Source organism: Ictalurus furcatus, chromosome 2 (genome assembly GCF_023375685.1).
Source record: "Ictalurus furcatus strain D&B chromosome 2, Billie_1.0, whole genome shotgun sequence".
NCBI lineage: Eukaryota > Metazoa > Chordata > Actinopteri > Siluriformes > Ictaluridae > Ictalurus > Ictalurus furcatus.
The window spans coordinates 3,423,982-3,496,070 of record NC_071256.1 but is presented as its reverse complement, the minus strand read 5'-3'; the positions used below and the strand labels follow the sequence as shown (position 1 = coordinate 3,496,070).

At 41.1% G+C, this 72,089-nt stretch overlaps 1 protein-coding gene across 1 annotated transcript; it reads left to right on the top strand.

The window, feature by feature from the left end:
• Positions 1–21,900: 21,900 nt before the first annotated feature.
• LOC128619464 (tyrosine-protein phosphatase non-receptor type 14-like) lies at positions 21,901–69,292 on the top strand. The gene is made up of 20 exons (XM_053643670.1): positions 21,901–22,407; positions 39,304–39,651; positions 47,174–47,343; positions 54,656–54,753; positions 55,319–55,386; positions 55,633–55,703; positions 55,866–55,953; positions 56,070–56,158; positions 56,287–56,374; positions 56,547–56,629; positions 56,798–56,849; positions 59,785–59,854; positions 62,329–63,617; positions 63,795–64,052; positions 64,928–65,071; positions 65,394–65,612; positions 66,610–66,738; positions 66,871–67,105; positions 67,250–67,413; positions 68,331–69,292. The coding sequence occupies exons 2-20, from the start codon at positions 39,478–39,480 to the stop codon at positions 68,457–68,459; spliced, it is 3,618 nt and encodes a 1,205-aa protein (XP_053499645.1). The 5' UTR covers positions 21,901–22,407; positions 39,304–39,477; the 3' UTR covers positions 68,460–69,292.
• The last annotated feature ends 2,797 nt before the right edge of the window (positions 69,293–72,089 follow it).

Below are 72,089 nucleotides of genomic sequence, written 5' to 3'. Positions count from 1 at the left end.
TGGGGCGATGGGAAAAGGGAGGGGTGTGAGATCACTGCTGGGCAAACCATTCACACCTCTCCTCAATAACATTTATTATTGTCTACAACTGCCAGAATAAAATTATAACTTTTAAAAAATAATAATTAAAAAAAAACACATTCTGAGTGTCTACTTTCATATGAGCCGTTACCCACTGCTGTGGAGTGTGACACTCCAAACCAATACTTTTTTATTTTATTTTTTTTTTTACTGTATATCATTACTATGTCCTAATATAATTAGCATGGATGCTAGTTAAACACCTTGCAACCTTGCAAAAACAAAAACCGAAAAGGATTTTGTTGTGAAATGTAATGAATATTTGCTGAGACTCCGTGTTGGAAGTGTTGAAATAGTACATTTAGGAGCTACAAGGTTTGAAGATATATTCAGGTGAAATAGTTGAAATGCATACATATCTTCATCAGAGATATTGTTTGTCCAGGTTTTGCAGTCACCTTGGCTTGCCCACGATGTAACGAACATCCTGCTGAACTTTCAGTTTTCAGATCTGAGCTCAGCAGAGTGGCCGGGACTAGAGGACGCTGTGACTTGTGCTGACGCGGCGTATTATTAAAAAGAGATTACAGTGAGGATGGCTGCTGGTGCTATTCAGTGGGAGGCCAAAATCTAATATCTATCAAAATAAATAAATAATTAATTAAAAAATAATTCAGCCTTATATTGATGTTATATTTGATTCTTCAGCAGAAAATCCGAGACTCGAGCTCTGTTCCTATTGATTTGACTGTTTTGTAAATTAAACCATTGTTATTTGTGGTCAGATGGTTGGTGTGTGTGTGTGTGTGTGTGTGTGTGTGTGTGTCTGTGTGTGTGTGTGTGTGTGTCGTATTCAAGTGCTTTTCCACCTACACACTCGTCCCTGACTTTTTGAATAGTGATGTTTGTACGGTTAGTCTGACCCGGTTCCAGACAATAGCTTGTTTTGTTTTTTTTTTCAGAACGAATGAGTGTTTGAGCACACACTAGCTGGAATTTAAACTCTTGGATCCGATGGTGAGTTGCAGTAAAAAGCATTTAAAGTGATAGTTTATCCAAACATGACATTTTGAAGACACTAATGCTGCCAGAATGCAGCCGGTAGTCTCCGGTTTATTACTGTGCAGTCTCTAAATCATCACACACCCCTGCTGAGAAGAAAGAACAAAACAACAACAACAAAAAAAAACACTTCCTAATGGGAATTGGCTTTAATGGCCTAATGGTTTCCATTAACCCTATCCCAGAAACCATTAGGTCATTTCCCATTGCGAAGTATTTTGTTTTTTTTAAATTCCCATTTACCTTACAAAAGACGTATTCGTGTCTACACGCTTTTGTTTAACGATCATGTTGTATTTTTGGGTGAGTTTCATCCTCTTAAATCAGAGTTTCAGTTACAGTTTTATCCTTCTGGAAGTCTCTTACAGATTTCTTGTACCGATTTTGCATTTGACTACTGTTACTACTACTGTTACTACTACTACTACTACTAATACTACTACTACTACTACAACTACTGCTACTATTATTACTACAACCACTAATACAACTACTACTACTACAACTACTGCTACTATTACTAATACTACTACAACTACCATTAATACTACTACAACTACTACTACTGCTGCTACTATTACTACTACTATTACAACTACCATTAATACTACTACAACTACTACTACTGCTGCTACTATTACTACTACTATTACAACTACCATTAATACTACTACAACTTCTACTACTGCTGCTACTATTACTACTACTATTACAACTACCATTAATACTACTACAACTACTACTACTGCTGCTACTATTACTACTACTATTACAACTACCATTAATACTACTACAACTACTGCTACTGCTGCTACTATTACTACTACTATTACAACTACCATTAATACTACTACAACTACTGCTACTGCTGCTACTATTACTACTACTATTACAACTACCATTAATAATACTACAACTACTACTACTGCTGCTACTATTACTACTACTATTACAACTACCATTAATACTACTACAACTACTACTACTGCTGCTACTATTACTACTACTATTACAACTACCATTAATACTACTACAACTACTGCTACTGCTGCTACTATTACTACTACTATTACAACTACCATTAATACTACTACAACTACTGCTACTGCTGCTGCTATTACTATTACTATTACAACTACCATTAATACTACTACAACTACTACTACTGCTGCTACTATTACTACTACTATTACAACTACCATTAATAATACTACAACTACTACTACTGCTGCTACTATTACTACTACTATTACAACTACCATTAATACTACTACAACTACTACTACTGCTGCTACTATTACTACTACTATTACAACTACCATTAATACTACTACAACTACTGCTACTGCTGCTGCTATTACTATTACTATTACAACTACCATTAATAATACTACAACTACTACTACTGCTGCTACTATTACTACTACTATTACAACTACCATTAATACTACTACAACTACTACTACTGCTGCTACTATTACTACTACTATTACAACTACCATTAATACTACTACAACTACTGCTACTGCTGCTACTATTACTACTACTATTACAACTACCATTAATACTACTACAACTACTACTACTGCTGCTACTATTACTACTACTATTACTAACTACTACAACCACTGCTACTACAACTACTGCTACTATTATTACTACAACCACTAATACAACTACTGCTACTACAACTACTGCTACTATTACTAATACTACTACAACTACCATTAATACTACTACAACTGCTACTACTGCTGCTACTGCTACTACTACTACTACAACTACTGCTACTATTACTACTACTACTACTACTACCATTATTACTATAACCACAACTACTACTACAACTTCTACTACTACTACTACTATTACTTCTTCTACTACTACTTCTACCGCTGCTGTTACTACTACTACAACTACTACTACTGCTACTCCTCCTCCTACTATTACTAATACTAATACTACTACTACTACCATTATTACTATAACCACAACTACTAGTACAACTTCTACTACTACTACTACTACTATTACTTCTTCTACTACTACTTCTACCGCTGCTGTTACTACTACTACAACTACTACTACTGCTACTCCTCCTCCTACTATTACTAATACTACTACTACTACCTTTATTACTATAACCACTACTACTACTACAAGTTCTACTACTACTACTACTATTACTTCTTCTACTACTACTTCTACTGCTGCTGTTACTACTACTACAACTACTGCTACTATTACTAATACTACTACAACTACTACTGCTGCTGCTACTATTACTAATACTCTTACAACTACCATTAATACTACTACAACTGCTACTACTGCTGCTACTACTATTACTACTATTACTTCTTCTTCTACTACTACTACTACTACTACTGCTGCTGTTATTACTAATACAACTTTTACTACTACTACTGCTGCTGCTACTTCTACAACCACTACTACTACTACTACTATTACTTCTACAACCACTACTACTACTACTACTATTACTTTTACTACTACTACTACTACTACTACTACTGCCATTATTACTACTACTATTACTACTCGAACTACCACAACCTCTACTACTATTATTAGAGTTTGTAGAAATCCAGGTGTAGATTTCGTTCCCTGATGAACAATCCAGAGGTGACCATTGGAAATCATGTGAATTTTTATAAGGGTTGGATTCGATCCAAACACAGATCCAAGCATTCAAGGGTTAAGACTTTTTTTTTTAAATTCAAGAGCTTTTCTTACACCTTCACTAATACAGAACTTCGAGATAACCACATGGTTGAGGGTTAACACAGGTCACGCTGAGCTGACCGGCTTTTCTTCCCCCTTCCTCCTCAGTCCTTTTTCATTTGTAATCTCATCAGTATGGCAAGCATCATTCTGACTTTCCAGGGTCATTCTGACCCTGTACATCATTACACTCAGCTTTAAAAATCTCAGCGTGTAGTTTATAATGCTTGATGAAGATATATAATATAGAAGAGTAGAAGATACGTTTTCAGCTGGAACAAACTAATAATCTTTCCTGTTACTCACCTTGTTGTCCTTTATATTAACAATTCTTCTTCATTGTGTGTGTGTGTGTGGGGAGGGGAGAGCGAGCAAGCGAGGGAGTGGGTGTCCTTGTTTGTTTCCACTCATGCATGTACGCACGGAAGAAAACGAGGGCAGAATGTGACGAGGCATCCTGATGAGGCTCTTACTGTACGTCTGTCCTCTGAAAGCTACGTGCTGACCCAGAAAAGACAGGAAGAGAAGGACACGTCCTGCATACTCATAGGTGTTTCCCCATGTTCCATTTCCCTCCGTCCTCTCCAGCGTGAAATCTAGACGTAAACACGGCTGTCACAGAGTCGATAACGTGACGTTATTAAGCGAGACCATGTATAACAGGATTCTCTCAGCTCTATACAATATTGTCACATTATATTTATATACAGTTATGTACAGTGCTGAATTCTTGAATCTGATTGGCCAGGAAGTGTTGATTCATTGTTTTTATGACAGAGAGAAAATAGATGCTGGTGAGGGAAGAAGTACTTGTCGAGCAAACAGCAGACCTGGTAGCATTATAAATAATTGTTATATGAGGTTTTCCTTAAGTATTATTTACTACAACATTATACACACCATACTTCAGAAATAAATAATTAAGAGTATTAATCGATGTTTGTTTAAATGTCAACTTAAACACTTACTTACGACTTTCTTCCTTCCTTCTTTCCTTGCTTCCTTATTACTACGTAGTCTACTTGCTTCCGTCCTTCCTCCTTTCTTTCCTTAATAATCGCGCCCTTCCTTCCTTACGTCATTCCTTCTATCCTTACTTACTTACATACTTGCCTACTTACTTACTACTTTACTCCTTCATTTCATCCTTCTTTCCTTCCTTCTTTATTTTTCTGTTCTTACTTACCGACGTGCATACTTATTTTCTACTGTACTTCCTTCCTTCATTCCTTCCTTCCTCGCTTCCTTCTTTCATTCTGTCATTACTTGCTTACTTACTTTATTTCAACTTCCCTCCTCCTTTCTTTCCTTCCTTCCTTCATAACAACTTATTTACTTACTAACTTACTATGTCCTTTATTTCTTCACTCTTTCTTTCCTTCCTTCTTTCCTTCCTTCCTTCCTTCCTTCCTGCAGTACTTGCTTCCTTCTTTCATTCTGTCATTACTTGCTTACTTACTTTATTTCAACTTCCCTCCTCCTTTCTTTCCTTCCTTCCTTCATAACAACTTATTTACTTACTAACTTACTATGTCCTTTATTTCTTCACTCTTTCTTTCCTTCCTTCTTTCCTTCCTTCCTTCCTTCCTTCCTGCAGTACTTGCTTCCTTCTTTCATTCTGCACTTACTTGCAACTTCCTTCCTTCCTTCCTTCCAACTTACTTACTTACAATTTCATATCTTCCTTCAGTCTTTCTATCCTTCCTAGCTACTTATTTCCTTCCTTCCTTCCTTCCTTCCTTCCTAACAATTTACTTACTTTCTTATGTCCTTCCTTTCTTCAATCTTTCTATCCTTCCTAGCTACTTATTTCCTTCCTTCCTTCCTTCCTTCCTTCCTAACAATTTACTTACTTACTTATGTCCTTCCTTTCTTCAATCTTTCTATCCTTCCTAGCTACTTATTTCCTTCCTTCCTTCCTTCCTTCCTTCCTTCCTTCCTAACAATTTACTTACTTACTTATGTCCTTCCTTTCTTCAATCTTTCTAACCTTCCTAGCTACTTATTTCCTTCCTTCCTTCCTTCCTTCCTTCCTTCCTAACAACTTACTTACTTATGTCCTTCCTTTCTTCAATCTTTCTTTCCTTCCTTCTTTCCTTCATTCCTTCCTTCCAACTTACTCTGTCCATCATTTCTTCAATCTTTCTTTCCTTCCGTCCTTCATTTCTAGCCTTCCTAACTACTTACTTTCTATGTCCTTCCTTTCTTCAATCTTTCTTTCCTTCCTTCCTTCCTTCCTTCCTATAGTACTTGCTAAATTCTTTCATTCTCCTTCCTTCCTTCCTTCCTTCCTAACAATTATTTACTTACTTAATATGTCCTCCTTTTCTTCAGTCTTTCTTTCCTTCCTTACTACTTCATTCCTTCTTTCCTCACCTCCTTCCTTCCTTCCTTCCTTCTTTCCTCACTTCCTTCCTTCCTTCCTTCCTTCCTTCTTTCCTCACTTCCTTCCTTCCTTCCTTCCTTCCTTCCTTCCTCACTTCCTTCCTTCCTTCCTTCCTTCCTTCTTTCCTCACTTCCTTCCTTCCTTCCTTCTTTCCTCACTTCCTTCCTTCCTTCCTTCCTTCCTTCTTTCCTCACTTCCTTCCTTCCTTCCTTCCTTCCTTCTTTCCTCACTTCCTTCCTCCCTTCCTTCCTTCCTCACTTCCTTCCTTCCTTCCTTCCTTCCTTCTTTCCTCACTTCCTTCCTTCCTTCTTTCCTCACTTCCTTCCTTCCTTCCTTCCTCACTTCCTTCCTTCCTTCCTTCTTTCCTCACTTCCTTCCTTCCTTCCTTCCTTCCTTCTTTCCTCACTTCCTTCCTTCCTTCCTTCCTTCCTTCTTTCCTCACTTCCTTCCTTCCTTCCTTCCTTCCTTCCTTCCTCACTTCCTTCCTTCCTTCCTTCCTTCCTTCTTTCCTCACTTCCTTCCTTCCTTCCTTCCTTCCTTCTTTCCTCACTTCCTTCCTTCCTTCCTTCCTTCCTTCCTTCCTCACTTCCTTCCTTCCTTCCTTCCTTCTTTCCTCACTTCCTTCCTTCCTTCCTTCCTTCCTTCCTTCCTCACTTCCTTCCTTCCTTCCTTCCTTCCTTCTTTCCTCACTTCCTTCCTTCCTTCCTTCCTTCCTTCTTTCCTCACTTCCTTCCTCCCTTCCTTCCTTCCTCACTTCCTTCCTTCCTTCCTTCCTTCCTTCTTTCCTCACTTCCTTCCTTCTTTCCTCACTTCCTTCCTTCCTTCCTTCCTCACTTCCTTCCTTCCTTCCTTCTTTCCTCACTTCCTTCCTTCCTTCCTTCCTTCCTTCTTTCCTCACTTCCTTCCTTCCTTCCTTCTTTCCTCACTTCCTTCCTTCCTTCCTTCCTTCTTTCCTCACTTCCTTCCTTCCTTCCTTCTTTCCTCACTTCCTTCCTTCCTTCCTTCCTTCCTTCTTTCCTCACTTCCTTCCTTCCTTCCTTCCTTCCTTCTTTCCTCACTTCCTTCCTTCCTTCCTTCTTTCCTCACTTCCTTCCTTCCTTCTTTCCTCACTTCCTTCCTTCCTCACTTCCTTCCTTCCTTCTTTCCTCACTTCCTTCCTTCCTTCCTTCCTTCCTTCCTTCCTATATTTATTGTCCCCATCTTGGGATGTTAGTGTGGCCCAAAATTTAAACAAAAATATATCAACTAGGCAAATAGTGTAATCTGGTAAAAAGCACAGCTGTTTTCATGCGTTCATTATGCAGATGCTTTTCTTTAAAGTGTCTGTTAAGTGTGGCAGAATCCAGCCCAAACACACAGCTAAGCACTTCAGCTTTCAGAGTCTCCTTACTCAAGGGCACTACACTCGCTCTCTGGCAGACGCTCTCACATATGAGACTCATTCCGATTCCGTTTTGAAATCTGGACGTGGACACGGATGTCGTTGAGCCGTCCGACTTCATCAGCCTCTCTGTGCGTCTCGCTGATTGTGTTTGGCGTGGTATGAAATTATTAATATGGTTTCTTCTTGTTCTTTGCTGAATGTGGAGCTCAGGGAAATGCTGCTGTTCAGGGATGGACGATCGATAAGAGGTCACCACAGTTCATATGAAATGGAAAATGAAGAAAATATTGTATATAGTGGTCTGCATTGGTAGCTAAGCTTATCTAGATTAAAATGATGGAAAAACCATACGGGACGTGAATCTCTGTGTGTGAACGGTATATGTTTGTCACAATCATATACCCCATCTTTCACCATATGGTACATTTTTGGATAACTTTTGCATAACTCTCGATCATTTTTAAGTCTTACACACTTTTCTTTGACTCAGGTATACATTTTGTTAATAATGTTTATATTAAAAAAGTGTATAATGCAACAGTATCACTAATCTGATTGGTCGAGCAGCATTCCAAGAGTGCTTATATTTCCTATAACCACACTGGAATGTTTCACTGTGTGTATCACATCACTCATCTGTGAAGTTTCGCGACGTAAAATTCCACTTACCAGTCCAAAACGTAACGACAGTAGAGTTTAGTGGCCGACTGAGTGATCGTTTATCGGCAACAATCCACACCGATAGTTTTTCCCGGCTGCGTCTGTCGTGGGAGCGGCTGAGAAACTGTCATTAAACAGTATGAGAGCGGCCTCTAGAGGCGAAATAAAAACTATCACTGACAAATTTTGTTGTGTTATTTGAAGTGTTTTTTGATCCATTTTGGATGTCTCTATTTTTATCCTTCATTTCGAGTGTTACTTTTCGGTTCAGTTTGGTCTTTTATTTACTTTAATATGTATTAATACTTAGTATATATTAATATTGATATATTTAGTACAGTCAGTACTGTTTATCTTTGTAATAGTTCAGCAATATTTTACTTGCTGAGTGTTATGTTTTCATTCAGTATCAGTTTTAAAAACTATCGGTTGATTAATCGGTTATCAGCAGGTACCGCCCAATATAGTTATCGGTATCGGTAAAATCCACTATCGAGCGACCTCTAGTAGAGTTAGCGACGTCGTCAGTGGACCTGGTGAATAATACTTTTCAGGAATATAATCTTTTGACTTAAACTATGAAAGCTCATCAGATGAAGATGAAAAGGAAGACGGGATGGCGATTTCACCGGAAACGAGTTTGACGGGAATGTACAAATCATTGTGAGTTAGGTAGACAGCTAGAACGTGGCTTCTTTGGGATCTATTTTTTTGCTACCAAAAATAAACAAAACATTTGGCCATATTGTGTCCAAAAAGTAACTTACTCGACATTTATTTCTTGTTTATAATAAAAAATTTTTTAAAAACGCTAATTGTGCGGTTATACTCCATATCATCACGGCTGTGATTAACCTGCAGGCTTGCTTGTGTTACAGTGCTTAGCTATAAGTCAGAGCTAAGAGTGGTCAACATGAGAGCATTGATTTACAAATCCTGAATTTTGTTCCTTGTGCTAATTGAGTCTGTATCGATCCAGGCTCTCAGTACCTCAGCGGTAACCATGGAGCACCGAGTTCATGATTGAACTCCCTTCTGCTGTGGTGGAAATTTAATAATGTAATCTTTTAACTGTAGTCAACAAAGTGACTTTAAATTACCGGGGAAACCATATGAAAAATTAATAGTGTTATAACCACACGAAATGAACTGCCGGCTCACGGAAGGTAACAGCACTGACGGTCGTATTCATTATTTTTTTTTTAAGTAGATCAACATTAAATCCCGTATAACACCACATCAACAGTTTACATACAGTATTACCATTAAGTATTTTATATTTCCTTATAAGGTTAATAAGGTAATAACAGTGCTATTTGTATTCCTAATTTAAAGACCTCTGTTTGTTGATTCAGTGGAAACGTCTAAATTATCCTGAAAGCTTTTTGATTAAGCTCAAGGGCTGCAAACGTTTCCTAGGAAATGAGTTGGTCCGTCAGGTGACCACTTCTAAAAGCCAAGAAGATCATTGGGCTATGAGTGTTTAAAGGCAAAACAACTCGTCAGTGGTCCCTTCAAAATTTCCGGGAATGATTAGATTCGCCAACTTACGTTCGAAAGTTACGTCGATATTTACACGAAAGGACACTTGCTCGTATTCAGAGTCATGGTACAGAGGTACCTAGGTTTTTCGTAATTCTCTGTCATGTTTAAAATCAAAGGGCTGAATGGGAATCAGGGAATGAACGTTGCGGTGTGAAAGAAGAAGACCAGAAAAGGAGACGAGACGCAGTGAATGAGTGCAGTGGAAAAATTCTCTCATGAAATATTCATCCAGCTGGACCCTTGGTGCCTCACTTTTCATCCGGTGTGAGGTGAGCTGTATACTCGCTCGGAGTCCACTACCAAGAAGACTTCTGATGCAGTACATAAGCTGCCAAAAATTAGTCAAATATTTTCTCAGTTGATGCTTATTTATTAAAGCTCAGTGATTTAATGCACCTGACCTGCTCTGAGTCCCTGTAATCATTCTGTACGCAAAGGTCATGTGTTAGCTCATCAGATTATCATCTGCCTACACAGTGATTGTGTCATATCAGAGCAAACCAGTGACTACGTTTCCCATCTTGCACTGCGGCCTGCAAACATGGCCGCCATGGACTGCAATTCCCAGAAACACTCACCTTCATTCTAATCACGCACACCTGCATCATATTCACAGCACTCACAACCACAGTATAACGAGACTGTTTGAACACAATGACTTTGCGAAGTATTGAGTGTTATCACCGTACCGAGCGTTTGTACCCTGTTTCTCGGTTTTTTCTTGTTCTTTGATCTTGTTTCTCGTTCTCGTCTTACCTTGCCTAGTTTATGCCTGTTTGCAGATCTCCTGACCCATTGCCTGTTTTTGACCACGCTATTGTCTCATGATTTGGATTTGTCCGCCTGCCTCTCTTTATTAATCTCTCTCTTTTTTCTTTTAAACCTCTCTTTTATTAATGCCTCTCTTTATTTTATCTGCACTTGCATCCATCCTCAACTCCATTGTGACAGACTGGCACTAGCCATAGCCAATCAGGAGCGAATGAAGGAAAAGGTAAGGCGTTTATTTGTTGTAATTTGGTCGGAAGCTGCCGGATTTCAGCCGAGATTGTGGAATTTGTCTCGCTACCCGGATGTTGAGTTGGAGAACTAAATGGGCATGCTGGGTTGAGAGTGAGTGATCTGAGACTTCTGCTTGTATAATATGCCTATTTTTGTCCTCTGGTGTCGGTTTTAGCTAGCATGCTAACACTATCCGGTTCGTTGACATTTCTAGTGAATTTCTGTTTTAACAACCTTGACCTGAAGAAAGAAAGAAGGAAAAGTCTTATTAAAATTTGTCAAAAATGAAGTGACAAGTCACTCTCTTGTGGGCACGGCATGTAGCAATAGCTTTAGTTCTGATGAGAAACTCTAGTAGCTATATAGTAGCTATACCTTCTAAGGATATCTAGTTAAACGCAAATTATTTAATGTGCTAATTAGTGTGAAAATTGGTTGATTGATGTTGTATTCTTTATTATGCTAGGCTTTGTACTGGCGATTTTTTCATTTTATTTTTATAAAATAATAATAGCTACCATACACCCAGCAGAGGCGTTATCAATCTCTGCTACTTCCTTGCACGCTTTATGCTACGTTTGACTAAAACTCATGCGTTGGAATACCAATACCAAACTCCAAAGAAAACCAAAGAAAACACCAAGAATTCCTACTCAGGAAGTCGGGAAGCTCTCCTCAACCCCGAGTTCAGCAAGTGACATCAAATCAACATGGCCGCTCGCAGCGTAAACAGTAAACGAAGTATCGCTTATTTACTTTGAAACGATTTTTACTTTGTATATACTAGTGTTTGATGTAGATCAGGAAACATACAGTCACATTCGCTAGTATATACGTTTGGCTTCCTAATATAGCACGAGACTTAAATCACTACTGAGTCATACGTGATCAGGATTGATAGATAGTCCGCGAGAGGATGTGAACCTATCGCCTTCTGTCACGGCATGCTGTAATAAATATTCCCACGATCATTCGGCATAGAGTGATTCACACCCGTCTGTTAAATCTGTTAAAGACCCCTCAGGAGATCAGTGCTGAGGGCAATCAGTGCAGTGACATTTAAAGCTCAGAGGATTTCTTACAATAGCTTTATACAGAGGTATGATGAATGTAAATGCAGCCTCTTGTGTGTTTTTGTTTGTCTATCCAGTAATCTGATTTATTCCATCATTAAAAACATCACTTGAACTTGTTTTTGTTCCAGTGCTCAGACGACCTGCCTTTCATCGTTATTCCCTCATAGCAATTTCTCAGTGTGTGAAGCTGAAAGCCATGCTTATTGATGTTTGTGTTTCTTTAAAAAAAAAACCTGAGAGTGGAATACTGTGTGAGTGAGAGAGAGAGAGAGAGAGAGAAAGAGAGTGAGAGAGTGAGAGAGAGAGAGATAGAGAGAGTAAAGTGTTTAATGACGCATGGGAGAGTGCAGCTGTTCAACTCGAGTGTGTTAGGATGCAAAGTGCACTGGGTATTTACAGTACATGAGTGTGTCTAAATGAGTTGTGTACTTTATGTATTTACGTGTGTATAGGATTGTGTACAATACCATCTGCCACTCCCCTGACACACTTCTTTCCACCTGTTCGTTTCATCATCACTAATGTCTTGGATCGTCGTAACCGTTCAGGAGTGAAGTGTCCTAAGAGAACCATAAAGCCCGCAAGATTGAATTTTTTCGGCTCCCCAAAGCAAAGTGCGCTCAGATGCCGGTCGAACGAGATTAGTAACTACAGCAGTGTGGTTTCTGTGGTCCAGGGGCTGCGTATTTCACCCATAATGCTCCACGGGCATATTCCGTTTTAAACACCGAAAGTGTAAAGTGAGTTCACAAGCGTATGAGTCAAACGGTCGTGTGATGAAATAACGCATGAAATGCGCCCAGACCTGTGAAAAAAAGATTGTTGGTAATTCTTGTATTTGCTATGTCCAGTGCTTGTGCAATGGCTCTGATTGTTTTTCCCTCTTTTCTCAAAATGGCTTGCTTTTCTCCCATAGGCAGCTCGCTGATCTTTATGTTGGTTTATCTTTTTTTTTAAATTATTTTATTTTTTTTAGCAACAAATGCTGTTTGTACAGGCAAAACATAGGACGTTTGGGCGGGGAGGGGGAGGGGGGGACACTGAGTGTCATATTGCCATGTGTTCATCCAAACACACTACTCTACGGCGCACACTCTTCACACACTCTTAAAAACCACATTCTTACTCATCATTCGTTACGTACACGCCACACACCGCATGCTGTCGGAGCTCGCAGCAGTCGTAATGACGTCAGTATTCCTCCGATGCAGCAGTTTGGTATGTGGCTGAAACACACTGTTTGTGGTGGGACTCACACAGGAACAAACATCATTAATAATACATGTGCTTTCTCCCTCACATGCCCGATGCCCTCAGGATAAATGTCATCTTTTTAAATTACTCATATAGACGGAGCATTCATGTAACACCGAGTCTGTATTAAGGATGTAATTGTGTCTGTGTGTGTGTGTATGTGTGATTATTGTGTAATTGGTGACAGAGGTGGAAATCGTGACTGTTCTTATTCTTTTATGGCCATTGTTATTGTGTTATTAGTTGTCACAGGTCATAATACAGACCTTTACTGACCTACAAATTACCCATTATGTCGTGACGTCTTGTTCATAAGAGGAAAATATTTTCTTTAACCTTCTTCCTTTTCAGAGGTCCGAAGATGCTTTCCACGTGTCTTTCCCTCCCTGCCTAGACCCAGAAACAGGTTAAACGTTTGTTTTTGAGGTAATTTCGTCCATATTTTGTGATTCTGATTTAGTGATTTGTTGGTTAGTGCCGTATTTCCGTTATTCATTTGAGAAGTTCGCGGCCGTCTGTCATGCTGATGTCACGTCACAGGGCGACTTTGCTCTTGCTAGTTCACTTACATTGGTATACACTTAAGTGATCTTCAGGTTTCACTGTTAACTCCTAAAAACAAAACAGCAAGAGCTTCTTTTCTCACTCCCCATGTTCCATTTCCATATGAATGAAAAGTACGGCAGAAATAGTGGAGATGTTGGCGCAAACGTCGGACTCAAACGTTTCGGTTGTGCTTATGTTAGGGACTCTACTTGGCTAGCTAGCGATCTCGGATTTGTTAGATAGAGGTAAAGCATCGTTATCAGCAGGTAGTCAAATGGCATTGTGGGTAATCGAGGAATCCGCGAAAATAGACCAAGATGAAAATCATGCTTAAGATCAATATAGAAGATTCTTGGATTCACCCACTAAAGCATATACTAAGTTTCTGTCCTTCTGTACTTATAATGAACTTCCTCATAATTTGATAATCCACCGCGTGGGTTATATGTAATGTCTGTGCAAAGTTGTAAAATTGAAATGGAAATGGAAATTACTACCTATTAAGTTAATGTGATCCTGTGGGTGTGCCACCTCCTCTGACAGTACATTATTACTCTTTGTTTGTGTAAATTTCCAGTTCATTGCGTTAAGCTTTAAGAAAGCATATTATTATTATTATTATTATTATTATTATTATTATTATTATTATTATTATTCAAATCAAATTATTATAGTAGTAAAATATCTGGCACGTGATAAAGTATTACCGTGGACAGGATCGTTTCTTGCAGGCCGAAGCATAATTGATTGCGCTTACCGAAGATGGAGATTCTGCTCGAGAGCATTTATCATGCCATTTCCTTAAGTGAATTTCCTTCAGTGAATAAGTCGTTAAATGTTCAATTGAATCGCCACGAACGCTTTCGGCATAAAGATGAGGCGTGTCCATGGCGAATGTGGATCAGGATCAAGCAGGATCAAGCTGTATTACCCCGACAACCGAAGCTCTTAACAGTATTTCCGACGTCTGACTAGGGGAAAAAACAAACTTGGAACTGGGAATTTCTATTCATAAAGATGGGAAGGTCGCTGCTTTCAATTAAAGCAGTTGTACTGACAACTTTCAACTAGGAAAAAACAAATAAAAAAAAACACTCAACTTGGAATTACGATTAGGAAAGTTGGGAAGTTTGCTGCATTCGACTAAAATTTGTAACTTGCAATTTCCAACTTCGGACTATAGGACAAAACGAACTTGGAACCTGGCATTCCTATTCAGAAAGATTCAGAAGGTTGCTGCTTTTAACTCTGTATTGACAACTTTCAACTAGGAAAAACCAAACTTTTTCCGATTAGGAAAGTTGGGAAGGTTGCTGCATTCGACTAAAGTTTGTAACTTCAGACTAGGGGAAAAAAAACCCAAAGAAAACAGCACCTTAACTTGAAATTCCCACTAGGAATGTTGGGATTTCTAACTTCCGATTTAGAAATAAACCAAAGAAAATGTCTTTTCACACACAGCCTGAATGTTTCTAAATTTGAAACTGCTCTCACAGATTAATTAATTAATTAATTGGGATCATTTCTACTGGCTGTATCCACATGTTTTCCTCATATTTTTTTACACTGACCTGAAATTAAAAGACGCAAGCCTGTTCTCTAAGCCGCATCCCGCGCTCACGGATGGAATAGCCCCATTCTGAGGTGGGTATTCAGAGTCCTTGCACATTAGGAAATGTAAGAAGCCTCCAATAATTAGATCAGTGCCGGTCAGAGCACAACACACACGCAAACACTTTGTAGCCACGGGCAACCCAAGCCTCACAAAGTGTAATTCGGTGTTCCTGTAATTTATACCTGTTTATTATTACCTGGGTTGTGTATCATGTCCAATCAGGGTGATAACAGGGTTTCACAGTAACTTGTGATTTCTCCACGTGATTTAACCCTTCATTATGCTTTACATGCATTAAGGGAGGTTGTGAACGAGTTCTTTAAGGCATACCTCTCAGGTTTACCGGAAATTTAGTAAGCACAAATTCAGATACAACCGTGATGTGTTCTGGATAATTTCACTGAGGGAACAGAGACTCTGGAAACACAGGATTGTTTCCTAGAAAATATTGCAGATGGGACACCTGAGCCCTGGGAGCAAATGGCTATTTCCTAGAAAGGTTTATTAGTGACAGGAAATTGAACATAGAGAAACGGGAATGTAGAAATATTTAGAAAGATTTCAACGAGGGAGAACAGAACCCTGGGAGTAGAGAGATGTTTCCTGTAGCTGTAAACAATCACAATAAACACGAGTCAATAAGTGAACTGAATCTGAACTGTGGATATTTTAATTCCTTCATGTTTGATTCCGTCTGAGTCACAGAGTCCTTTTGCATAATGCCTTTTAGGATAATGTTCTGTGGACTGATGGGGCAAAAATACTGAGCAATGGTGGCTCAGTGGTTACTGATCAAAAGGTCAGGAGTTCAAGCCCCAGCACTGTCAAGCTACCACTGCTGGGCCCTTGGGCAAGGCCCTTAACCGCAAACATAGTGGTGGTAGTGTGTTGATCTGGGGATGCTTTACTGCTTCAGGGCCTTGGTGACATTCCATAACTGATGGAACCATGAATTCAGCCAGACAACAAACAAAAGCACAAGAGCAAGTCTACCTCTGAATGACTCAAAAGAAACAAAATGAAGGTTTTGGAGTGGCCCAGTCAAGGTCCTGACATGAACCCCATCGAGCTGCTTTGGCAGGACATGCTCGAAAGCCCTCCAGTGTGGCTGAATTAAAGCAATTCTGCAAAAAAAGAGTGGGCCAGATGAAAGGTCAAGTCTTTTGTGGTTCAATAAGATTTGTAATGCATTGTAGAAAAAAAAAAAACCAGAAAGAAATTTAAGGTTTAATTCAAAGCTCGGGTATAATTGATATATTTATATTAATTCCTAATATTTTCCATCTTGAGGGAAATCCCAGCAATGTGGGAAATCTTGAGGGAAATCCCAGCAATGTGAATCGTGACCCAGAGACGAGTTTGAGATTCAAACACGGATTTTTAGTGTGTTTGATTTGTGTGTTTTATTTGGAGGACAGGCTCAACTCCCCACCTTGTGCCCGATGCTCCCTGGGATAGGCTCCAGGTTCCCCATGACCCTGAAAAGGATAAGCGGTATAGAAGATGGATGGATGGATGGACAGGCTCAACTGTGTGATAATTGATTACATCTAAACAACTTTTTGTAAACTTAAGGTGTCTGGTGCTGACATTAGGTCAATATTTTCTATCACACTTATATGTATATTTTACACGGTTTCCCATGGTGACAAACTGGTGTTTCATTTTCCCCTTTAGTTTGTTACTGATCGTGTTCACCTGTTTCGTGTTAGTTCTTGATTAGTTGCTGCTTTATATCCTCTCTGTGTTTTGGTTTTGTTAAAGGAAACCTTGGTCCAGAAACAGGTTAAATGTTTGTTTTGAAGTACTTTTTGAAGTATTAGTGCTTCTGGTGCTGATCTGTTGGTTGGTGCCGTACTTTCGTTATTCCTTTAAGAAATTGGTTCAAAAGAATTTTGTATTTGTTTTAATAAAATAATATAATCCAGTTTTATTACGTTCTAACCTAATGTGAATATTTTTCATGTGTTTATTTTACATTACTGTTCAGTTTTTTTTTATTTTATTTGTTTTTTTTTCTTAAATGATATGTGTAGTGGAAATTTTATGTGATTGTGTGCATGTGTGTCTGTGCAACAGACAGTAAAGTAAGTATCCCCTTCAGAGATAACTGATATATTTATAACTTTACACAGTATATTCAGTCTTTGAGAGAATTTTTTTTTTTTTTTCACCACTAGAGAGGTCGACTCTGGTCTCTTTCTGTGATTTATGATCTGTGTTCTTTACCGGAGCAGGCCAATCTGAAACTCGGGTTATTCTACTGTAGAGTAATTAAAGAGGTTTGACAGACTGAAGATCCAGCCGTACATCATTATAATGAACTAAAAAAAATTCGCACAGTACGATAAACATACACGATGGACGTAATATTTTGAAAGAGAATGCCGTTAAATGAGCGAACACTTCAGCATGAACTGTTTTGGAGTCGACTCTTTCAAATGAATCGTTTGCTTTGTGAGCTCTTTTTTTAAAAAAATCTAGCATTTCTCATACTGTTATATTTTTTTAAATGAATATTAAACCGTTTGTGAGATAATTATTTCATGTTTGCATATCACAGTAAATACTGAAGGTGAAGGAAACGGAGCGAGTGTGTGGAGGTGACAGACGGAATAATAATAGGCGGATTTGATTAGACTGAGTGCTCAGGAGGGACGAGAGACAGCTCCTGACAGCCACTTTTCACCTGACACTTTCAATCAGGATACGGGACGTTTCATCATCTTCTCTTCCATCCCTGAATGAACGAAGGGAAGAATCAATCAATCAGTTAATCAATTCATCAAATTCAGAGGATTTCAAACGGTACCTTTTCTTTTGGGTAATAGCACATGATTAGAATGAACTTCCTGCTGATTTTAGAGATTTTTATTAACAACAATGTGAAATATGGCTGCTGGAAAATCTGCAGTGACATAATGTAGTGTTGGGATTGCGTTATGGGGTTCTGGTGTGTGTTTCTAATGTGTTTGGTGTTCTATGTGTGTGTTTTAGTGCTGCTTTGTGGATTTTCGTTTTGTTTTGTTCTGTGAATGACATTTTTTCTTAAATGAAAGAAAGAACAGAAATTAAGAAAGAAAGGAAGGAAGATAAAAACAGAGAGAAAGAAAGAAAGAAAAAAGAAAGAAAAAAAGAAAGAAAGAAAGATAAAACAGAGGGAAAGAAAGATAAAACAGAGAAAAAGAAATGAAGGAAGGAGGAAAGAAAGAACAGAAATGAAGGAAGGAAGGAAGGAAGATAAAAATAGAAAGAAAGAAAGGATGAAAGAACAGAAATGAAGAAAGGAAGGAAGGAAAGAAGAAAGAAAGAACAGAAATAAATGAAGGAAGGAAGATAAAAACAGAGGGAAAGAAAGAAAGAAAGAAAGAAAGAAAGAAAGACAGAAAGAAAGATAAAACAGAAAAAGAAATGAAGGAAGGAAGGAAGAAAGAAAGAACAGAAATGAAGGAAGGAAGAAAGAAAGATAAAAATAGAAAGAAAGAAAGGATGAAAGAACAGAAATGAAGAAAGAAAGGAAGGAAAGAAGAAAGAAAGAACAGAAATAAATGAAGAAAGGAAGATAAAAACAGAGTGAAAGAAAGAAAGATAAAACAGAGAGGAAAAGGAAGGAAGGAAGGAAGAAAGAAAGAAAGAAAGATAAAAATAGAAAGAAAGAAAGAAAGAAAGAAAGAAAGAACGGATGAAAGAACAGAAATGAAGAAAGAAAGGAAGGAAGGAAGGAATAACAGAAATGAAGGAAGGATGGAAAAAATAAAGAAAGAACAGAAATGGATGAAGGAAGGAAGACAAAAACAGAGGGAAAGAAAGAAAGATAAAACAGAGAGTAAAAGAAGGGAAGAAAGGAAGGAAAAAAGAACAGAAATAAAGGAAGGACGGAAAAAAGAAAGAAAGAACAGAAGGAAGGAAGATAAAAACAGAGAGAAAAAGAAAGAAAGGAAGAAAGAAAGGAAGATGGAAGCCATAAATTCAGCTTTACAGAGATGTCCAGATCGACAGTGTATAACATAAATCTGTTGTTCTGAATGATGTTATAACATTTTTAAAAGGAATAATAATAATAATAATAATAATAATAATAATAATAATAATAATAATAAAAGGTGCACGAGCCCAGTAACATTTTCCTGATAAATCATTGTGGAGGTGGATTACAGCAGATATGGCTGAAAACAGGCTTCATATTGATTGAAAGTTATCAGTTACATGATTTTAATGATGTAAAACATGAAGGCTGATTGTAACTCCAGCTGAACCGAAAATATCCTGCGCCCCCTCACTGTGCTCCTCCTCCCTTCACTTTTCCCCATGGAAACCTCGACTTGCAGTCAGACCGTAATTCATAAAATGACACTGTAGCTGAGGAGAAGTAACTACCAGGCTAACGCTTATCGCTGTGTTACTGACTAGTTTGTGTATTTGGATTTATTTAAATTTTCCAAATCTAATTTACTTACCACAGATTTATTTGATCGATATCATTAGCTTGTTAACTGTAAAAAAGAATGCTTGCTTATCTCCTTTAATTTCCAATTTTGCAAATAAATACTCCTGAAGTCACCAGAATGTAATGCTTTTGCTGCTGTTTTTGCAAAAAAAAAAAAAAAATCTTCCCGGGGGGCATTTACTTTTGTCAAATTCTTGGGGGAGCCTGTGCCCCCAGTAGTGATCAAACTCTAGAAACTCCCCTAGCACACATCAATTTTTTTTTACAATGTAAAGTATCAATGTAAACTAGCAGTTCGTATTTCTAAGAGTTTAGCGCCCCCTCGCGGTTACAAATAACATCATTACTCTGAATAATAGCTGTTTTACAGAATCACCACCAGAGGGCAGAGTAGAACAAAAAATAAATCATAATCTCAGCGTTTAGAAAGCGCCTCCTTACTGATTCCACTAAGGAAGAAAAATACATTAATTTCCTCACACATTTCTTTTCTTCTTTACTTCATATATATAAATCTAGAATATATATAAACCCTAGAACAGTGTTTGTTCAGACAGAGATTTACAGGGACTGGCCAGATTCATTCATTACAGATTGTTTCAAGGCAGTTAATCTAGTTTTATTTGGTAAGCCTTTATTGGTTTAAATTTAAGTCCAGTCCTTTTGTGATTCATTTAGAGGATGTTTGGTAATAAACAAACAAACAAACAAACAAACAAACAAATCAATAAACAAAGTAACATTTTTAATAGAAGGTTAGTCCTATGCAACACCTTAAAATTGTTGGCATCTTATAATATAAAACAACATATAGGCTAATAGGATATAAAAGTAGATGAAATAAAATGATTAAAACTACAGTGCAAGTAATGAAACATTTGATCAGGTAATTATGTAACAAAGCGTTAACGAGGAGTTACAAAAAGTTTTAGATGAAGTTGGCACAGAGAGACTGCAAAAACAAATCATTCCAGCATCTTAAAATGTCAATAAATAAATAAATAAATATAAATAAATAGCTACCATGCATATAATAAACTGTTTCATTGGTTACAGAAATACTTTCATGACATGCTTCAACTTTCAACAGAAAGTTCATATGAAATCTTGTATGGAGTTATATGGAGCTAATATCAATCATGGCTTCATGATAAAAAGAAACAAATAATAAATGATCAAATGATGTTCAAACACAACTACAAAGTATTATTTCATGTATTTACATTCCTATTTTATTATTTTGGAATTAGTTTTATGTTTTTATTTGCGATTTTCCTTATATATTTATTTAAATAAACGACACAGTATGCGGATTGTAATAAATGTTTTTTTTATTATTATTATTAATGTTGTTCTTTGCAGGAAAAAAAACCCACACTTTTTAATATTTTTATTTAACCCTAACGTTCCTCTTCTTCTGCTTCTTCTTCTTCTTCGTCGCTGATTTCTGTGTAACACACACACGCGCGCGCGCGCGCGCACACACACAGAGTTGTCTCAATGTGTTTATCGCCCCCTAGTGGTCTCTCCTGCAGTTGCAACTCATTAACCAAATATAACATTAAAAAAACAAAAGCCCAACTAACTAAACTAACATACAACTGATTTAAGGGTTGCATTGAATAAAATTAGTCCTTTTTTTTTTCAAGACTAGCTCTAAAACGGGTAAGTATCAGATATTTGAATTATTATTATTATTATTATTATTATTATTATTATTACTTATTCCCTAAGCTCCGCCCCCAGGATATTGTAAAGCGTCAGTAAAAGCGAGGCGCTTTGAAGTTTCGAACAGAAACAATCTTTCCGGGCCGGATCTCAGTTTTCCAAATTGGTTTTCTCAGCCACATAATCATTTTGTCCTGAGGTCATGGATTAAACCATTTTTGTAAAACGATGTACTACATATTCTGCAGGTTGTTTGTACAAGAAAAAGTAAATAAATAAATAAACGACTATTGCACCTTTAAAGTGTGTTCTTTACAAACACTTAAACACCCCAAAGAGGAGCAGTTCAGTCATCCTGAGCCTTAATAAAAAAAAAATAATAATTTTTTTTTTTTTTAAAAAACAGTAATGGCGCCTCCACCTCTTTACCTCCGCTCTCTCTCTCTCTCTCTCTCTCTCTCTCTCTCTCTCTCCGCACCTCCCTCAGTTAAACCCGCACATTCCTCACATTCCCCGCTCCTGATGTCAGAGAGGGCGGGGCCGCGCGCGCATCCCGATTCCCGACGTCTTCTTCCTTTCCGCGAGCTTCGTGTCGCTGGAGTACCGTTACCGGTGCCTGGTTCTCCACTGCCCACGGAACCGCTCAGAACCCCTGGATTAAATAACCTCAGAGGGAATTCCGGGTGTTTTCCTTTCCTCAGCTCCTGATCTGGAGGGATTTTTTTTTTTCTTCCTTTTTTGCTATTAGAAGTTGGGAAGCGCGAGCGCTCCGGTTGTGTTTCCACTGAGTTGGAGAGAACTTCTTCTTCTTCTTCTTCTTCTTCTTCTTCTTCTTCCTCTTCTTCTTCTTCTTCTTCACAAAGCGGGTTTATTTCCACTGCAGTGTTTTTGGAGGATCGCGCGCTTGTCTTAAAGTTTTGCCAATAAAAGGAAAGCACAAGAAAGAAAGAAAGAAGTAACACCGAGAAAAAGTGGGAATGTAGCACAGACAACACGGTGAGTGTGTGTGTGTGTGTGTGTGTGTGTGTGTGTGTGTGGTTCACGTAAACTAAACAGACCTGTGATGATATAACTAAATAAATAAATAAAGGTGATAAATGTTCATGCATACAGTGTTAAACAAACACCTCAGTGTGTTGCATTTATGTTTACAGTGTTAAACACTCATACACTGCGGAATAAACACCTAGAGTACTGCGTTAACTGATACAGTGTTAAACACTCATACACTGCGGAATAAACACCTAGAGTGTTGCTAGAGTACTGATGCAGTGTTAAACACTCATACACTGCGGAATAAACACCTAGAATGTTGCTAGAGTACTGATACAGTGTTAAACACTCATACACTGCGGAATAAACACCTAGAGTACTGCGTTAACTGATACAGTGTTAAACACTCATACGCTGCTGAATAAACACCTAGAGTGTTGCTAGAGTACTGATACAGTGTTAAACACTCATACACTGCTGAATAAACACCGAGAGTGTTGCGTTAACTGATACAGTGTTAAACACTCATACACTGCGGAATAAACACCTAGAGTGTTGCGTTAACTGATACAGTGTTAAACACTCATACACTGCGGAATAAACACCTAGAGTGTTGCTAGAGTACTGATACAGTGTTAAACACTCATACACTGCGGAATAAACACCTAGAGTACTGCGTTAACTGATACAGTGTTAAACACTCATACACTGCGGAATAAACACCTAGAGTGTTGCGTTAACTGATACAGTGTTAAACACTCATACACTGCGGAATAAACACCTAGAGTGTTGCGTTAACTGATACAGTGTTAAACACTCATACACTGCGGAATAAACACCTAGAGTACTGCGTTAACTGATACAGTGTTAAACACTCATACGCTGCTGAATAAACACCTAGAGTGTTGCTAGAGTACTGATACAGTGTTAAACACTCATACACTACGGAATAAACACCTAGAGTGTTGCGTTAACTGATACAGTGTTAAACACTCATACACTGCGGAATAAACACCTAGAGTGTTGCGTTAACTGATACAGTGTTAAACACTCATACACTGCGGAATAAACACCTAGAGTACTGCGTTAACTGATACAGTGTTAAACACTCATACGCTGCTGAATAAACACCTAGAGTGTTGCTAGAGTACTGATACAGTGTTAAACACTCATACACTGCTGAATAAACACCGAGAGTGTTGCGTTAACTGATACAGTGTTAAACACTCATACGCTGCTGAATAAACACCGAGAGTGTTGCGTTAACTGATACAGTGTTAAACACTCATACACTGCGGAATAAACACCTAGAGTGTTGCGTTAACTGATACAGTGTTAAACACTCATACACTGCGGAATAAACACCTAGAGTGTTGCTAGAGTACTGATGCAGTGTTAAACACTCATACACTGCGGAATAAACACCTAGAGTGTTGCTAGAGTACTGATACAGTGTTAAACACTCATACACTGCGGAATAAACACCTAGAGTACTGCGTTAACTGATACAGTGTTAAACACTCATACGCTGCTGAATAAACACCTAGAGTGTTGCGTTAACTGATACAGTGTTAAACACTCATACACTGCTGAATAAACACCTAGAGTGTTGCTAGAGTACTGATGCAGTGTTAAACACTCATACACTGCTGAATAAACACCGAGAGTGTTGCGTTAACTGATACAGTGTTAAACACTCATACACTGCGGAATAAACACCTAGAGTGTTGCTAGAGTACTGATGCAGTGTTAAACACTCATACACTGCTGAATAAACACCGAGAGTGTTGCGTTAACTGATACAGTGTTAAACACTCATACACTGCTGAATAAACACCGAGAGTGTTGCGTTAACTGATACAGTGTTAAACACTCATACACTGCGGAATAAACACCTAGAGTGTTGCGTTAACTGATACAGTGTTAAACACTCATACACTGCTGAATAAACACCTAGAGTGTTGCGTTAACTGATACAGTGTTAAACACTCATACACTGCGGAATAAACACCTAGAGTGTTGCGTTAACTGATACAGTGTTAAACACTCATACGCTGCGGAATAAACACCTAGAGTGTTGCGTTAACTGATACAGTGTTAAACACTCATACGCTGCTGAATAAACACCGAGAGTGTTGCGTTAACTGATACAGTGTTAAACACTCATACACTGCGGAATAAACACCTAGAGTGTTGCGTTAACTGATACAGTGTTAAACACTCATACACCTAGAGTACTGATGCAGTGTTAAACACTCATACACTGCGGAATAAACACCTAGAGTGTTGCTAGAGTACTGATGCAGTGTTAAACACTAATACACTGCTGAATAAACACCGAGAGTGTTGCGTTAACTGATACAGTGTTAAACACTCATACACTGCTGAATAAACACCGAGAGTGTTGCGTTAACTGATACAGTGTTAAACACTCATACACTGCGGAATAAACACCTAGAGTGTTGTGTTAACTGATACAGTGTTAAACACTCATACACTGCGGAATAAACACCTAGAGTGTTGTGTTAACTGATACAGTGTTAAACACTCATACACTGCTGAATAAACACCGAGAGTGTTGCGTTAACTGATACAGTGTTAAACACTCATACACTGCGGAATAAACACCTAGAGTGTTGCTAGAGTACTGATACAGTGTTAAACACTCATACACTGCTGAATAAACACCTAGAGTGTTGCGTTAACTGATACAGTGTTAAACACTCATACACTGCGGAATAAACACCGAGAGTGTTGCTAGAGTACTGATACAGTGTTAAACACTCATACACTGCTGAATAAACACCTAGAGTGTTGTGTTAACTGATACAGTGTTAAACACTCATACACTGTGGAATAAACACCTAGAGTGTTGCTAGAGTACTGATACAGTGTTAAACACTCATACACTGCGGAATAAACACCTAGAGTATTGCATTTATGGATGCAGTATTCAATGAACCCGTACAGTGTTGCATTAATCGGTACCGGGTTAAATACTTCCATGCCCTCCAATGAGCATCTGCAGTTTTGCCTTAATGGATCCAGTGTTAGCGTCAGCGTTGCGTATAACCAATACAGTCTTAAACGAGCACGTACGGTGTTTCATCAGCAGCTGCAGTGTTAAACATCCATTTGTGAACGAATACCAACCGCGTTGTGTTTATGATTACCGTGTTAAATACTCCTACGCTGTAAATCGAACATTTACGTCTCGCATGAACAGATACCGCGTTAAATACTCACCGCTGAACGGACACCTGTAGCGTTGAATTAACGGGTACGGTGTTAAATACTCATAAAGTGTTGAATGTATGCCTCTAAAAGGTTGCATTAACGGATAAAGTATTAAACAAACACCTACAGTAAGCGATCAGCTCAAGAGTACAGCATGAAAAGACCACCTACAGTGTTACGTCAATGGATATTGAGTTAAACACTTATTTTTTTTCAATACACTCGTAGAAACCATTAACCTAGAGTCTTAGATGCTGCTATTGTTTTGAGCGAACACTACACGCGGAGTATTGAATTCATCTTCACATGAACGGCATTGAACTCAACACTGCGGATGTTCTGAATGGATCTGTACAGTGTTTAGTAGTTAACGCTGTAGGTGTCGAGTCAACACCGTAAGTATTCAGTGAAGGTGGTTTCTTCAGCTGTGTGCGGCACAGAAAGTTCTTCTCTGGCATAAATACCTTTGGTGTCCCCGGGATCGAAAGAATACGTAGCCGTTAGTGTTTGTTCAACACCGTCAGAGCGGCTGAGATGGAAGCTCAGGCCGTGTTCTGCTCCCGTCTTTTCTTACACGTCTTCACGCCTGTAGCGTTCTTTCTTTCACCTGAACACGAACCCTGCATTCCTGAGGGTCTCTCAGGGTCCAGGGCAAGATTGGACCTGCACACATATTGTGTGTGTGTGTGTGTGTGTGTGTGTGTGTGTGTGTGTGTGTTATTGGGGTATTTACAGCTTGTTTCACTGTGTTATTCTGTGTTGTACTCTGTGTGGGTGTGTGTGTGTGTGTGTGTGTGTGTGATTGATTATACTATTTACAGCTTGTCTTTCTGTTCTGTTTTGTGTGTGTGTGTGTGTGTGTGTGTGTGTACATACGATTACGTGCATTTTAGCTTGTGTGTGTTAAATGTCTCTTTGTGTGTGTGTGTGTGTGTGTGTGTGAGATATTTGCAGGTTGAGTTTTTATAGTGTGTGCATTGTTTTTAACGCTTGCTGTGTGTGTGTGTGTGTGTGTGTGTGTGTGTTTTTACGGCTCTCAGGAATCCAACCTAAGGCTGCATGAGCTTTGTGTCACATTCAGACCACACAGTGTGTGTGTGTGTGTGTGTGTGTGTACATTTATGTGCATTTTAGCATGTTTGTGTGTGTGTGTGTGTGTGTGTGTGGGTGTGGGTGTGTGTGTGTGTGTACGTACATTTATGTGCATTTTAGCGTGTTTGTGTGTGTGTGTGTGTGTGTGTGTACATTTATGTGCATTTTAGCATGTGTGTGTGTGTGTGTGTGTGTGGGTGTGTGTGTGTGTGTGTGTATGTACATTTATGTGCATTTTAGCATGTTTGTGTGTGTGTGTGTGTGTGTGTGTGTGTATGTACATTTATGTGCATTTCAGCATGTTTGTGTGTTTGTAGATTCCCGCTTTAGTTTTAGTGTGTATGTGTGTGTGTGTTTGTGTGTGTGTGTGTGTGTGTGTGTGTGTGTGTGCTAGTTGGGATGGCTTGTTTATTGCACTCATCCTCTCGAGTCCATCTGTCCCTTCAGAGTTTCCACTGAAGCACACAAACACAGTGTCTGTGCACAAATGTAGCAAATGTCCAGTGTTTTGTGACTCTCTCTCTCTCTCTCTCTCACACACACACACACACACACACACACACACTCATTTTCTGGCATGGGCTCACACGTTCCACCATGAAAGCAGTTATGGTTGTGTGTCAAAGATAAGCTTCACAATAGAAGGATGTCCTGAATGAGTACAACTCTATCCCCCCTGCGCGCGCGCACACACACACACACACACACACACACACACACACACACACACACTTCTGGCATCTATTAAACACAGACCCACTTATCTCTTATTTTTCCTTCTCTTTTGATTTCTTTTAAGTAGGAAAGCAAATAGTTTGTGTGTGTCTTTCTGCACACATCATTTTCTCTCTTTGTATTTGTCTTTCTCCCATACTCTCTCTCTCTCTCTCTCTCTCTCTCTCTTTTTCTCTGATGTGTGAATGGGGCATGCTGCAACCTGCGTCTTGTATCACCAGGTGAAAAACACGGCAAAGGCCAATATAGCATAGCTGCTGGGGGTGTGGGCACCACACACACACACACACACACACACACACACACATTCACACCATAACACACACCCACATCTGGATGAAGCTCTTAACTCAGTGGCTCACCACTCAAATTATACACCACACACCATATGAGACAAATACATACACTGAGAGGAGAAAAAGACCAGGAAGCAAGGAAGGGCCAGGAAAGATTTTTTTTTTTTTTTTTTTAAATCACCAAGATCTAAGAAGTGTAAAGAAGGCCATGGAGGTATGCGCCAGGAAAGAAAGAAAGGGCTAGGAAGGAAAGAAGGAAGAAAGGAGCAGTCTTTATGGAAAGAAGGACAGCCAGATAAACCAGATAATGGAAAGAAGGAAATGCTGTACAGGAAGCCAGTGCTGTAGACAATAAAAAGTGCACATGGACAGAAAAGAAAGAAAAATTCCAAAAAATGAAGAGAGAAGGCTCAGATATCAAGAGTACAGTCCTGAAAGAAAAAAAAAATGGAGGACTAGGAAGGAAGGAAGAGCCAGGAATGAAGGACCAGAGCGGAAGGAAGAGCCAGGAATGAAGGATCGGAAAGCAAGAAGAATCCGGGAAGATTAAAGGAAGGAAATGTTAATTAATGCATCAGGAATTAATTGCCAGAGAGGAAGGAACAGCCAGGAATGCAGGACCAAGAAAGGAAGGAAGAGCCAGGAATGGAGGACCAGAAAGAAAGGAAGAGCCAGGAATGGAGGAGCAGAAAGAAAGGAAGAGCCAGGAATGGAGGAGCAGAATGGAAAGAAGAGCCAGGAATGGAGGAGCAGAAAGAAAAGAAGAGCCAGGAATGGAGGAGCAGAATGGAAAGAAGAGCCAGGAATGGAGGAGCAGAAAGAAAGGAAGAGTCAGGAATGGAGAGCTAGGAATGGAGGACCAGAAAGAAAGGAAGAGCCAGGAATGGAGGAGCAGAAAGAAAGGAAGAGCCAGGAATGGAGGAGCAGAAAGAAAGGAAGAGCCAGGAATGGAGGAGCAGAAAGAAAGGAAGAGCCAGGAATGGAGGAGCAGAATGGAAAGAAGAGCCAGGAATGGAGGAGCAGAAAGAAAGGAAGAGTCAGGAATGGAGAGCTAGGAATGGAGGACCAGAAAGAAAGGAAGAGCCAGGAATGGAGGAGCAGAAAGAAAGGAAGAGCCAGGAATGGAGGAGCAGAATGGAAAGGAAGAGCCAGGAATGGAGGAGCAGAAAGAAAGGAAGAGTCAGGAATGGAGAGCTAGGAATGGAGGACCAGAAAGAAAGGAACAGCCAGGAATGGAGGAGCAGAATGGAAAGGAAGAGCCAGGAATGGAGGAGCAGAAAGAAAGGAAGAGCCAGGAATGGAGGAGCAGAAAGAAAGGAAGAGCCAGGAATGGAGGAGCAGAAAGAAAGGAAGAGCCAGGAATGGAGGAGCAGAATGGAAAGAAGAGCCAGGAATGGAGGAGCAGAATGGAAAGAAGAGCCAGGAATGAAGGATCCGAAAGCCAGAAGAATCAGGGAAGAATACATTAAGGAAATATAAATGAATGCATCAGGAGTGAATAACCAGAGAGAAAGGAAGAGCCAGGAATACTGGCTCAGAAGCAAAAGCAGAACCAGGAATGGAGGACCAGTAAGAAAAGAAATGGGGGGAAAAAACGGAAAGAAAGGAAAAGCCAGGAACGAAGAACTTAGAAGTCAGATAGAGCCAAGAATCAAGGAGTAGAAAGGCAGGAAAAACTAGAAATGATCAGAAACGGAAGGAGGAGTCAGAAACGAAGGACTAGAAGAGTCAAGAATGAATATAGAAGACAGAGATTAAACTACAAGAAGGATGGAAGAGCCAGGAAAGGTGGACGAAAGGATCAAGTAAAGATCCAGGAAGGAAGGAACAGCTAGGAAGCATGACGGGTAGAGCCAGGAACTAAACCGTATGAACGGTTCATCATTCTGTTCAGCATCTTCTTGTGAAATACATTTCTGTGATCGTGTCATCAATCAGAACTCGTTATCAGGCATGAAATGTAAATGAAAATATCGCGCAACCCCCCCAACCCCCAACCCCCAGAGTTTCCCCGACACACCGTCTCCACTCTTGTTAAAATACACACCTGGTTCGGAGCTTGTTTATAAGCTCGGCCTTCTCTCCGTGACACAATGCACATTCAGGAACGTGTTGCGACTTGCGTCCTCTCCACTGCGGTTAAGAGCAGAGCTTTAGATCCATCAGTCTGCACTTAACTCTGCGTCTGTTTGGCTCATTGGTCTGTCAGCCATTGCTCATGCCATGTGTGTGTGTGTGTGTACATCCATGTATCTATGAGGGTGTGTGTCCCGAGTGATCACGGACAACTCTATTTACACCTGAGTGGAATTCACAGTACATGAGTGAAGTGTTGACAAGATTCAGCTAATCATGATCCTCCTTTTGTGTGTGACATGCAAATACAGAGTTCTGTGTGTGTGTGTGTGTGTGTGTGTGTGTGTGTGTGTGTGTGTGTAGGGATGGGCATTATTAGCGTTTATGCTATTCGCACACATGCATTACATACCGAATAGCATTTCACCGTTTCAGCATTTTATCGCATGTTATTCCGAAGCACGATTGAATTCTCGAACCAGAGGAAAAGGAACTCGGCGCGTCGTCCTGTAACGGCGAAGGACCGGAAACGTGTTGTATCCGTAACAAACTGAATCAAGGTTTAAAGGGCAGGTGTTGAGTGTCATCAATACATTTTAGACTAGACGGCATTGACGCAAATTCGACTCTCTAAGCCTTGCATTCTAACAGTAAATCATGACCTCAGTATTATAAGGTTTTACCAACGTTATCCATATTCTGAGACAATTCGAATTTGCCCTTAAGTCAACGACCACCCTTAGACCTGCATTATAAGGGATTTTTGAGTGTATATATATATAATATGTGTGTGTGTATATATGTATATATATAGAGAGAGAGAGAGAGAGAGCAGGAGAGATCAGAGATCATCATACTCTGGAGTATTCCTTTAATGATAATGAGTCTTTATTGGTCACATATATGGTAGAGCAGAGTGAAATTGTTTTCTTCGCATACCCCAGCCTGTCAGGAAGCTGGGGTCAGAGCGCAGGGTCAGCCATGATACAGCGCCCCTGGAGCAGAGAGGGTTAAGGGCCTTGCTCAAGGGCCCAACAGTGGCAGCTTGGCAGCGCCGGGGCTTGAACCCCTCATCCTTCTGATCAGAAACCCAGAGCCTTAACCGCTAAGCCACAACTGCCCCCATACATGTACATATTAATATACAGTAGAGCAAAATGTATTACTTTTAAAACATTCATAAATAAAAAATGTTGTTGTTTTTTTATAGCAGTTCATGAGTGTGTGTGTGAGAAGGGGGGAAGAATGAAAGGAAAACAGAGACATGGGATGATCACATGCTCCCGTGTTTGTGTTATCCCACCCACTCCTCTGTTTCTCCATGTGCACTGGGCTGATAACAGAAGAGACACAGCAATGTTCCATGAGAGATTTGTTTCCTTTATTTAATCAGGCTGTCCAAATTAGCTCTTTTTTTTTTTTTTTTCCCCTCCAGCTTACAGCCTCACTACCTTTTTTTTCCTCCGGCTTTTTTATGACATTTTGCAGAATGTTCGTCCTGCCTCTCAATACAAAACAAAGAGTTCAGATTTCTGCATTCGCAGTATGTATTCCTGTTTGTTTGAAGTTCTTCTGATGGAGATGTTTTACACATCAGGCCAATCTACTTAATACGTTCTTAAACTGTAGCTTTTAACTCTGTAGTGATTCTATCCGGACGTGGCACAAGGCAGGTTATTTACCCAGATGTTAAATTACAGAGTTTTCGTGAACTTGAACACGCTTGAATCGATTCCTCAGCTCCGCCCACTTTGGACTCATTTGCATGCCAGTATTTCACAGATTCTCACACAGATATATATATATATATAAAAAATAAAATAAATGACACAAAAGGCATCAAAGAAGAGAAATCGGTCCGTGGATCGGCGGACATTTTATCAGCGAATATTACCCACGACTCCTTGCGTGAGGGAGGAGACGTTTTGTGACGGTTTGCTTCGTCGAATTCAACCTGCGAACATGGCGGACGAGTGTAACGTGTAACGAAGACGTCACGCGTCTTCGGTATTTAAGGGTAAGAACTTAAGTGCTACGCACGAAATATAAATGTTATTATTATATAAGGAATAATGAATGAAGAAAAGCTGAAATGCAACGAGGCGTTTACGGTGACGGTGTGCGTAACTAGGCAACGACGTTCTCTTCCGTCCCGGTGCTCGCATACTCTTTTGCTACACGTTCAAAACTAGGCACTTTTCCTTCACCGAGGCCATCCTTTTAGTGCACACGATGACATCTCTGGACCTGAGGGGAATTGAGTAGCGCGCGTCACAGACGCGGATGTTCTTTCGTTTGAACACAATCACGCATACTCCCCGGATTCAGGGAACAGAGAGAGATGAATACACTGATGCTGGGCTGGAAAGAAAAGAAGAAGAAGAAAAGAAAAAAAAAAAAAGTAAAAACACACATTTTTGAGAATCAGGAACATCATGCAGATGCGTCACGAACCGTATCGGCGAGATAATCCACCTCTAGGACATCGAGGACATCTCGAACAACAGTCTAGAACATTGTGTGAAAGCTTCTCAAGGCTGGATTATTGCATTTTGTTATAAAATATCATTCGTAATGCACGATTTTGATCCTAAAATGGTCGCGGGGAACCTGGAGCCTATCCCAGGGAGCATCGGGTACAAGACGGGGTACACCCTGGACAGGGTGCCAATCCATCACAGGGCACAATCACACACCCATTCATACACTACGGACACTTTAGACACGCCAATCAGCCTACCATGCATGTCTTTGGACTGGGGGAGGAAACCGGAGTACCTGGAGGAAACCCCCGCAGCACGGGGAGAACATGCAAACTCCACAAACACAGGGCCACGGTGGGAATCGAACCCCCGACCCTGGAGGTGTGAGGCGGACGTGCTACCCGCTAAGCCCTACACATATATAACTTGTGCAAAATCTATAAATAATTTCTAAAAAGTTTGCTTTATGTTTTTTTTAAATATGTAAACGGCAAATATCTAGCTCAACCTTTTGCTAACTTGTTTATTAAGGACGAGTTCATTTGAACAAAACCCAGACAATTTACTAAAAGGTAACTAAGCGTCTGCGTTACCTTCCTTGACGACATGGCATATCGAGCACACTTTGACGAACACGCTGATTTTCTAACTCGAACGCCTCGTGAGCCGATATCGTCTTATAGACCCCTTTCCTGTCTGTCCAGGATTCCGTACGCGGATCCACACTTCCATAAAATCTACCGGAAATACTAGACCATCCAGATACCTTTGGGAGACCCCGGATACTTTTTAGGACGGATAGTAGTAAGCGAATCGGGACGCGGAAATAGCGTCACACGTGCAGGGCTGCACATTTCCCAAGAAACCCCCACTGTAGACTTAAAGCAGCAGGAAGCGGACTGGATGAGGCTCGTGTGTGTTCCATCACTGTCGGGTTCCTGATCAAGGTTCTTAACTCTCGATCTGGCTCTTAATCGTTCCGTACAGGATTCCGTTGAGTTATTTGTGATTGTTGCGCGCAAAAATGCTTGATTTTGCTGTGTGTGTGTGTGTGTGTGTGTGTGTGTGTGTGTGCAGAAAAATCAGAACATTGTGTAGTTTCCTTGATTTTGTGCTGTCCGGTGACAGTTTTTTTCCAATCACCTTTAACCGAGGAATTCAGGTTTTTAAGTGAAAACTAAAAAGTGAAATGTCTGATTGCAGGTCTTTAGGTTTCTGGAAGTTCTAGAAGTATCTTCATGCTCTCGCTTTTGTCCGGTTCTTCTGTTTATGTTGTCTGTCTGTCCTCTGTTATGTCTGGAGACTACTGTTTTCTGTCTTTTCTATCTGATGGTCATTGTTTATTTATCTGCGGTTTCTGTCTGTTATGTCTAGAGTCTGCTACCTTTTCTGTTTGTTTGTTTGTTTGTTTGTAATCTCTGAGGTTGTCTTTTGTCCCCGTTATCACGTTTTGGTGAGTGTCCTCTCTTGTTTAACTCGCTCGTTCTCGAGATTCTGTGATTTCTGTGTCTGTTTTTGTACTCTCTGTTCTGTCTTGTTTGTTGTCTTCTCTGTTATTTTTCTTCTGTTCTGTCCGGATTCTCTCTGTCTTTCTGTCTGATACCTGAGGGTCCTTCAGCAAGTTTTAATACAGCAGATGCTGTAGAAATTTCTGTGCTGATAGCAGGACACACTAATTCTCCAAACATCTCTGGCTCTAGCATAGAACATGAGTGTGGGATGAGTGTGTGTGTGTGTGTGTGTGTGTGTGTGTGTGTGTGTGTGTGTGTGTGTGGCCAAATTCATTGGTACTCGTTCTTTGTTGGAAGTGAGTTTGAAGATTCCTAAAATGAAATCGGTGTGTGTTATCTATGTTAGTCAGCCAAACAGCCCGGGGATCCATGGTGTGTGTGTGTGTGTGTGTGTGTGTGTGTAGGTGGGTGGGGGTGGGGGTGTGTGTGTGGGGGTGTGTTTGTGTGTGTTGTAGGTGTGTGTGGGAGTGTGTGGGTGTGTGTGTGTGTGTGTGTAGGTGTGTGTATGTGTGTGTGTGCATGTAGGTGTAGGTGGGTGTGTGTGTGTAGGTGTGTGGGGGTGTAGGTGTGGGTGTAGGTGTGTGGGGGTGGGTGTGTGTATGTGTAGGTGTAGGTGTGTGGGGGTGGGTGTGTGTATGTGTGTGTGTGGGGGTGTGTGGGTGTAGGGGTGTGTGTGTATGTGTGTGTGTGTAGGTGTGTGGGGGTGGGTGTGTGTATGTGTGGGTGTAGGTGTGTGTGTGTGGGGGTGTGTGGGTGTAGGAGTGTATGTGTGTGGGGGTAATGGTGTGTGGGTGTGTGTGTAGGTGTGTGTGTGTGTAGGTAGGTGGGTGTGTGTGAGTGTGTGTGGGTGTGTGTGTGTGTAGGTGTGTGTAGGTGTGTGGGGGTAGGGGTGTGTTGTAGGTGTGAGTGTGTGGGTGTGTGTGTGTGTGTGTGTAGGTGTGTGTGTACATGTAGGTGTAGGTGGGTGTGTATGTGTAGGTGTGTGTAGGTGTGTGGGGGTGTAGGTGTGTGGGGGTGTAGGTGTGGGTGTAGGTGTGTGGGGGTGGGTGTGTGTATGTGTGGGTGTAGGTGTGTGGGGGTGTGTGGGTGTAGGTGTGTGTGTGGGGGTGTAGGGGTGTGTGTGTATGTGTGTGTGTGGGGGTGTGTGGGTGTAGGGGTGTGTGTGTATGTGTGTGTGTGTAGGTGTGTGGGGGTAGGGGTGTGTAGGTGTGTGGGGGTGGGTGTGTGTATGTGTGGGTGTAGGTGTGTGTGTGTGGGGGTGTGTGGGTGTAGGAGTGTATGTGTGTGGGGGTAATGGTGTGTGGGTGTGTGTGTAGGTGTGTGTGTGTGTAGGTAGGTGGGTGTGTGTGAGTGTGTGTGGGTGTGTGTGTGTGTAGGTGTGTGTAGGTGTGTGGGGGTAGGGGTGTGTTGTAGGTGTGAGTGTGTGGGTGTGTGTGTGTGTGTGTGTAGGTGTGTGTGTACATGTAGGTGTAGGTGGGTGTGTATGTGTAGGTGTGTGGGGGTGTAGGTGTGTGGGGGTGTAGGTGTGGGTGTAGGTGTGTGGGGGTGGGTGTGTGTATGTGTGGGTGTAGGTGTGTGGGGGTGGGTGTGTGTATGTGTGGGTGTAGGTGTGTGTGTGGGGTGTAGGGGTGTGTGTGTATGTGTGTGTGTGTAGGTGTGTGGGGGTAGGGGTGTGTGTGGATGTGTGTGTAGGTGTGTGGGGGTGGGTGTGTGTATGTATGTGTGGGTGTGTGTGAGTGTGTGTGGGTGTGTGTGTAGGTGTGTGTGTGTAGGTGTGTGTGTAGGTGTATATTACTAGTATTAGATGACGTATTTAGATCATACTGTACAGATCCCTGTGAATAAGCTTTTACTATAGAAACGTATTAGAGCGAGTGCTATAATATTAACCTGAGTATAGCACGTTTACCTCGCACCTCCGGGGTTAGGGGTTCGATTCCCGCCTCCGCCCTGTGTGCGTGGAGTTTCCATGCTCTCCCCGTGCTTCATGGGTTTCCTCCAGGTACTCCGGTTTCCTCCCCCAGTCCAAAGACATGCGGTGTATGCTGATCTCTAAATTGTCCGTAGTGTGTGTGTGTGAGCGTGTGTATGCGTCTCCGCCTTATGCCCCGAGTCCCCTGGGATAGACTCCAGGCTCCGCGCGACCCTGTGTATTATAAGCGGTACAGAAAATGGTTGGATGGATGGATGATGTTTGTAAATTGATGGTGTTATGCAAAATATGCTGATGCAAGCAGAACAAAGTGCATGGTAAACACGGTGGCATCGGATGACCACACACACACCCACACACACACACATTTTACAGAGTGTAGGAGTACAGACATGAACAGCAGGTGTGAACTAAATTGCACCATTGAAGATGTGTGCGTGTGCGTGTGTGTGTGTGTGTGTGTGTGTGTGTGTGTGTGTGTGTGTGTGTGTGGCAGCGCCTTTTTATCTGTGCCTTCTGTGTAGATGAGAAGAAGAAAAAAAAGTAGAAACAAGATGCTCTCTGTTCTGCAGAAATTCTTACAAGACCCATAATATCCATCTGGAAGAACAGATTGTGTGTGTGTGTGTGTGTGTGTGTGTGTGTGTGTGATGTATCAGATGTATGACTCTTCTTCTTCTTTCAAAGGCCAAAATTTGACATCTTGGCACCGCCAGCCATAGTAAAGCTGCACAAACATCTAGAAACTTCCCGAACTGTAATCTCCATCCATACCATATTTCACATCTTTTTGATTTCTCATTTAAAACCTTGATTTTATTGGAGTATTTTCAGCAGTCCTCGCTGTAAATTGTAACACGTCAAAGCTTAGTACCTACATAAGTATGTTAGACAGAGATGGGGGGATGAAAACAGCTTCGATTCGGTAGACAGTATAATACCGGGGTCGTACAGACAGCAGGTCAAAGTCTGAAAGTCCTTATTAAATTTTAATATACGGGTATTTACATTTTTATAGACTTGAACCGTGCGTGAATTAGTGCTATTTTCATACATTGTCCTTTTGACATCTCTGTAAATTTTAACGATCGCTTTCTTGGTTAAAGTCATAGACATGCTGTCAGCAGACCTCGGTTCAGTCTAATTAGGCGTGTTTGGATGTGTAGTGCGCCTTTCGCTTGGCAAGTCTGCGTATTCTGTAGTGGAAACTGCAGTCAATCCACGTAGGCATTTTATAATGATTGTTTTGCGTATGATTATAGGGTTGTTTTGGTGTGCTTTGTGCAGAGAGAAAAAGTTGGTGTCATGTGTAATCATGTGTTAATGGCTTGGCTTTCTAGACACAGTTGGAAACCCAGCAACTCATGACCTGTGTGAGTGTGTCTATGTGTGTGTGTGAGAGAGAGAGAGAGAGAGTATGGCTCTTGCGCTAGCTCTATTTCTATGCTATGTTTTCTGAACCACAAAATTACAAAGTTCCAAGTCACTTACTGTTTATATGTGCTTCAAATAGCCTGGTGCTGGTACCAGAGCGTTGAGAAACCATTGTGGTAAGCTTCGGCTGTGTAAAAGGGCAGCGCCATTGTTTTGCTCATTTTCTCCCTGCCGCAGGAAAACAAGACCCGTCGAGGTCAGCTAAACATGGCACCAATAGCTGTCTAAACCTCAGCTAGCCTTTTTACCCAGACCTCATTTTTGTGTGAGAACGTGGGTGCAAAATGAATGTGTCGGGTTAGGTAGCAGAAAAGGACACAGTAGCAGAGGACTATAATAGCTCCGGCTATCTTTTAAACAATCACTGGTAGCAGCCGTACAGATGTTCAGCTAGGAAGTGCCAAGCAAGTCCTATCGCCAGGGAGTTTAGGGAGCTCTGAGCAAGTCATTAGGTAAGGAAAAGGTCCAGGCGTTTCAATGCTGTGGGAATAGAAGAAGGAATTGGGTCAGAAGAACTCACTTAAAGTGAGTCAGTGGGTAGGGAGCTGGCTTGTGTCCTGGGTGGGGAATACTAAGTGAGCCTGAAGTAGGGAGCTTGGTTAGTGGTAGACCTGAGGTAACAGCTAGTTCCAGGGTAGGGAGCTCACTTTGAATGAGTTCTGAGAAGTCTTGTTTGAGTGCACCCTGGGGGTAGCAAGACAGTCCTAAAACATGATGCTGGTTTGAAGAAAGCACCGGGACTTTCAGAACTCTAAGCAAGTCAAGGGGGTTGGGAGGTAGGCTTGAGTCGTGGTGTAGGGATCACAGAACAATATTGGGATGGGTTTCTCCTTGGATAAGGAGCATTGAAGGAGTCTTAATTAAGCTAGCCTAAACAATCTTGGGGTAGGGATTTCACTTACATCAAGTTCCTGGGTAGTGGGCTTGCTTGGCATGAGTCCAGGTTAAGCTACTTCTGGGGTAGTGAGAAATGACCGTAGCCATATAACTCAGCAAGTGTGTTGTCAATGTTCTGGGAGCCCACAGTTCCTGGGGTTTGGGATTCTGAGGAAGACCTGCATTAGGGATCTTATCTACAGTGAGTTGGTGGGGTAGGAAGTTCTGCTGGTGCATGTTAATGGGTAGATACCGTATCATATTTGTAGCAAATCCTGACATAAGGAGCCCACATGGATCAAGTTCTGCAGGGGAGTTCTGAACATCTCCTGGGGTTTGGAGCATACCTGTGTAAAGTCCTGAGGTAGGGAGCTTACTTGGAGTGGACCCTGGGGTAAGCAGATTGCTCACAGCTAGTCTGGTGGTTGCTTTTTGAAAGAGAGCCCTAGGGTAGCAAGCTCGGTGCTTGGTTCAAGTGTTTAGGGCAGGCAGCTTGCTCAGAGTCTGCTTAATATCTGATTTTGTTTAAATAGAACCATTTCTTAAGTGTTCTGTATTGCTGTTACGTTCTCTGTCTCACCTTCTTGTATTGCTACACACAGACATACACAAAGTTCCCTTGGGCATGGTAGTGTCAGGTGTGCTATGTTATTCGAGGGAAAAGAGAGAGTGGAATCTGGGCTGTGATCCAGGCTGCCTATCTGCACCCCACCACTACCACCCAGACAAGCGCTGACACATTCTTCTCTTCTCTACTCTTCTCTTCTCTTCTCTGCCTTCTATCCTTTTTCCTCTTCCTCTTTCCACTCTTGAGTAAGAGAATGAATGAAGGGAAGCAGAGAGAGAGAGAGAGAGGCTGAGAGGTTGTGGGGTGAAGTGTTCCCGTTAGAAACAGTATACATGTGCTCCACTTCAAAGGGGCCTTCAGCTTGCCTGTTTTATGTGGTGTACATCAAAAGATGTGAAGTGAGTGAAAGACAGAGAGAGAGAGAGAGAGAGAGAGAGAGAGAGAGAGTAATGGCTGGTTCAGAATTTATGCTGTATATGCCAGATTTTATTAGCCACATATTCTGTATTATTGATACGTGCTGATTAGCAGGCTCTAAACTGAGCCTAGCCTCAGATGAAAATTTTTGCCATCTGTCTGGAAAAGAGACAGTAATATTTTTGGGCATTTAAAAAAAAAAAAATGCGCATACTGTAACATTGTTCTTGTCTCTCTTCAGCTCCCAGGATCCCACTTCCTGTCCACCCCTCAGCTTGCTCTCGGAATGGGACTGCACCTTCCCAGAGTGCACTTCTTCACTGGGGGGTGTGGCCATCCCGGGGCGGGACAGACAGCATAGACCCCCTGCAGTATTCTTTTGACCCCTGTGACCTTGGTGTGACCCTGTCCAGCCATGCCTTTCAGGCTGAAACTGCCTCGTACGAGGCGCTACAACGTGCTGAGCAAGAACTGCTTCGTCATTCGGATCCAACTGCTGGACAATCACATGATCGAGTGCACGCTGTCCGTCGAGGGGACTGGCCAAGAGTGTTTAGAAGCAGTCGCTCAGCGTCTCGAACTGCGAGAGGTGAGAAAAACGCAATTACCACGCGGTCAAATTCAATCATAAAGTTCTACACAATCAAGACCCTAGTACAAACAGTAGAATGTTAAATCAATACTGCAACACAATCGGTACAGTTCCTATACTTGGTTAAAGTTTTTCTAGGCAACTGCGCAATATGGACACTGAGCACAAGCTAGCTAATATTCATTCATCCATTCATTCATCTTCAGTAAGTGTTTTATCCTGGTCAGGGTTCCAGTGGATCTGGAGCCTTTCCCAGGAACATTGGGTACAAGTCAGGAATACACCCTAAATTGGATACCAGTCCATTGCAGGACAATATGCGCACCACTCATTTACACCTGGGGAACCTACCAGCATGGTTTTGGGAGATGGGAGGAAACTGGAGAAGCTGGAGGAAGCCTACACAAACACAGGGAGATCATGCAAAACGTCAGATAGTAACCCGAGCTCCAGATCAAACCGGAGACCCGGGAGCTGTGAGGACGCAACAGCGACTTTCAACTAGCGAATAATTACGGCTAATTTCTTTTAGTTAGCTAGCACCTAGCCATAAAGTCTTTGATATAGAAAATGTAAAGGTGTAGTGGTAGTGTAAACAAAACACATCTGTCAGAAGAATCTAAATTTCTCTCAGATGTGCGGTGTTTAGAAAGACTAGAATGTGTTTCAGTTACATTGGAATTGCACTTAGCATCAACCATAAACTAGATATTGGAACATGTCAACATTATGTCATAACTTGGAAAAAATTCAACTTGGGAAGTAACGAATACCACAAAAGTGAGTGGTTCATGTGAAATATTTATATAAAAATGGTTTTAAAATTTTTTTTTTCTTAATTTGAACAATTAAGGCTGAAGCAATTCGTTCAAAACATGACTACACAGATTATGAAAAATCGTGGGTTTGTATTATAGTGGTGTGCTTTCTTAACAGGCAACAACAATTAAACAATTAAATATAATTTAATCGAATCCACTATTTTTGTTCTCATAGTTAATTAATTACTGGGGTAATTAATTAGCGTGTAGTGTTTTGTTTTGTTTTTTTTTTCTTAATTTTTGTACTTTTCTGTGAATATTTCCTTGGTATAAAGGAATCCTATAGAATCTTGAAAGAAATATATTAGAACATTTTATAGAAATTCTGCAGAGTAAATCCTACATGCCTACAAGTTACAAAAAAAATAAGTCTATAAGTGAAGTTGTCGTTGGTGCCAGGCTCTCTGTGGTGAGCTACATCTCGTTTTACACTGGGTGTTTTTGGAGTTTGGGTTTGTGTAACAAAGCTCGTCAAAATAGTTGTGTTTCTTGGTTAGCGTCAGTGCCTTTGATCGTGACGTGTCGTTCTGGGCTGCTTGAGGAGAGCAACGCAAAATTTCCTAATGTGTTGAAATTTTGTAGGACTGCTTGCCTTTCTGTGCATGTGTACAATCAGTGTGGTCATCAATTAGCTTTATATAAATATTTCTGCAATATAGATTGGATGTTGTGTGTGTGTGTGTGTGTGAGAGAGAGTGTAGTCTGAGAGCATATTCTCACCTTGTTGTGAAATTTCTCAGCCATTCTGAATGTCGTAAGTCTGTAGTCCCTTGACGTTTCCTGTCCTCTCCCACGACATTGCGGGCCACATGACCTCCACTGCCTTGAACCGCTCTCACACACACACACAGACACATACCTCACTCACACACATGTATGAAACAACCTATTAATACAGATGGAATGTAGACTATAGTACAGCAGAAATAATTTCCCCACTTTTTTGTTGTTGTTGTTGTTGTTGTTTATTTGTTAGTTTTTTTCTCCCAGAACTGAAATATTTTATTTAATTTTCACCCATTTTTGACAAAATATTTTTTGTTTTTTAAATAAAAGAAAAATTTACTTTTATTTTACAAATATCATAATTTTTTATTTAATTGTATCCTGTTTATTTTGTCTCATTCATTTTTTTTTTTATTTTATTGTTAAAATGTGTAATATTTTAATAATACAGCATTACATGCCTTCGAATATCATGTGGATTTGAGCTCACAGTATTCCAGAAAATAAAATATACAGATGTATAGATCATTGTTCCACACACAGGCCCACCATTCACCCGTTTTGACTTCTTTTCAAAATCCCTAGCTTAACACACCTCTGTTTAAATTCATAAAGCTTCATGGAGAGCATCTTAAAGTGAGATGTTGCAGATGAACAAAATACAGACTTGTGCAGTATTGCTGCAGATAATTTGGCAGAAAAAATTACCACAACTTGTTCCCACACTTTTATTTGATTATTTTTTTCTTCACGAACGTAACCGACCAGTACCAGCGCAGGAGGTGGCGGTGTAGCCGGCGGCAACTCTTGTTGAACTCACCGTGATCGCTGTACTGTGAGATTGTTTTTTTTGGGGGGGTGAGAAGCTCTCTGGCAAGCAGCATAAGACTTTGATGGGCTGGACTGGTTTATGGCTGCTTTGTGTGCCAGGAAGTGATTATGTTGCTAATAGAAGGTGGAAATTTATTTTCACAAGCTTTTTTTTTTTTCTTGCCATCATTATCCAATAGTTTCACTATTTGGTGTCCTAGAAAGTTTGTTTTCCTGAGTAGGATGTAGGATGTGAAGGAGTGAGAGTTTAACAGCTACCTAGCTACAAATTTATGTACGACAACATTCATTTCTAGGGCAGTTATTAGGAGTGTAAATCTCAGGCTTCTACATGATATGCTACTGCTTCTATGCATAAAGCAATCGATATTGCTGAATCAGCTACGACTTACAGAAGAAGCCTCAGATCGACTTTGTGTGGAATCTGGTGCGGGCTTATTGTTAATTCACGAATGAGAGTAATATACTGTAGAGCAGGGCTATTAAAAAAAAAAGTATCAGAGCAAAAGTTGAAATCATTTTGAAAAGAAAATATAGTCTTTAAAAATGTAAGCCTGTAAGACGCTGGCATGCTAAACTGTAGCCTTCAGTACCACGTCCATTTTAGACTCGATGAATCGTTGGATTTCTGGGAGTTTGCGTTTCATTCGCACACACACACACGAATGAAAAGAAAATAAAGTTGAAAGAAAAAGAAAATAAGGGTAGCGTGATGACCGGGCTTGAGTTTTATACCTCGTTAACACAATCAGTGCGTGTTAAAAATAGAAGCTTAATTCCTACCGACTCATATCGAATAAACACTTCAGAAACCTATCTGGTGCGTATTAGCCTTTGCTCGTGCTTTTACGACCATACGTGGAGGTTATGTAAGTCTTCAAGTAGGAGGAAGACTTTAATTGGAATTAATAGTTACATATGTACTCTACATGTGGTTTTTAGCTAGCTAGCTAGCTACCAGGAACGAACCTGACTGGACTTCTGAGAGAAAAAATTCATAAATTAAATATTTATAAATGTATTTTTTTTAATGCTTGCATGCTAACTAGCAAATACAAAACTGACTGGATTTCTGAAGAGATTTTTACGTAATATGTATACATATGTATAGGTTTTCATCAGTCAATGCTAGCTAGCCAACCAACAAACAAACCTGACAGAATTCCTGAAGAGAGTTTAGCTATGGCAAACACAATGGACAGGATTCCTGAAGTGAGTTTACTGTTAATGCTAGCTAGCTAACTTACAAGCACAAAACGGGATTAGTGTAGTGAGTTTTAAGTAAAAGTCATACTTGATTTTTGTCTTATTGTTAATACTAGCTAGCTAAGTAACACATAAAACTGATGGGATACCCAGGGGGATTTATAATTTTTTTTTTACTTTTTTTTTTTTTTACTGTTAATGCTAGCTATCTATCTAACAAGATGAGAGGTTGAAGTAATATCCATACATGTATTTTTTTTTTTTTTTTAATGATAATGCTAGCTAGCTAACTAACACAAAACTGACAGGATTCCTGAAGTGATTTTGAAGTAATATTCATACACTTTTTTTGTTTGTTTGTTTGGTTGGTTGTGTTTTTTGATGTTGCTTTTATTGTTTACGGTTGATGTTTGTTCGCTACCTAACGTACACAAAACTGACAGGATTCCTAAGAGATTTTTACATAATATATATATTTTTTCCTGTTAAGGCTTGCTGGCCAACTTAGAACCACAAATCAGACAGAATTCCTGAAATCGTTTTAAAGAAATATTCATGCATGTATTTTTGTATAATGCTAGCTAGCTAACTAACAAAATCAAAACTGACAAGATTCCTGAAGTGATCGTAAAGCAATATTCATATTTTTTTTGTACTGTTACTGCTAGCTACTGTAGCTAGCTAACAAAAACAAAACTGACAAGATTCCTGAGGTGATCTTTAAATAATATTCATTCATGCGCTTTTTTACTGTTCATGCTAACTAGCTAACTAACAAAAACAAAACTGACAGGATTCCTGAAGTGATTGTAAAGTAATATTCATATTTTTTTGTACTGTTACTGCTAGCTACTGTAGCTAGCTAACAAAAACAAAATTGGCAGGATTCCTGAAGTGATGTTAAGCATTAACTTTGCTAAAATGTTCCTATTATTTTTATACTATGAACTGGTTACGAGAAGAAACTTTGGAGATGTGTTGGTGTGTTGTGTATAATTATGCCGAGAACGTGTGTGTGTGTGTGTGTGTGTGTGTGGGTGGGTGGGTGTTTGCTTTTTGATGACATCAGATCAAACGTAGTTAATCTGAGGTGTGTTGATGAGCACAGGTTTTGCCTCCAGGTATCCCACACACTTACACTTTTAAACACACTCACACACAGACACACACACATACACACTGCTGAAAAAATATTTAGAATTAACTGGATAGAACTGGATTTAGATGCATTTGCTTCTGGATTTTTAGCATATTAGTAACCAGTTTCAGACATGTGTCATGAGTGTAGTGGAGAACATTAAACATTAGTTGCATCCTTACATGATTATATGCTGTATAAGGATGATACGTTGTGTATAATATTGTTGTGTCAGCTATATTATTTAGGCTTTATTTTCTATTTAGTTTTAAAATACCCCAATGATATCGTTCTGAAATGACCGTTTCCTCGTATAAACCTTTATGTATTTAGCTCTGTTTTTTTTTTTTTATGAGCATGACTAGTTGTTTATACATTTCTGTTTATAAAATAGCTCAATTGAGCATGCTGTCTAAAAATTGAAAGTATATTTTAAAAATGTTTGCAATTATATTAAGTTATATAAATGTAAATGTTTTACTGACACTTGATGAATGAATGAGCCATGAGCCGCTGCGACTGTGCGCGCCGCCATTTGCTGTGCGCGCCGCCATGATACGGTTGTGGTTGTTAGTTAAAGTTGCCCTAAATATTTATATTTATTATGTCTTACATGCCTTCCTTATATTATTCCTGAATTATTATTATTTATTTCTTTTTTTGCACTAATTTTATTCACAAATAAAAACAGGACAAAGATAAATATATGTATAATTTTTTTTAAAAAAATATTAGGGTTAGTATTAATGGTGGCAAATATTATTGTGTCATAAAATGTAAGAGCCAATCAGGTTCCAATATGCAAATATATACCAAATCGACACCAAACATAATATATATATTTTTTCTGTTAAGGCTTGCTAGCTAATTTACAACCTAGCAATATTCTACCTAGCAACCTAGAAATATTCATGCGTGTGTTTTTTCTATAATTCTGTCTACCTTACTAACAAAAAACAAAACTGACAGGATTCCTGAAGTGATCTTTAAGTAATGTTCATTCATGCACTTTTTACCGTTCATGCTATCTAGGTAACTAACAAAAAACAAAACTGACAGGATTCTTGAAGTGATATTTAAGTAATGTTCATTCATGCACTTTTACCGTTCATGCTAGCTAGCTAGCTAACTGACGAAAGCAAAACTGACAGGATTCCTGAAGTGATCTTTAAGTAATGTTCATTCATGCACTTTTACCGTTCATGCTAGCTAGCTAGCTAACTAACAAAAACAAAACTGACAGGATTCCTGAAGTGATTGTAAAGTAATCTCCATATTTTTTTTTTTACTGTTACTGCTAGCTAGCTAACTAAGGTTAAATTAGGTAACAATCAGGTTCCATTATGCAAATATATATCAAATCGACACCAAATTTTTAAGGTAAATATTTGTCTGTTGTCTAATAATTGTTTTCTTGCGAATTGCACTTTTTTAAAACAAATGTTGTGTAAAAAATTGTGATAAAGATATACTGAATGTCTTAAAGGCGGTTTTAATGTTGCGTTACCATAACGGAGCAGAGTATTACCAACATCTAACGATCAGTTAAAGTAGCAGCAGCCGAGCAGCATGACAGCCATCATTACGATTATCTTCTAGTTAGTGATATCTAAAGAGGTAAAATCCAAAACACATCCCCGTCCGCTCATGACGTGTCCGATACGCCCATCAGACAGGAGCAAACATGTCCGACAGACTGGTATGCGACCTTGCACAACACAGTCGTCACGTTGTTGGCAGGTGTGTTTCCCTGAGCAAGTCAGCGGGAATCTGCAGAACTGGATCTGAGGATGGGTGAATACATGAATAGAAAGACTTTAAGAGCTCTCTTAGAGCCACACGATCACCGGATAACGATTAGCGTAGTGTCCGACTTTGTATACTTGCTGCACGCTACGTGCAAGTTCAATTTTGGTTTATTTAGCACTTTTACCAATGCAGCTTTACAGAGATTTAGATCTTTATCGAGCAAGCCAGAGGCTGTTAAAAAAGGATGCTGAGCAGATGTGAAGACAGTTACATAGGGGTATATGTGAGCCGTTCAACAAATGTTTACCGTCCGTTTAAATACTATTTACCTCGTCTGAGCGACAGATATAATGCGAAGTTCTATTCATGTTCTACTTTCCAGATCTGCAATCGTACAGTAGTGCAGCGCGGTCACGGCAACATTTAGCTCCATAGAGTTATTACTGCATCTAGTGGTTAAAAATAGGAACTGCAACAAGCGCTAACAGAGGCCCATTGGGGCAGGAATCACGCTGCATCATGCCTCAGAGGAAGATCACTGTATAGGAGAGTTAATTGGGTTGCCAGATTGGGTAAGATCTTGATTTATAGCGAATAATCAGAATGATCTCTAATACGTTTCTGCAAACGAAGTTAAAGTGTAAGTGCAGATGGAAAATTTTGGAAATTTTGCTGAAGCCTGTCAAGCCTGGTTAATGATATGTGCTCTGACTTACTGTAAATGACCCTAAAAATTAACTAGATAGTAACCTATAGCGTAGGTCACGTGTGTTAGCCACGTGACTTCATTTCGTTTGAGGATACGTCGCTATTAATGTCGTCCTGCGACACCAAACTCTATGGACACGTGTCAGTGCTGTGTACAATATATGGTAATATGGAGATATTTAATATGTATCATAATTAGGGATGCACTGTAATTTTACACCGTCCTAAAGAGCAAATGACACGTGTTTGTGTAGCTGATTTATTTCTCTTTCTCTCTCTCTCTCCCTCTCTCTCTCGCCCTCTCTCTCTCTCTCTCTCTCTCTCTCTCTCTCTCTCTCAGACGCATTATTTTGGCCTGTGGTTTCACTCTAAAGCTCAGGTGCAGAGGTGGGTGGAGCTGGAGAAGCCGTTGAAGAAGCAGTTGGACAAATTTGGCAACGAGCCAATGCTGTACTTCGGAGTCATGTTCTATGTGCCTAGCGTCTCCCGCCTCGAGCAAGAGGTCACCAGGTGTGTGTGTGTGTGTGTGTGTGTCTGCAAGTGCTTGTGTAACTGTTTAACTGACCTCCATCTGTCTGAACATCTCTGTGTTTTACTTTTGTATGTGTGTGACTTTGAGTGTGCATCTTTGTGTGTGTGTGTGTGTGTGTGTGTGTGTACACTTGAGTGTGGGTCTGTGTGTGTCTGTGTGTGTCTATGTGTGTGTGTGTGTGGTTTGTTTTTTCATCCTCAGCTGGCCAGACCATCTGTGCATCTGTGGCCACACTGGTAACCTGTCTCTCACACTTTCTCTCTGTCTTTTACTCTCTCACCCTCCCTCTCTGGGTCTCTGCATCTCTATCTCACTCTCTGTCTGTCTGTCTGCCTGTCTGTCTTTTCCTTTCTTTGTCTTCCTTTTACTCACTCTTTCACTGAATCTCTGCATATCTATCTATCTATCTATCTATCTCTCTATCTATCTATCTACCCATTTGTCTATCTATCTATCTATCTATCTATCTATCTATTCCTTTCTTTCTAGCTTCCTTTTACTCACTCTTTTACTGAGTCTGCATAGCTCTATCTATCTATCTATCTATCTGTCTATCTACCTATCTATCTATCTATCGTTCTTCCTGTTTTTTTTATCTTTGTCTATCTCTACTTCTTTCTCTCATTTTTCCTTTTCCTGTCTCCCTCGTTCACTGGGTCTTTCCCCCACTCCTCTTTCTTTTTCTATCTCTCTCACTTAGTCTGTCTTTCTCTCGATTTCTTTCTGTCTCTCTCTTTCTCTTTTCCCCCCCACCTATCTCTCTTTTTGGTCTCTTTTGGTCTCGATGTCTCCCCCTCTTTCTTTCATGCTCTCTCCCCCTCTTTCTTTTTCCTCTGTGTGTGTGTGTGTGTGTGTGTGTGTGTTTGCTGTGAGGAGGAAAATCTCCCCTTGTCCAGACGGCTCCCGTTTAGCTGACCTCTTCCTGTCCAAGCTCTAACTGTGTGACAAATAGCTGTCCTCTGTCTTACTGCCAGTTCATACACACACACACACACACACACACAGAGTGTATCATTCAAGTGTGTGTGTGTGTGTGTGTGTCTAATGTTCTCCCAGCCGTGTTGACAGAAGTTCCAGCGTGTTTACAATTCACCGGGTGATTTTGGTTGGAAAAAGGGATGTGATGACATTTATTTCATTATTTATTCTTTTTTAGGTATGCCCATTTTTAGTTATTTATATTTATTTTTTTTATTATTATTTATTTATTTAACATGTTTCAGTGAAACTTAAAGGTCTAATATGTAATCTTTAAACATGTTTCTAGACCTTTAATATTCATATGATTTCAAGGATGCCTCATCGAAAAATCGTGTTTGGAAAGCATCCCCGCTCAATACATTCGGCTACTTCCTTTATTACAGACACGTTTACACCCCCCCAAGCCAGAACACATCCGCCCCTTTTCTTTAAAAGGAAATTCTTCAGATATATGTAGGTTCAACAGAGTTTTGGAGTCAGTTGGGAAGGAAGGAGGAAGTGCAGTTGCAGCAGACGGCTCTAAAATGTACAGACTGCACCTTTAACCAAAATTTTAAAACACAGCATATGGTATAAAATAATAATCCATCACCACAAGACACATGGGAATTCTTTTTTTTCTTTCTTTCTTTCTTTTTTTTTAGTCCTGGAAAGTCTGATGTAGTGTGTATTCGTGTGTGTGTGTGTGTGTGGTGCAGGGTAGGTAGGGGTAGTGCTGATTGGTATCCCAGACATCTCTGGAGGTCTGGTAGTGTGTAGGTCGTAGGCCAAAGGGGCAGGGGGCTAGAGAGGAACAAAGGATGGTTTGTGTGTGTATGAGAGAGAGAGAGCGAGAGAGAGAAAGAGAGAGACAGAAAGAGAGCGAGAGAGAGAGAGAGCGAGAGAGAGAGCGACAGAGAGAGCAAGAGACAGAGAGAGCGAGAGACAGAGAGTGTGAGGGAGAGAGAGAGAGAGCGAGAGACAGAGAGAGAGAGAGAGCGAGAGACAGAGTGTGAGGGAGAGAGAGAGAGAGCGAGAGACAGAGAGAGAGAGAGAGAGTGAGAGACAGAGAGAAAGAGAGAGAAAGAAAGAGAGCGAGAGACAGAGAGAGCGAGAGAGAGAGAGAGACAGAGAGCGAGAGACAGAGAGAGCGACAGAGAGAAAGAGAGAGACAGAAAGAGAGCGAGAGACCGAGAGAGAGAGCCAGAGAGAGACAGAGAGAGACACAGAGAGTGTGAGAGAGAGAGACAGAGAGAGAGACACAGAGAGTGTGAGAGAGAGAGAGAGCGAGAGACAGAGAGTGTGAGGGAGAAAGAGAGAGACAGAGAGAGAGAAAGAGAGGAGGGAACACTGCTCCCTGTGTGTTTGGGAGTCTGGCCGCTATTCAGGAGTCACACAGGAATGTTGGCATGGCCGACTGGCGTAGGAGGACCGGCATTCCACACACACACACACACACACACACACAGTCTTTTTTGAGAATAGCACTGTTTTTAGGTACAGGAGAAAGGAGGGGTCCAAGCACCAACGCATTTTCACGGCCCCGTACGTGAATCTTTTTTTTCCACTAGCTTTTGTCTAGCTTTTCTCAAGTTTATCTTGAGAAGCATGTTATCGTATGTATAGTTTATTATTAATTTAAAAAATAAAAACGAAAAAAAAAACAAACAACAAAAAAAAAAAAACCAGAGTTAACCAGCAGAAGTTTTTCACGTCTCCAGAGTAAAACAGAAATTGTACTTATTCATGACGTGCCATGTTTTATGTTTTAGTAACCTCAGAAAAGCGAGATAGCTGAGGAAACTGCTGTTTATACCGTCCATAACGTAAGTGATAACATGAACTAACTTGTTTCACGGCCACAATTTTAAACGTAACTTTAAACGGATAAAAAAAAAAAAAGTATGACGTCATTCGTTAATAAATAAAAAAGCCAAAGGAAAATTTCCACACTGGTGGATAACAAAGATTCAATCAATCAAGCAGTAGGAGAATAATCAACGAAAGCTTCATCACACCATCCTGTTGTTGATTATTTTCCGATAACGGCACTTCCTGACGTCTTTATTCCTTTTATACAATGACAATTCCTTAATAAATTCCTTATTCCCTAATAAAATGTTCCCCAACTGACACACGGTGTCTTTTGCTTTTGGCTGAAAGCATTAGATTCGATAGATTTACCTCAGGGAACTGAAACTAAACATGTGGTGGTGTTGTATTATGACAGTTGAAATACTAGGACAACTCTATACACACTTTGTTTTGAGGGTTTTAATGGGGTATATTCATGTTGGACATGCCTCACATCTCTCTCTGGTTGTTTCAGAGCAGCTTGGCTGTGAAAGTCATTGCAGAAGGCTTCAAATATCTCACACGCAGCCTTAAGGTCGCTGAAAATCAAACGTTACTTGGGGGAAAAAAACAAAAACATACTCAAGACGTCCCCCGAGTTTAGTGTGTAAGTGTGAGAGCGCTTGTTGATAGATTCTGTCTGCTGGTTTCGTCTCACCTAGCACTTTTCCTCTGCGGCTTTTAGGGAAAGATGTTCCTCGCAACTTTTATCACACACACAAACACACACAAATGTTTTACTTTTTGATGGGAGTTACACACGAGGTGCTTGTCTAGCCCTGCTGGTTAAGCAGCCAGCCATGTCAAAGTGCCTGTTAGCCCTGACAACACGAAAGGTCAATGTCTCACACCTGGCCCGAGTCGCCGTGTGTGTGTGTGTCTGTGTGTGTGTGTGTGGGTGTGTGTTTATATGGGAGTCGCATATATGGACGTTTGAAACGAGGCGGTGAGTGTATCTGATTAATGTGAAACACAATCTGTGCTTGGCTTACTACTGCAGCTGTGAAAATGACCTCGAGCTGTTTTTGTGTGTGTGCGTGTGTGTGTGCGTGTGTGTGTGTGTATGAAATTTACTCAATGATCCACTCACCACATGTTCGGCCCTCGCCGAATGCGCTTCGTTAGTGTAGAACGTCGAAAGATCCAGCGGGCGCCAAAACTTTTGCCACGTTAGCCATGTGGACGTGTATACGGGATGAAATTTTCACGGCGTCATAACCCAATCTAAAAACATCACGGTGTTAATGGTCGATAAACACACAAGCCCGCAGTGGCGCAAAAAAATTGTTACAAAATCTTCGTGCAAAAGTTTTTCATCGCATGTCATTGTCTGGCGTTTAGAAGACCGATGGATTGCCGTATTTTTGAACGAGAAGTCGTACTAGCTACTCTGATGTTAAACTGCTGAGCTCGTATGCAAAAAGTGGGATGTATGTCACACTTTTTGTCACCCTTACCCCTAACCCTAAGTTTGGCTGGTCTGCAGGACTATAAGGGAGTTTGAAATCGTATACCTTTATTTATTTATATATATATGTATAGTAAGGTGATCTTTATTCTTTACTTCCTCTTCATTTATTCACACACTCTCAGTGTTTAATTTCTCCCTGTCCCGCATTCCTCCTCCGTTAGCTGACGTCTAGCACACCTGGACTTTGTTTTGTCGAGAGTAGCCTTGAAATCACAGCTTGCTGGGGCATTTCTACCTACCCTCCTCCTCCCCCCTCCCCAAACACACACAGTTTTGCGATGATTATTCCAGACCACAGGCCAAAACATAAATACAGTCTGGAAAGCACCTCTCGCTTCACAGATTCACATAGTCACTCTCTCTCTATCTCATATTCCCTGCACACACACACATCAGGCAGACAAAATATGGTTTAAGTTTGGTCTAGTTGCTCTCTCTCTCTCTCTCTCTCTCTCTCTCTCGCTCTGTCTTTTTTAAACTGTATTTAGTCGGAGGGTGTAATCTGTCTCTGCCCTGCACTGCTAACCCATCATTATCCAGTGAGAAGGCCATTCCAGTGCCACGGCAACCCTTTAATTAGGAAAACCAGGCTGCCGCCCCACTGTTGGGGGAGGAGCCAGTGTGGTTCAGAGGGCGGAGTCTCTGTTAGGTACAATTCATTCTGATGGAGACGTGCGCACCGTGTCCACCAACATGACTAACGACTTACATAACGCCTCTTCAAAGACAATGATTAAACCGAGATTACTTGAAAAAAATAAACGAGGAAAAAGTGAAGGAATAATGAATTTCCAAAGGAATGCAGAAACGGGAAATATTAAACAGTACTTTTCCTTTAACGCAGATTGAAAGAATGCTGCAGTACGGCCAGTTGTGTGTGGGCATGTGCGGATTTGTGTGTGACTCAATGCCATGGTGGGAATAACTGACAGTTTTGAAATTGCGGGGACATTCGGCTGGTCCCCACAAGGAAAACTACTTTTTTTTTTTAAATTCTATAAATAAAATAGACTAAATGTTTCCTTTTGGTTACAGATTACAGAGGGTTACGTTTAGGTGTAGTATTAGCTGTGTTAGTAATTATGTCAAAGGAAGGTCCTCACAAGGATATTACGACAAGCCTTGGTGTATGTTTTTCTTTGGTGTGTATATATCAAAGGTGCATAGGCACTCTATTGTTATTCTTCCTTTTTTCCCTCTTCTTCTTCTTCTATTACTTCTTCTGGTTAGGTTGTCTATGGCAGCCCATAGAACCATCTGGTACAGAGTTGTGAAATTTGGCACACTAATTGGGGAGGGTCTAAGGAACATTCTGACCAAATTTGAGCCAACGTTGTAGCGCCACCTTCGGGTCAAATTTGGGCTTAATTTGGAAGTATGTTTATGGTCATAACTTTTGAACCATGTCTCCAAAATGTAAAAGCCTCGTGGATTACCTGGGTCCAGATGAGTTCAACGCACCCTTTCTGCCTAATTAGATTTTCCACCATCTTGGATTTTTGTCAAAAACAGATTTTTTTTGCCAGTCCTCCTAAAAATTTTGTCCAATCATCACCACATTTGGCACACGTCATCTTCAGATTAAGCTTCACAAAAATTCTCAAAATAATTTTAAATACTCCAAACGCTTTGCCCGTAATGGGCCAACGAATCTGACAGAGAAGCCACCAAACAGGAAGTGAGGCTGTATCTCAGCGAAGACTTTGTGCACTGACACAAAACCTGGTAGCCAATCTTCAGAACCATGACTTGATCCTATGCAACAAATTTTGTGGCACATACTGGTCAACTAGTTAAAATAACATGCTAAAAATGCTTACATCTAACTGCCATTTTTGCTCCTCCTCCTCCAATCTTCATCAAATTTGGCTCACATCATCTTGAGACCCGTCTGAACAAAAGTTATCAAAGGAATAAGGATATTCAGAACCATTCTCCTGTAACAGACTGGCAAATGCATGAAACTACAAATAATTCTCGAATCCCTTTGCCTATAGTTATGGCTCTGCTTTCCTGTGATTGCATATGCAACAATTGTAGCGCGTCTATGAATGTGCGGCTCACAGAGTCTGGGTGCTTGGCCCCCGAAAATGCTGTTGGTCCGAGGCACCTCAATGCTATAATGATAACTATAATGATAAAATATCACAATCATGCTAAATTAAGTCACAGTACACTTGTAAAGATATCATTAATATCGTGATATCTTTTTAATTAAATACATTTTTTATCGAATAGAAGCTGACTGAAAGCAGTTGATTTAATGTTATTATTTTGTACATAACGTGGAAACGTCGAGCAAAATAAAGCGAAGCTGTCAAATAAGATATGACCTCGCGGCGAAATATTTGGAGAGAAAATAAAGACACTCGCCAGAGTTTTTTTTTATATCTTTTATCTGCCATGATAATGATAATGATATCCGTTATGTCTCTGTGTGATGCTTTGAAGTTTTCGTAGTATGATAACCTAGTCAGAAATATCACAGGCTGTCACGGTATCATGGTATTAATCGACCACTTTGAAACATCGAAATATACACACAGGTAGCGAAAATTTGAGAACATTTTTATTTTGACATTTTTGTACAAATGTTGGTCACATGACCATAATATTTACAGTATGCAGGCTTTACCTGTGCTAGGAGCTCAATAACTTGTACTTATGAAGAAAAAGCACAAAAACTTATCCCACGTGATACTTTTGAGATATTTTCGAGCACGACATTTACACTTACGTTGTCAGTATTTCTCATTCTGAGATGAAATACTGGCCAGCTAGTTAGCTATCTCTTTTTTTTAACCTCATCAATTAGGTTCATTGGAGCTTTTAGTTTTTACAAGCTATTGGATTTATTATTTGTCTACCTCTGGTAACGTCCCCTAGCAATTGCGCATTACACTGACGGCAAACTTGTTAGCTTTTTTTTTTTTTTTTTTTTAAAAACTCGTGTATTTTGTGATATTCTGTACACACTGGATCACCCGTGTCCTTGTGTCTCTCAGGTATCAGTACTACCTGCAGGTGAAGAAGGAGGTTCTCGATGGACGCCTTCACTGCACCGTAGAGCAGGGCATTCGACTCGCCGGTCTCGCTGTCCAGGGTAAGTGTGTATGTGTGTGTGTGTGAGAGATGTTACTGGTAGCTCTGTGCTGTCATACCTAATATGGTATTTAGAGCAGGAGAGCAGTTATCCACTTGAACTGCTATCAGAACTTTTAGCCAGCAGCTCACGGGAATGTAAACATAAAGAAGACAAGATGGAGAACGTGTAGTTCATTGCCCATGCAAGAATTCAAACAGACAGATAGTCGAGAACATTATGAAACACAGGAGGGAAGAAGGCGAAGAAGATAACGTGCTCTGAGCATGTCGCTTTATCTTGCTACTCTCTTTTGTCAGGTGAAGAATGTGAAGAGATAGTATTACTATATCGAGTTAAACCAGCTGCTTGTCCATCGTTTATTTAGCCATGTATAACTATTTACACAAGACACCAGCGATTCTTAGTAAATAGAAGTCCGAGAAAAGGACTTATGTAGAACATAAATCGTTCAGATTGGATAACGGTAATAAGACAAGTAGCATGAGTAGCATAATTGTGTGAGGTTTATTTTTTTTTGGATTTGGATTCGTGACTACTCTTCTCTGTTTCTCTCTCTCTGCAGCCGACTTTGGAGATTTCACTCAATATCTGTCTCAGGATTTCCTCAGGGAATATGTTTTGTTCCCCGTGGTAAGTGTGTGTGTGTGTGTGTGTGTGTGTGTGTGTGTGTGTTTGTGTGTGTGCCTCAGGGTATGCATTCCTTTCACTCTGCAGGAGCAGCATACCTGTGTTTCAGGTAAACATGTTAGAAAAAGAAAAGCCTATTCCACAGAGGGAAAGAGAGAGAAAAAAAACACATCACAGGTGTATCGGGTGTGTGTGTGTGTGTGTGTGTGTGTGTGTGTTCGTGTTCACGTTTCTCTGGCTCTTCTCTAGAACTGGCCCCATGTTGACGAGGTGCTGGACGACTGGACTCAGAAAGTGGCCGAGGAACACAAGAGTCACTAGTAGGGAACTCAAATAATGTCTTTAATACAGATGAGCATAGATTAGACCAGAATCATATCTTGTGTAAATTAGATCATGTTAACAGGTGGTGTAGATTAGATTAGATTAGATTGGAATAACAGCTCACGTGAATTAAGTGTTGCGGTGCGTGTACGTGTCAGTCAGATGCAGGCCGCAGATGCAGAGCTGCTCTACATTAAAGAGGTGGAGAAGCTGGATGGATTCGGGCAGGAGAGCTTTGCTGCTAAAGTAAGACACAGACACGTTTGCGTCTCCAGGACGCGTTTTTTTGTTTTGTTTTGTTTTTTCCATATGTGTGATCATGTGCGATTATGATTCGAGCGTGCGTATTGTTTTGTCTTCAGGACAATTACACCAACGACATCTTCATCGGAGTTTCTTTTATCGGGATCTTTGCAAAGCACAGGAACGGGAGATCGATCATGCTTCACCGGTGAGACTGACCTTTGACCCTTTCATAACGTATGACGAGTTTGTTTTCCTATCTTCGCTGTCCGACATTGTTTTCCTTAACTGCTCTCAGACGTGGAAGGTCAGGTTGACGCAATTCCTCTCTCGTAGGTGGAAGGACATCGGAACCATCGGGCACAACAAGTCGGCTATCACCGTGGAGATAACCAGCAAAGACGACACCATCATGTTTCACATGGTCAGTGTTGAGACTGGGCGCTCGCCAAGGCCGTCTCGCGGGAAAACAAACTCGGTGGAAAGCTGCTAGCTTCGCGCGTTCTTACGTTACTTCTTAGCTAGAACGGATTTCTGAAAACGTCACGACTCGAAAGCGTAGTTTTAAGGTTGCTCTTTTGATTTTTGTCCTTTAGGAGGATATGGAGATGGCGAAATACATCGCACGCCTCTTCACCGCCAGACACAAGTTTTACAAACAGAACAAGATCTGTGTAGAGTGAGTTCATTTCAAACATTTCCATCCCATTGCTGAAATCTGTGGTTCTTTCTGGCTCCTCCACACTCTGTATACAACACTGCCACCCGTGGCGGATCAGTGTAACTGCACATAACTGCGGCTTTGTCTTCTGGTGTTTTTTTTGTTGTTGTTTTTTTTTTCCTGCAGGCCGACCCACTCTCCTGTCACTATACGGAGAAGATCCACCTGGAATAGGCAGGTAAGTTCGCCTTTGAACTTACTAACATAAGTCGTACCTCATCGTCAGCCCTTATGTTTTGACCACATTGGCGTTTTTCCACATTTCGCCATATTTCCCCGGATAACACGAAGCGCTTAACAATATTTTTTCCCGCTTTGACATAACAATTTATGACATATTATTTCCAGCGACTAGCTAGCTCATGTAAACGTAAATCATTTTTGTAGTAGTTTTTCGAACTACATATCACGCCAATATCCATCTGCGTGTGGGCGGGGCCTGCAATCAAAAGATTACTCAAGTTTCCACATAGCAACTGTGATGATTGTATAATTTATCTATATTGTATGATTGAACAATTTTGAAACTGGCTGGGAGTTTTAGGCCACGCCTACCTGTTCAGTGCGTTCTTGTTTGCGTTTGAGCAGCTTTTTCCCCATCGTTTTCTTTTTAAATCCAAACGTTCATGTGCTTTAAAACATTTAAAAGTACTCAACTAGCTTGTCCATGTATTCTCCAAACTCTTTAGTTAAAGACTCAAATAATTACCAGCCAGGTTAGCCAGTTTTCTTGCAAATGTTAATTAGCTATTTGTTAGACTAGATGATTTATTTGAAAAAGAAGTCCATCAAGCATAACATTTTAAAAAAATATATATATATACAGTCATTCTTGTAGCCAGATTTACCAGAGCAAGTGTTAATGAATGTAATTCACAAGTTTGTCATTGTATTTTTAATATGTTACACTATGTTTCCTTAAACGTTATTGTATATCCTACAGTATGTATGGAAATCGAGTGAAATAGCCAATGCCTGAATCATTCACTCTGACTTCTTGCCTCATATTTGGGCCAAATATCAAGTTTTCATTCTCTCATGGGGAATTTTTGACCATCAGCATATTTGAAGTGGTCGGAGGTTCTTGAGGTTTGTTTGGGAAAGAAGGCAAGACTCATCAAATGCTGTGTTGAATAAACAGCGCCTACTTAAGTTCTGAGTCAAGGCTCTAAACATACTCCCGAAGTCCACTGAAACGACCAGCATCCAGGAAAAACAGGCTTGTTAATCGAAAAATGTTTTCCGACAACTTTGTAGAACTTACCTCTCAGCACACACCACTGAAACGACACCTCCGTGCCAGAGCTTTCGATAAAATCTCAAAACACTTTGTGGTTTCTCTGTTTAAAACACAGCGCACGATACGCGGGTTCTCACGATGTTCGTTTTTAGTGGCTGAAGGTCTAAAACCAAGTCTTCTGTATTTCCGAGGCCACCGCACACCAATTTCCGGTCTGTACTTAAATCCCAATTTGAGTTATTCACTCAAGGTATTTTCCTTTGAGACAAATCTCATTTACAACACAACACAATAGCGATATTGCGATTAGAGTTTAACTTTGAACTGCTATTAAGTTAAAAAAGCGTACAGGAAAGCACATATCAGTAGCTCCAAGGTTGGTAAGCTTCCCCAGAGGGACGTTAGGTCTCCGTATTCCTCGGTCTCTCAATTCCTCATCGTATGCCTAACAATGCAGCTAAAACCGGCACAATGGCCCTCAGTGCGCCAGCCGCAGCCCGAGTCTCAGCCTGGCTCTCCGTACACACCGAGGACACGTTGAGGATTAGCGTGTGGGTGGATGTGTTTAAAGAGAATGAAACGGATACGTTAATAATGAACGGAAATGACTAGATGAAATTTAAGGATAACGAAATGTGTACGTCCAAGATGAGAACAGTCATATTGTTTGTACATCGTAAAAAAATTTTTTTTTAAATTTACGTGTAACTTAAAATATATACATATATTTTTTAAACAAACTTAAATATACAACATAACAGGCTAATCTTGGCTAACATGCAAGCAATCTTTGCTTGCTTAGTAGTTAGCTTAATGTTAGCTAGCTTGTTAGCAAGCCTGATGTAACATTAAACTGAAGCTAGCTAAACTACAGCTGGGTACTGTATCGTGTAATCAGATTTCTCTGATCGAGCTAGCAATTTGTGTGCTATCATATCGTTTCCTTAACCAAAGATCCTAAACTGGCCTCATAACGTCATGAAGAATTTCTGTACGTTCAAACAGGACAGTACAGCGCTAATATTTACGTTTTAGTTTGCCTGTGAAATTCGACAGGAAAACGGGGACCTGGCAACACTGCATTATTATCTGCTGCCTTGATTAGATCAATCACACTCGTTACCCGATGGGATGAGAAACTGCACTCCTTATTTTTGATGAATTGATAATCACTATGCTATACTATACTATACAGTACTTACTATGCAATAGGACACCGCGCTATACGATATTATACTATATCTCAGTTTTGTAGGATGATAGGACAAAACTAAGTACACTCCTGTGTGAGTCTTGACCTCCCTAATGCACAGTGTGAATTTGGTGAAAATCTGTGTCTTAGGGAGGTCAAATCCAACCCAGCAGTGCACTTAGTTTCGTCCTATCATGCTCCAGAGCCGAGATCTGAGCTTCTCGTTTCCAATATATTACACCCATTAAAATACACAGGAGTCAAGTCAAGCCCGGTCATTTTCACAGTTACTCTGGGCGTTAAAATGCTTTTGATGAGGCTCAGATTCAGACACCGACAGAGGAAACACTTATGAGATATGAACGAACACCTACAGTAATGCAATAAGGTAAAAAAAGAAAGGCGGGGATTAGTACATGATATTCTACAGTCACAACGAGTGGACCTCTGAACGGGTTTTACTGTATATATTTCAAGTACCTGCACGTTACTTTACGTTTTTTGCATTTCATTTATTTTATTTTTTTGTAATGATAATTTGCATATCAGTAATTTCAAGTATTTTACAAGTTCAAATCTATTGGATTTTTGAAGAATTTCTCAAATTTAGTAACTAGTAGTTCTTTTTGTTGTTGTTGTTGTTGTTGTTGTTTATATCTATTCTTTATTTCTCTTTCTCAGCATAGGCCGCAGTCCTGTATTGCACATTCTCAGTATCCTGATCACTATCAGGAGACGCAGAGCTCGCAAGGTAAACACACACGCACACACACACACACACACCGATAAGGACTACACATTTCGTTAATACTCTTAGTAGGACGTCTCATTCGGACCACCACCATCTCAAGTGACAGATTTTATCATCGATCAAACGTCGCAGCAGTCAATTCGTTAGAATTGCGGTACGTTTGCGGCATGCCGGTTTCCTCGATGGGCGGAGCCTGTGTCTATGTGTGCGGTGGCCTGGGAAAACTCTTCCCACGGTGAAACGTTCTAGTTTCATTTTCTAGTATACGCAGTACCCGATATATTATATTATATATTATATTATATCTGGTTTGCTGTGCCACATCAACTATTTAAATTCTGTAATCTTATTACTTTGTGGTACTGAAGGACCGGATCCGGTCGGAACCAGATATTTACTTAAACGATTTTAAAGTTTAAAAGACAAGTAAGACTTAATAAATAGATACGCATGTATAATTGAATACAATCTATAGGATTGAATCCATAATTAATGGCTTTGGATATCTATGCCTACTTTCAGGTCTACCTTTCTGTCTCTTTTCTCTCTCTCTCTCTCTCTCTCTCTATCTCTCTGTCTCACACACACAGACTCAGACACACCTTCCTAATCCTTGAAGTCAGCTCTCTAATTATTCTGTTTTTGATCTCTCTGCTGGAAATTAACACACACACACACACACAAAACAGGACCACATGATAAGCCCGAGTATGCGAGATAATTACTAGGCCACTAGGTTTAAAGTTGTTTAATAGATCTAAGGAAACTTCCAGACCAAGAGTCTTTTATTGCTTCAGTGCGGTTTGGAATTACGTCCCGATCGCCTTAAATAAGCGTGCACTAATGAAACCTGGAATATCTGAAGATTCAGTTTGTTAAATGTGGGTGTGTTTGAATCAGGGTAATTAAATCAACAGCTAGTGGAATTGTTTCTACTGGAGTTGATCAAAGCTACAAAGGGCAACTCGTGAAGTGTTCTCTTCGCATTGTGAAGAATGTTGAAGCCTTAAATCGTGTTTATATCGAGACATTTGTGACACGTTTAACGATTCTGGTCGATGGCGTGTTCTTTGCGATTCTCTGGAGAGGTTAGCGGGTTGTTTGTCATGCTGACGAGGCGACATTGTTATTGCTAGCGCAGTTGCAATGGAGGAAAACATAAGGAATAACAGTGAGGTTTTACCGTCAGCAAGCCCGTCTTTTCTCAAACCATTTCCCCGAGACATTGGACGTCACGTTAATGAGAGGGTCCGACGTAGAAGTAGTGGAGACGTTTGTGCGGATCTCAAACGCTCCCAGAATGCAGCATAGATGTATGACGCAGTTACAGCGCAGACTCGAGTTTACTAATTAGTGATCTGTGGGTTGATGACGGTGCGTTCACGGTGGTGTTAGCATGAAGCTGTGAACGCTGATCTGTCTGAGCCGAGTGTACAAACGAGCAGATGAGAGAGCTGGACGGAGTACTAAAGCGCTGCCGCATCACTCACTTTAGGTAGAGATGTAGCCAGGGCTGAATTCCACTGCACTGATGGGTAATAGTGGCCACTGTGGTTCAGGTGGTAGAGCGGGCTGTCCACTAATCGTAGGGTTGGCGGTTCGATTCCCGGCCCACGTGACTCCACGTACCGTCCTTGGCCAAGGACACTTGGGCAAGACACTGAACCCCAAGTTGCTACCGATGGCAAGTTAGCGCCTTGCATGGCAGCTCTGCTACCATTGGTGTGTGTGTGTGTGTGTGTGTGAATGAGACGCAGTGTAAAGCGCTTTGGATAAAAGCGCTATATAAGTGCACCATTTTTAATAATGATGATAATGAGTCTTTATTGATTGCATATACATCAGAGCACAGTGAAATTCTTTTCTGCGCATACCGCAGCCTGTCAGGAAGTTGGGGTCAGGGTCAGCCATGATACAGCACCCCTGGAGCAGAGAGGGTTAAGGTTGTGCCTTGCTCAAGGGCACAACAGTGGCAGCTTGGCAGTGCCGGGGCTTGAACCCCCGACCTTCTGATCAGTAACCCAGAGCCTTAACCGCTAAGCCACCACTACACATAATGTAGTAAATCATAAACGATGCTCGTGATATTTAAGTAAAGTGTATTGCAAAGTGTATAGTTTATCACAACTGCGGCAGTGGTGGCTTGGCGGTTAAGGCTCTGGTTTACTGATCGGAAGGTCGAGGGTTCAAGTCCCAGCACTGCCAAGCTGCCACTGTTTGGCCCTTGAGCAAGGCCCTTAACCCTCTCTGCTGTATCATGGCTGACCCCCCAAAGGTTGCACTCTGACCCCAACTTCCTAACATGCTGGGGTATGCAAAGAAAAGAATTTCACTGGGCTGTAATGTATATGTGACCAATAAAGACTCATGTTTGGTCATGTTCCGCTGTCCTATAATAAGAAATAATAATTCACACACTGTCTCTCTTTCTCTCTCGCTCTCTGTATGTAAATCTGTTTCTCTGCCCCCAACAGACAGTATCTTCCACGAAGACCCGTACTGTAAGTCCGAGACGAGTCTGGTGGAGTTCGGGTTCCGCAACGGCCTGGTTCCTAATGGCAGTATGTGCAGCAGCCCGAGCGTAAGCTCCCTGAACCGCTCACAGACTTTTGTTCACTCCTCGCCCATGTCTTCGAGCCCCAGCATCCCTGGGAGTGAGCTCATGCGGCCTGACTACATCCCCAGCCACCGACACTCGGCCATCATCCCGCCCTCCTACAGGCCCACACCAGAGTACGACGCGGTGATGCGGCAAAAACGCTGCCTCCTCCCAAACACACCCAACGTCGACTGTCACAGCCAGTCACTGCGCAGCCTCAATATCAGCAACACGTATGTTTACCGTCAACCATCGCTAGTGTACAGCCAGCCGGAAATGCGTGAGCAAGGCCCGTACCACACGCCCTATGGTGGGGGTGGAGGCCCTCAGGCAGTGTATGGACTTCATACTGGCCCCTCCCCACCTCACCAGGGTCAGATGGTACATTCTACAACGGCTCAGCCACAATCTGGCACTGCTAACGGCATCTCGCATACCGTCAGCACGCCAGAGCTGGCCAACACTAAGCAGCAAGTGGTTAACAGGACTACCCATGTGTTTAGGAACCACCAATCAAGACCTCCACCCCCTTACTCGGCATCCTTTAGGCCAGCTACAAGCACACCGGATTTGGCAAGCCACCGACAACGCTGCATCGGAGGCTCTAGTCCGGAACTGGTGACGCGTAAAGTACAGCTGTCGGTGAAAACCTTCCAACCAGACAGCTCAGCCGTAGTGCACCAGTCACTACAGGAAGTGAGCGAGCCTCTAACGGCCATGAAGCACCGTTCCACGCTCGCCAAACGCCACAGCATGGAAGTCGCGATGGTCCTCAAGGGAGCCAGTGTAGCCCCCTTGCCTCGAAGGAACACACTACGAGAGCAAGTGCCACCCCTGATCCCTCCTCAGCAGGCACAGGTCCCACCTCCTCCACCGCCTCAGCTGGCTGAGGTGCAAATACCAACCCAGAAATCCTCCAACCCCGACCCAACATACCAGCATCAGAAAACACTCTCTAATGTCACCATGCTGATCCACAGCAGCGAGAGTGAGGAGGAAGAGGAGGAGTACGCACCCGAGCTGGACGTTCACATCCCAGGCCTGAACGAGGACATCAGCGCTCAACTGCAGGCGGCACTCGCTAACATCCCTAACAAGCCCCCGCCGGAATACCCGGGACCGCGGTCCAGCAGCAGCAACATCGCACTCAGACACCACAACCAGGTACTTCATCACCTACGCTCAGTTACCGTTACCATGTACGTAAAGTTTTCCAAGTGTTACGTTTATATAAAATAAACAGAACGTTATAATATCCGAACTTAACCGACCCTGTTTCAGCACACGCTTGATGGTATTTAACGAGGTAACGCATCATCGTGCCGTTGTGTATGGATGCAGGATCGGAGCCGAGGTTCTCCAGAAGCGGCTCAGGTGCAGACGCAGGTCGATGTCCACGCAGGAGGGCACCGCGGGAGGCAAAGTCCGAGCCGTATGGACCAGGTGTGCCTGAGCGGGGCGACTCTGGGACCGTCCATCTCTGAGCCCGACCTCACCAGCGTCAAGGAGAGAGTGAGGAAAGAGCCGGTGAAAGAGAGACCTGTCTCCGAGATGTTTGCCATCGAGGACAGCATTGTAGAGAGAGAGATTGCACAGAGGGTGAGAAAGACCTCCACCTCTTTAGCGATGTCATTTTCATTCATTTGCATTCAGTCAGACTTGCATACGTTGCCTCGGCGACTAATCTGAACCCAGGACTATCCGTACTTGAGTATGTGTCTCGTTCCCATCACATAACTTAAGTAGGAGGAGTTTCTCCGGAGGTTGTTGGTTAGAGGTTATCAGTAAAACACTATTCAAAATGGGGGGGAAAAAAAGGGACGGTATCGCGTCCTTCCGTCGTTATCCAAATCAGGAAGACAGCTTTCGTTATGTTGCAGAACAGAATTTACCTCAGGAGCAAAAATATAACTCTATATATAGTATAAATATATACAGTAAGGGAGGAAGGACGATATTTTTAACTTGTATGTCGTATGGACGTTGTAATATATTGTAAAAAAGGATTATTAACACGGGGAGCACGGTGGCTTAGTGGTTAGCACGTTCGCCTCACACCGCCAGCGTCGGGGGTTCGATTCCCACGGCTTTGTGTGTGCGGAGTTTGCATGTTCTCCCCGTGCTGCGGGGGGGGTTTCCTCCGGGTACTCCGGTTTCCTCCCCCAGTCCAAAGACATGCAGGGTAGGCTGATTGGCGTGTCTAAAGTGTCCGTAGTGTATGAATGGGTGTGTGAGTGTGTATGTGATTGTGCCCTGCGATGGACTGGCACCCTGTCCAGGGTGTACCCCACCTTGTGCCCGATGCTCCCTGGGATAGGCTCCAGGTTCCCCCGCGACCCTGAAAAGGAGTAAGCGGTAGAAAATGGATGGATGGATGGATGGATTATTAACACAGCTATTAAAAGCGTACGTTTTGTGGGTCTGTGAGAAGTGACGGCTGGTTTTCTCTTTTCTTTTTTTTTTTTATCACGAAGACTCTGGAGAGGCAGAAGATGTCGGTGGACTCGATGAAGAGGCCTCTGATGATGGCCACTCTGAACGGACTGTACGTGAGCCGTATGCCCGTCCCAGAAAACCCACGTGAGGACGTCTCCGCTAAGGCCAACACGGACGAGATGGTGAGAGAGAGAGTGTATATTCTCCGACTTTATTCGATCTCGTTTATCGAGCAAAGCGGTCATGAAGTTGAGTCGAAATGAAGCAAACCACTAACAGGTGAAAGGTCTTACAGTACGTGTGTGTAAGTAAGTAAACCGATTTGAACGAGACTTTCGTTTAGACCACATTTTAGTAGCATTGAAATCATCGCCATTAATGTTTTCGTCTTTGTTTTGTTTTGTTTGTCATATTTGTTTATGTATACAAAGTCACTTACTTAAAAGTAAGGTAGAACAGGACTTAACCAGTGTGTGTGTGTGTGTGTGTGTGTGTGTGTGTCAGTGTAAGCATCTGGAGCTGAGGTTAACGGAGGACCGGCTCTTCGCCGAATACGAGCAGATCCCTAAAAAAAGACCCGAGTGCAACCTCGCCACAGCCACACTGCCCGATAACACCGAGAGGAACCGGTTCCGTGACGTGGTTCCGTATGAGGAGAACCGTGTCGAGTTGGTGCCAAACAAAGAGAACAACACAGGCTACATTAACGCCTCGCACATCAAGGTGAGTTCCACGTCATCGCGCAGTATTCCGTTCAGCCACAGGGGCCGAGAGGCAGAAAAACTCGTTAAAACAAATAAACAAACTCGAGGAGATTTAAAAATAAAACGGGCCAAATCTCCGTGGAATGTCTAAAGCCGCTCGAACCACTCGAATTACACGGTGCCGTTCCAAATGTTCTCGGAGAGCCCTGTTCCCTCTTTAGCTTCAGATCTGCTGCTTGCGTGCCAAACGAAATTTAGAACTTTTTTTCCTGAGTTTTGCTGTTATTGTTGTTGTTGTTGTTGTTTTTCCCCAGGCAGAGGATATTCATGACATATATATATATATATTTTTTTTATGTTGAATATATTAGGTGTATTAGATAGATGGTGACATCATTACTATCCCTCTTTATTCTCCACAGTGTAAAATGAAGGTACATTGCCTGTTAATGTGCTTTTTCAAATTGTATATATTTATTTATTTATTATAAAATATATACCTTTATTTATTTTAATGTCTTCTATAGATAAATTAATAAAGTTTTTGTTTTTGTTAATTTATTTATTCACTTATTTGGTTAATTATTGTTTTATTTTATTTTTGGGTTTTTTTTTTTGGGGGGGGGGGGTGTTTGTTTTTTTTGTTTTTCGTCGTTGTTGTTGCCGGTGTTTATTTTTCATAAAAGGAAAACGAATAAAGTGTAATTATTACGTCAGGGTCATGTGTGCGCACACAAATCCACACAAGATGCATGTTGTGGGTTAAGCTTACATTCATCCGTGCCATTTATAACAGTTTGGGAAATTGATCAAATCGAATCAGATACCCATCTAGCGGTTCTGGCCGATATCGGACCGATACCGCCGCTCAGAACTGAGTGAGCTGTAGCCAGTGTTGCTGCGATGCAAGGATGCAGCAGGATGTGTTTTAGCTGATGCTGCTGCCCTCTAGTGTAAGATAATGATTTCAAAACATCCGTGTGTTTCCCTGTCTGTGCATGTGTGTGTACACGCAGATGCTGATCAGAGGGGAGGAGTGGCATTACATTGCGACGCAGGGCCCTCTTCCCGGCACTTGCCACGATTTCTGGCAGATGGTCTGGGAGCAAGGGGTCAACGTCATTGCCATGGTTACGGCAGAGGAGGTACAGGCACCGAGTGTTAATTTGCAATGGATTTCGATTTCCAAGCACTTTATTAGTTAACGCATTAATAACATTTATTACGAATGAAACATTGCGTATAATGTAAACAGAGAACGTTTCATGCCTTTGCAGGAGGGAGGTCGTTCGAAGAGTCACAGGTACTGGCCGAAACTCGGCTCCAAACACAACTCGGCCACGCACGGCAAGTTCAAGGTCACGACTAAATTCCGTACAGACTCGGGTTGCTACGCAACGACTGGGTTAAAGGTCAAGCACCTGCTGTCTGGTCAAGAGCGGACCGTGTGGCACCTGCAGTACACCGACTGGCCCGAGCACGGCTGCCCCGAGTACGTCCAGGGCTTCCTCGGTGAGTAAACCATAATCCATTTCCTTCTTCATACCGTAGACCAAATACCACAACGCGACAGACTTCTGAAGCGGTCATTCCGTGTAGTTTGTTGTTTCCCAGTTCCGTCTTCTGACCAGTTGTCACACTTTTCCGCCGCTCTAGCGTACCTGGAGGAGATCCAGTCTGTGCGTCGTCACACCAACAGCATGTTGGACGCCTCGAAGAACCCGAAGCCGCCGGTCGTGATTCACTGCAGCGCCGGAGTCGGACGCACCGGAGTCGTTATTCTCACCGAGCTCATGATCAGCTGCCTGGAGCACAATGAGGTAAAAACCACCACACTGAGGTTTGAGACGGTCGAGCGAGCATGACTCGCAGCACTCTCTCGAGTCTCTCATCGTCAAGCTTTTGTACTTGGTTGAATGGATTCTTAAAAAACGGGATTGTTTTATTATTTATTATTATCATCAGTGAGTGAGGTAATGGATATATATATCTCTTTTTTTTGGTCTCTCTTGAATCAAACAAACAAACAAACAAACAAACTCTGTCATGAAGACTTTAACATGGTGGAAAACGTAAAGCCCTGACACTGGCGACTCCTTACTCCTTAACGTTTTCACATTAAACCAACAGAACGACTAAAATGACGGCAAAAACACAACTTAACTAACACCTTGTTTTGGTGGTGCCCGTGTTCAGCATTGAATTTATTTGTGATGTCACACCCCACAGTAGTGGTTAATGACTCATATGAAAGTAGACACTATAGTAGGGCTTTAGGAATTTTACATCTTGAGGAATGTTTCAACGTACGAAGGTTTAAATGTTTTCACTATCAAAAAAGCTGTAATCGTGCTGTACAAGTCTTACTGTTGAGCGCTGTGAATGTTTTGCCCAGCAGGGGGCTCAGACCCCTCCCCTTTCCCATCGCACTGCTCACTAGAGTCATGATACTCTACACACAGAACCCCAACAGTGTCCTGACTCATCTTATACCAGACGAGTGCCGATAAAATCGTTCATTTGTTTATACCTGTCGAAAATGTCCGATAAGTTGAACGCGAGTGTACAGTGAGAAAGGGTTAATAAGGAAGAGTGTGTCTGTCGGGTTTCTCCGGGTAACATCTTGATTGTTCTGTTAGGAAATGAAAGGAGAACGAAGTCTCAGGTCCTGTCCTCTCAGACCTCTCCTGCGTCAGGTTATGATTGCTAATTATCTCTCTCTCTCTCTCTCTCTCAGAGGATGGAGGTCCCGGTGATGCTAAATTACTTGAGACAGCAGAGGATGATGATGGTTCAGACCGTCGCTCAGTACCAGTTTGTGTATCAGGTTTTGATCCAGTTTTTGAAGAACACCAGACTCATCTGAGTCCGACTGTGTGTGTGTGTGTGTGTGTGTGTGTGTGTGTGTGTGTGTGTGTGTGTGTGTACGCACCATCCTAACTTGTTGCATTTAACTAAAAGGCATGACGCTCGGGCTGAAACATCTCTACCGACGTAATTCCAAACAGAACCTAATATCCACAGTAAACGAGTGGCTGTATGAAATGCCTGTATTATAATTATTAATATATATTTTTTCTGTTTTGGTTTTGGAGGACAGCACCTCTCCGTTATGCTTTCTCAAACACAGCTGAAGGCTTCTCATTCATGTAGCTACACCGTCAGAAAAATGTGAGTGCATATGGCGGTCATAAATGGTATAAAACATGATTTTGTTCATTTAGGTGAAATAATGAGTATGACTTCTATAAAATATAAAAATTGTTGTGTTTTTTACTTCCATATTGTAATTTCCAGGCTATAAAGTTACACCGCCGTACATAACGCACCCCCAGAAATTCCGTCTGCTTAGAGAATTAGCATGAATATTATGAAGCAAGGAATAAAACACTTGAGGGTGTGCTGTTCTCGGAAACTAATCAATAACGGCGTGATACCGTTACCGTGAACGTGAACAGCGCACCCTGAAGTATTTTATTCCGATTATATTTTATTTATTAAAGAACAACACCTTATACTTTCATACGGATACCTTTAGTCAAAAGTTTGGGCACCCCTAGTCAAATGACGTATTTTGAATGTTGAATTATGAAAAGAAGTAAACACAACCTCTCCGGCAAACTATTTTTTTTATTATTTTTTTTTTTTTAAATGCACAGTTACTATAAAGTATAAAGGGCGTCCAAACTTTTGGACGTGCCACGTTTTACTTTTTTTTTTTTTTTTTTGTTTCAAAAGTTAGTCTAGGTTCATCAAATGTAAAGTAACTGTGCATTTGCCGAATTTTTTATTTATTTATTTTTATTTTTTTTTAAATAGTTTGCCGCAGAGGTCGTGTTTACTGCTTTTCACTTTTGGACAGGGGTGCCGAAAGTTTTGCGTTCAACTGTCCTGTGTATTACAGGATTACAGCTGTTATAGAATGTTCAATTCAAAGTCATTTGAGCTAACGGAGAATTAAGGCTTCCGTTATAAAACGATACCGTAGATGTCGCGTCTTGTCTTCGCTGCAACTTATAGTCTGGAGAATACAGTATATTTGAAAAGGATGTTAATATGGATTATCGGGGAAAAAAAAAACTAAAAAAAAAAAAAAAAAACTTGTACATATCAACTTTCATGAATGCTTTTTGATATTTAATTTTTTTTTATATATATATAATTTTTTTTTTAATTTATTATTTTCCTTTAGGTCAAGTTGTGTGTCCGTGTGCTCAGTAAAGAAAAGTGTTTTTATACACAGAGGCGAGAACGGCTGTTTGCATTTCTTAAGTCTTTCGTTAACTCGGTGTGGAGGTGAACCTAAGCTAATTCCGTTTCGTTTACGTTTATGTTGTTTATTTTGAAGCTGTTGCATTCAAAAGCAATGCATTTGGACTTTCAGACACTGTTTGTGACGTTGACTATGGCATAATTATTCACTTGTTTCCGTGAAAACAGATTTATTGACATTAGGCATGTGCCGATTTGACATTTTCACTAAACAATGTGGGCGGAGTCATCCTGGAAGGTGCCACGCCCTTCAGGATAAAAAGGAAAAAAAACACCACCCAACCCCCTACCTGCCCCCCTAATGCATAACGGTAGCACCATCCTTTAATATGTCACTCATCTGTCATGCATAGTGTTAAATTTTGGGATATACAATCCCCTCTGAAAGTACTGGAACGGCAAGGCTTTTGTTTTTGCTGTACACCGAATACATCTTCAAAATGGCTTGCTTTTCTCCCATAGACAGCTCTCAGGTCTTCGTGTTGGTTTATCCTTTTGAACAACGAATGCAGTCTTAACAGGTGAAACCTAGGGCTCGAACCAAGAGTAGACGTTCAGCGATATTAATTCTATACACAATTAGTTTAACAGGGCAGACCTGAGCAGCATGAAATACCCATCTGTCACGTATGAATATTTTTGACCGTTTGAATAAATGAGTGGATTCAAACAAAGGGTTCTGTGTTGTTTAAGACATCTGGATGTAAATATGAGGAAATAAAAGCCGGTCTTATTCATCTTTTGATCTCAAACCCAAATGTCTTCAGTGTACAGCGAAAACAATAGAATTGGCCTTGCCGTTCCAATACTTTTGGAGGGGACTGTTCTGTGTATATATAAAACAGCTGATTATCGGCCTAATTGACACCGTGACGTTTTTGAGAAACAGATTTGAACAGATTCCGTAACACCTAACACAGTAATGTTAAGTAGTCTTCAGTGTACAGAGAACAATGTAAGGCTGCAGGGATGTGTGACTAGAAGACAAGGTGTCGTTCACGGTGAGGCTTCGGCTTTTGTAGAACGCGGCCATTAAATTATTGAGCACTAACAACGTGTTCAGGTTTGTCGAAGAAGTGAATCAGATTAAAATGATCACATACTAGCACTTCAGTGCGTCTTTTTATTTACGTTCTTTTCTTGCGTTTTGTGTCGTTTTCTTTCTTTTCATTGCTGTACATATCGCGCGTAGGGAAATTGAGCCAGATTTCCGAAATTTTCCCTTTGCAGTGCACTAGTGAAGTGCCCTAAGCCAGTATATTAGTGCCTTACTGAACATACAGAAGATCTGGAGTGACCCACTCTACGCTATTCCACTCTACTCTATTCCACTCTACTGTACAATACTCTACTCCACTCCACGCTAATCTACAATACTCTGCTCCACTCTGCTCTACTATACTCTGCTCTACTATACTCTGCTCTACTATACTCTGCAATACTCTGTTCCACGCTACAATACTCTGCTCCACTCTACTGTACAATACTCTGCTCTGCTCTACAATACTCTGCTCCACTCTACAGTACTCTGTTCCATGCTACAATACTCTGCTCTACTCTACAATACTCTGCTCTGCTCTACAATACTCTGTTCCACGCTACAATACTCTGCTCTACAATACTCTGCTCTACTTTACAATACTCTGCTCTGCAATACTCTACAATACTGTGCTCTACTTTACAATACTCTGCTCTGCAATACTCTACTCTACAATACTCTGCTCTACTTTACAATACTCTGCTCTACTTTACAATACTCTGCTCTGCAATACTCTACTCTACAATACTCTGCTCTACAATACTCTGCTCTACTTTACAATACTCTGCTCTGCAATACTCTGCTCTGCAATGCTCTGCAATACTCTGCTCTACAATACTCTGCTCTGCTCTACAACACTCTGCTCTACAATACCCTGCTCTGCTCTACTCTACAATACTCTGCTCTACAATACTCTGCTCTACAATACTCTGCTCTGCAATACTCTGCTCTACAATACTCTGCTCTACAATACTCTGCTCTACTCTACAATACTCTGCTCTACAATACTCTGCTCTACTCTACAGTACTCTGCTCTACAATACTCTGCTCTACAATACTCTGCTCTACAGTACTCTGCTCTACAATACTCTGCTCTGCTCTACAACACTCTGCTCTACAATACTCTGCTCTACTCTACAATACTCTGCTCTACAATACTCTGCTCTGCAATACTCTGCTCTGCAA

Bases quoted from the DNA above. Each gene is read 5' to 3' on its own strand.
- LOC128619464 (XM_053643670.1), top strand. From the start codon at position 39,478: ATGCCTTTCAGGCTGAAACTGCCTCGTACGAGGCGCTACAACGTGCTG. The intron at 55,387-55,632 runs GTAAGTGTGTGT...GCTCTTCTCTAG, and splicing joins AATATGTTTTGTTCCCCGTG to AACTGGCCCCATGTTGACGA. The intron at 66,739-66,870 runs GTACAGGCACCG...ATGCCTTTGCAG, and splicing joins CCATGGTTACGGCAGAGGAG to GAGGGAGGTCGTTCGAAGAG.